Raw genomic sequence first — 72,089 nt, forward strand, 5'->3', positions numbered from 1 at the left:
AATGAGTTCTTTTTATAAAAAAAACTATGTGTGCCTCCATTTTTCAACTGTCTTTCATTTCATATTGCCTTTCTACTGAAAGACACCTCCTGAGTGCATCCAGATCTCCTTGGAAGATGTTCACAGTGTGGATTGTAGGTCACAGCTATGTCTTCTGGAGTGAAAAGTTTGCAGAAAAAAGAGGTATGGTGAGAGACCTTGCTTTGCCAAATGTAGACATTAAATGGATTGGTCAGAGAGGGTTAAAGTGGCACCAATTAATGCCTTTGGTGAAAACCTTTCTACATCTCCCACAGCCTAACCTTTTTATTGTGCACTGTGGTGGTAATGACCTAGGCACTTTAACTGGGGTAGGTCTGGAAATGCTTATTAAGGACACCTTTGTGCAATTGATGTCGCTTTTTCCACAAACTGCCTTTGTATATTCTAATATATGCCAAAGACAAAAGTGGAACTGGTCCAACCAATTTTGTCCACAGGTTGACAAAGCAAGGAAGCACGTCAACAAATCTATTTCTGCTTTCCTCAGAGACTATGGTATGGGTTCTAAATACCACACCAACTTGCGTTACAACATGCAAGACATTTATAGAGGAGATGGTGTACACTTCACTGATGAAGGCAACAGAGTCTTCCTCTTGAACTTTAGACTCTGCATCGGTACTTACTTGTAGGTACCAAAAAACACACAATAAACACAATGGCTCTTTTTAGAGCCACCTTATATCTAATCACTTAAATGCGATTTTTTATTCTTTTTTTGTTATAAAAAAAATTTCGGGTGCGCGCTGGGTGCGCGCACTCGGCGATATTTTTTTCCAAAATATAATTTTTTTTTTTTGCCCTACAAGGTCCTACAGTGACCCCCTTACAATGCCTAGTGGGTCAATATCTCCCCACTCTGCCCCCTTTTCACGTTCTCCCCCTTTGTTTATCACCCCCTCTTTATGCGAGAGACAAAATGGCGGCCGCCGCTTCCTGATTTCCACCGATTCGAATGTTTACTGACATCTAACAACCAATCAGAAGTGCGCTCGCGCACGGCAGGGTGCGCGCACAGGACTTGCTCAGTGCGCGCACGCTGCGCGCGTATAGATATATATATTGATTTAAATGCTAATTTCTCAGGAAATACTGAACAGATTTACACCAAACCTGCAAAAGGCACTTCATGGACCTTATGGCTACCTCTCTGCCAAATTTCACATAATTCTGTTCAGCCGTTCGGGCTGTAGCTGCGACTAAATTCCCTATGGAAAAATCCATGGGGAAAACGCGTTTTGGGACCCCCCCTTTTTCTTTGCCCCCGCTTGACGAATCACCCCGAAACTTTCAGGGCAGGAGCTGAGCGGAGGGCCCATTAGTTTTGAAAATTTTGCGAGGATTCGTCAACCGGCGCCAAAGTTATTCAAAATAGAATTTTGAGATTTCCTATGGAAACTCGGTCCTAACTATAACTACCTACTGCGACCGCCAGTAGGTAATATATATATATATATATATATATATATATATATATATATATATATATATATATATATATATATATATATATATATATATAAATACATAAAAGGAGACATAAGCAAGATAAATAAAAAATAAAAAAAATTTAAGAAAAGAGAAATGTGCAAAATTTAAATATTAAGAGAGAATTCAAATAACTAAATTCCTGACATGAATCACACAATCACATAATCAAATCCTCATAGTTATGTCTCTTTTCCCCAGACCTTTTGGTTTAAAATCAATATAGGTTTCCTTGGACGTGAATTTATTTTAGAAAGTAGTTCGCTATGAGGGGAAATCCATATGGCCTTCGGCCTTGGAGAAGTAGGGAGGGTTTCTATGGGTGGGAGGGTGCACTGGGTAGGGAGCAGTGGGAAAAAAAGCAAAAAAATAGTTCCTGTGGGGTCGCTTTTAATGTTCCAGAAGCAGATTTTTTTTTTAGCGGTTACTGATGATGGGTGGTAGGAAGGAAGGTACCATAAAAATTCTGTTTCGGAACTTAAATGGTCTTAGGGTCAGGGGTAGGAGGGCGAAAATTATCCAGTACTTAAAAGACTCTCCAGCCCAGATTATAATAGCGCAGTAGACTCATTTAACGGAGAAGGAAGCAACAGAACTGTTAAAGGCAACGAAATGGGTTGCGCATGTTGCATGCACAGCCCAATCAGCAGTGACTAAAGGGGTAGCAATTTTAATCAAACAAGGTCTACAAGTGAACCTGGACTCCTTTGTATCAGATAAAGCTGGAAGATGGGTTGTAGCTAAAGTAAAAATCTTAACTCAGCCCTACACGCTTGTGGGCTATTATGGCCCAAATCACGACGCAGTCCTTTAAGAGAACTGATAGCTGAACTTTTAAATTCTTCAGATCCAATCATTCTGGCTGGAGATTTTAACGTTGTGCTAAATCATGCATTAGATAGGTCCATGCATAGTAGAGCTGAGACTAATCCTAAAATGTTTGGATTAATAAAACAAATGATGGAACAACTAGACCTGCAGGATATATGGAGACAAAAATTTGGAGAACAAAAATGCTTTACTTTTTATAATAAGAAGTATATACATCAGTCTAGGATAGGCTACTTCCTCGTTAACTGTAAGCTAAAGGATGAAGTGCAGCAGATTGAACATGTAGGAGTCCATCTGTCTGACCATTCAGCAGTGATGCTTACATTGCAGGTTAGTAAGGTGGGCACCCAATCTAGATGGACCCCTGACCACACAATATTGCTGGATGAGGGAGTCCTTCAGGCACTCAGAGTAGACACACAAGAATTTTTTGAAGACAATTGGGGGTCCGCAGCTCCTGGAGTGACATGGGATGCCTACAAAGCTTTACTTAGGGGCAGACGTGGGGCATTGGCTGCAGAAAAGAGGAGAAGTTATCATAAGGAGTTGGAAATGCAGGAGGAAAAGGTTTGTTCCTTGGAAGATAAATTAATTGATCCAAGGTCAGAAGAGGTGGCTAGGACAGGGTGGCTGCAGGAATTGTCACAGGCAAAATCTAGCACCAGGACACCTAAGGGTAATTGTGCGCTCTATAAGTGCAATTAACATAACATAACATAACATCTAGCTTAGCAATCATACTGCAAGATCGGGTAAGAAAGAAATGGGAGGCCAGCCAGATGGCTCATTTTGAATACAGTGAAGGATGCAGTAAATTGCTGGCCTGGAAGGCAAAGAAAGAGCAATTAAGAAATAGAATCAAGGAGATCATATGTGATCAAACGGGGACCCTAGTTGGTGACAGCAGAGGGATTGAGCAAGCATTCCAAAACTACTTTAGCAAAGTCAATCGAGAGGAGTTCAACCCATCCAAAGACAATCTAAAAACATGGTTAGGTCAGGACATGGGAAACCCGCTGACACCAGAAAAAAAAGATTTTTTAAATAGAGATATAGATGCCACTGAAGTTGAAAAAACAATTAGTCAGGTGAAGAATGGGAAAGCCCCAGGGCCCGATTGCATTCCCCAGGAGGTATATAAAGTCTTGGCAGCCACTTTGTCCCCCATCTTAGTAAATCTTTTAATGAAATGTATGTCAATTGTCTTGACCTGCCAGCCTCCTGGAAGAAAGCCACAATCTGTCTAATTCTGAAGCCTGGAAAATGCCCCCAAAAATGTGACTCGTATCGCCCTATTTCCTTGCTTAACAGCGACTACAAGATATATACAAAGATCTTGGCAGATAGACTGAATGGTATGATGCCTGAGCTGATAAACGACGATTAGAAAGGGTTTATTTGGGGAAGATTTTTGAAAGACCTGACCTCTTCATTAGTTGGCACAATAGATCTTCCAACTACCTATAGTCTCCCACTTGCCCTGGTGGCCCTGGATGCCACCAAGGCCTTTGACTGCGTGAACTGGGTCTACCTGAAAGAGGTAGCAGCTTCCCTGAATTTAGGTTCACATTTCTGCAATGCACTTGCTGGTCTCGATCGAGCTCCAGAAGCCAGGGTCCTAGTTAATGGCTCTTTATCTAAACCTGTCATTATATCTAGAGGGACTAGGCAGGGATGTCCTCTGTTGCCTTTGCTTTTTAACCTTTATATAGAGCCACTGGCAAGGAAGATCAAAGAGGACCCCAAAATCTTACCCTTAAATTTTTGTTGGTTGGGAATAAAAACTAGGGCTCTATTCGGACGATATTTTGATATATACCACAAATTTACAGATAACTCTGTCCCATTTGATGGCTTTAACAACAGACTTCGGGAAGGTCTTGGGTTATGAGATCAACATTGATAAGTCCGAAATTATGACTTGGAACATCGAGGGTGTAAACGGTAAAGATGAAATCAGATATCTAGGCGTCACAATAGCTCATGACATTAATAAAGTAGCAAAATTCACTTTTGATAAAGCCCGGAGAGAGATCACAAAACATCTGAAAACTTGGTCCCATCTCCAGCTATCGCTTTACAGAAGGAGTAAGTTAGTTAAAATGGTAGTCCTCCCTAAGCTCACTTGCCTGTTTGACTCCATCCCCTTGCCTTTTAAGACGGATTGGATCAAGAAATTGCAAGGTGAACTAGGTACTTTTATATGGGCGAGTAAAGGACCAAGAATAGTTTGGAAAACGCTGAGGAGAAGGATTTAGAAAGGAGGCTTAGCCCTGCCAGACTTACTTTTTTATTCTTGGGTGTTTCTTTTGAAAAATGGGAAGTGTCTATTCAACTCACCAAGTCTTTCTATGACAGGAGGCCTGTGGTTTACAATTTCGAATCTTGAGCCAGGAGGTAAAGAGGGTTTTCTCTTTAAATATGCTGACCCAATTTTTTTGAAAAAGGTCAGGTTGAAGATTTTGAGTGAGCTTGCAGAGACATGGTATAAGGTCAGGAAAACCTTACAAATTCCTTACTATATCTTCTTGGTTCCTATCTGGGATGGTCCTGGCTCCCCGGAGTAGACAAAGGACGCTCTTGCTAAACCATTGTTAAAGAAGGGCCTTACACGATGGGACCAGATAACAAGGGATGGTGAGCTGATTTCTTGGGAGGACTGTAGCCAACAAACAAACTTTCGCCTATCTAGGTTTAAATGCTTTCAAATGCGGAGTTGGTTCCATGACCCATTAATAAAGATAGGCGAACAAAACAAACTGGAATCTAAATTGAAGCAAGAGTCAAGCCAAAAGAAGGAGTTAGCAACCATCTACTGGTTACTGGTGGAAATCGAGGATGGAGATTTCACCCTTCCTGCAGAATTATGGGGAAAATACTTGCCGGAATCATCGTTGGAGAATTATTGGCAAGTATCTATGTCTATGCTTTTTAAAATAGTCAAGCCTGCACACCTGAGGGGAAACCATCTCTTTTCCACCCACAGGGCGTATTGGTCACCTCTGAAATTGTCAAAGTTTGGGAGAGGAGGTGAAGTTCCCTGCCCGAAGTGTGGTAATATGAAAGAGGACGATGTCCATATGTTTGTTGAATACACGGAATTGCAATCTTTTTGGAGTGAAGTATGTAGGGCGCTGTCTCAAATGCTGAAACTTAATGTTAAGGTAAGCGTTTTGCTTGTTATCTTCGGACTGATGGAACTTGAAGTTAAACTTACTAAAAAATCAGGCAAGGCTGATTTTTTATGTTGTATAATTGGTGCAGAGGGAGATTTGTAAGTTATGGGTGTCAGCCCTCTCCCCCAGTTTGGACAACTGGCTATGTTCAATTAAATACACAGCGACCTTAGACAAGAAGAGCACTAGAGATGTTAACTTTTGGCTTCCTTTCTTTGAATGGTGCGACGTTTTAAATAGCAACAGGAATGACTCAGTGGTTCTATGATTACGCCTTTCCAGCTTCATCAGGTTTCGGGTTTAGGCTCTTGCTGTCTAGTCTGCTGGCGGGAAAGTGAGAGGGATGAGACAGACAAAAAGAAAAGAGGGTAGACGGAGGTCGTGTCCAAGCGTCATAAGGAATCTCGATCTCCGCTCCCTACCATAGCCTACCCGTCCTGCCGAAAAGCACATGAGCACAGGCTTCCAGGTGCCTATCAACATGTGCAAGTGGAAGAACGTTATTGTTTTTTCCTTCCATCAAAGAGGCTTATGAGGACAAAAAAAAATCTCCTATATATGCTGCATAAACAGGACCATAAACAAATTTTAACAAGAATTTCGAAAAATATTAAATCAAAATTAGAGTAATAATACTCTAATCCTTCTCTCTCATAAAACAAACTGGTTAAAACACTACAAGAACACACCATAAGTTAAAGGTAGGTGATGATATGTCAACCCCTCTGAGACAGACGACGGTAATTGCATACACACATAACAATCTCTCACATTCAATGTGTTAACATATTAATGCAACAATTCAATGAAAACATTTCACGAGAAATCATTAATTGATTTATCATGATGATAAATACTATCATCTTCTATCTTTTCTATATTAGTGTTTGAATTTTCTTTAGTAATAGAATCCATTCTCTCATTTCCCACATCATTAGTATTATTTTTGTGATTAGTCACCATTAGAACAGGCACAATTACAACATTAGTAATAAAACACTACATGAGCAAGCATTAGTAGATCTACGTTTGAAACTATGATTTTGATATCCAGTCACTGTTACCTTTGCCATTTCAGACACTATACAAAAAAAGAAAAAAATCTAAGAAAAATTCCCCTAGAATTCTAAAATCTTGAAAAAAACATATCCAAGAACTATCTAGAGTAGTGTATCCTTACACTTTATGCCTCTCTACTTCACCCCCTTATTTTTTTTAAAATGTTTTAATATCTTTTTCTTCTTCAAATCTTTTGTAACTTTCAGAAAATCTTCATTGAAATTGTTTCACCTTCATTTTCACAGTTCTTTTTAAGGTGGTTTTAGTTTTCTTTCATTACTTTGATCAGTACCAGCTTCTTCTTTGTTTTGATATGTGTTTTCAATTTCTTCCAACACCACATATGTCCATTCTGGAGCTGTGTATTTCTTATTGAGAATTCTTATTCTTTTTGTTTTTCGTACCAATTCTTCTTCTGAATCACTTTGTTCAGTTTGACTCATTTTTTCATTTATTTGATCTGGCTTTTTCTTTTCAAGAGTATATTTCAGTCTTTTCACTCCTTTTTGCCACACATCACCTTTTCTTCCTTTCTTAACTTGAACAGCTTCTTCACCTTCGTTGTCAAATTGTCAAGTTCTTTTATTCAGCTCTTTTATTTGTAGTACTTGCTCTTGATTTTCATCAATCACGTTCTCTTTTTCTTTCTCAGCAGTCTCTTGAGACCCAGTAGCTGGTGCCCACTTTAATGCGACTTGTGCTTGGTTCTGCCTCATATTCAGCCTTTTCAGGATCTGTCTCACTAGATTCTGTAGCTTCATGTCCTCCAGCTTCTGGTTCTTTTCTTTTCTTTACCAGTTGCTGTTCTTCTTGTCTTTCAAGTGGACTTGGGACTCTTCTTGTATGACTTGCATGAATTCAATTAGGCAAGCCACCACACTTCACTGCTGTTGTTGTCACCGATATTATTTGGTATGGTCCTTGCCATCTGGCTTCTAAACACGTCTTCCGCACGTGTTTCTTCACCAAAACCCACTCTCCTGGACTCAAATCATGTGCTTGATCCGGCTGTGTTGTGGTTGCAATTTCTCCAACCTGATGAGACACAGAACTCACCAGATCAGCCAATACTTTGCAATAATCAAGAACTAGATCATCATTAGTATTCATCATTTTGTTTGCTAGTACAATTGCTTGTCTCATTGCTCTCCCCATCAAAACTTCATGAGGACTTAATCCAGTCCTTTTATCGGGAATGCTTCTAAGACTCATCAATAGCAGGGGTAAAGCATCTGGCCATTTCAGTGTTGTAGAGGCACACACTTTTGAGATTATAGATGTAATAGTGACAATAATTTGTTCAACCACTCCTGATGGTTCTGGTTGATAGGCACAATGCAGATTTTTGCTTAATTTGTAATGCTGCACAAATCATTCGAATTATTTCATTATTAAAATGAGTTCCTCTAACTGTTTCTAAAGAGACTGGAATTCCAAATCTAGGAATTATCTCTCTTAAAAGCAGTTTAGCAACAGTCAGGCTGTCCTTCCTTCTTGTTGGATAAGCTTCTACCCAAAGAGAAAACAAACAAACAACAACCAACACATATTTCAGGCCATTACAAGGGGAAGTTCAATAAAATCTAATTGTAATCGGGTGAATGGTCCTGCTGCTTTACCACTTCGACCCCAACTAACAACTAGCTTTCTGCCTGGATTTTGCTGCTGGCAGACTATACGCCTCTGGCATAGACTCTCTGCAATGACCCTAAACTTTGGATTGTACCATGACTGCTTGAAGAGTCTGATCATAGCATCTCTTCCAACATGTGCAATTCCATGGTACATCCTTGCCATTTGAGAAAGTAAACAATCTGGCATTACTGGTCTTCCATCAAAATAGACCCACACTTCATCTTCTACTCTCTTTTTACAACCTGATTTTATCCAAATTTCTTTTTACTCTTCACTTGCTTCTTCCTGCAATTGTCTAATTTCTTCCCATGTTTCCAAAGAAGAAAACATCAAGTGCCAATTTGTATCTTTTTTCTCCAGCCCCCTGTTAATTGAAATTTAATTTTGTGCACAGAAGCGAGCCACTTGGTCTGCGTATCTGTTTCCATTCGTCACATAGTCATTTTGTGACTTGTGTGCTGAACATTTAACCACAAGACACACAATTGATGGACGGAATGCAGAACAAATAAAAACATTCACACCAAGTCAAGAGATTTGGGGTAAATCCATCATTCTTTTGCTCACCATGCCACCCTAGTTTAGACCTGGCCATATGCAAATCAGTCTTGACTCTGTGCCTCATGGGAACAGTCAAACCCGAACTGCAAAGACAGGTCCTCCCTGGACCGAAAACAAGCATCCTAGGACCAGTTTCGGGATTTCACCCCTCATCAATCAGGATTGCTTGATTCCAGTGGCACAGTGAGCCCGGGACTCACGTCTTGGCATACCCGGTGCACTTAGGGTTAGGAAGAAAAAGACAAACAAATGATGGACAGAATGCAGAACAAATCAAAGCATTCACCCCCAATCAAGAGAACTGGGTTAAATCCATCGTTCTTTTGCTCACCATGCCACTCCAGTTTAGACCTGGCCATATGCAAATCATTCTTGACCCAGTGCCTCATGGGAACAGTCCAGCCCGAACTGCCAAGCCAGGTCCTCCCTGGACCAGAAACAAGCATCCCAGGACCGGTTTCAGAGTTTCACCCCTCATCAGCCAGGATAGCTTGATTCCAGTGGCACAGTGAGCCCGGGACGCATGTCTGGGCATACCCGGTGCACTCAGTGCAAGGAAATAAAAGACACACAATTGATGGACGGAATGCAAAACAAATCCAAACATTCACCCCCAGTTGAGAGATCTGGGTTAAATCCATCATTCTTTTGCTCACCATGCCACCCCAGTTTAGACCTGGCCATATGAAAATCAGCCTTGACCCTGTGCCTCATGGGAACAGTCCAGCCCGAACTGCCAAGCCAGGTCCTCCCTGGACTGGAAACAAGCATCCTAGGGCCGGTTTCGGGGTTTCACCCCTCATCAGCCAGGATAGCTTGATTCCAGTGGCACAGTGAGCTGAGGACCCACATCTGGGCATACCTGGCGCACTTAGGGCGAGGAAGCATGCTCACCATGCCACCCCAGTTTGGACCCAGCCATATGCAAATCAGTCTTGACCCTTTTCCTTGTGGGAATCGTCTAGCCCGAACTGCCAAGCCAGGTCCTCCCTGGAGAGGAAACAAGCATCCTGGGACCGGTTTCAGGGTATCATCCTTCATCAGCCAGGCTAGCTTTATTCCAGTAGTGCAGTGAGCATGGGACCCACATCTGGGCATACACTTCCCACTTAGGGCAACATATGCAAAATAAACAATTGATGGACGGAATGCTGGATAATGCAAACATTCAACCCCAGTCACAAGGATCTGGGTTAAATCCATCATTCTTTTGCTCACCACACCACCCCAGTTTGGACCCAGCCATATGCAAATCAGTCTTGACCCTGTTCATTGTGGGAATCGTCTAGCCCGAACTGCTAAGCCAGGTCCTCCCTGGAGAGGAAACAAGCATCCTGGGACCGGTTTCAGGGCATCATCCTTCATTAGCCAGGCTAGCTTTAATCCAGTAGTGCCTCTCGTGTGTTTGATGGCACTAGCAGTTCATCAATGTACTGTACCAACACTGAATTTTCTGGCATGATTAAAAATTGATGGACTCTCTGTATATCCTTGAGGAACTCGCCACCATGAAAAAACACGGTCCCCGAACCGGAAAGAAATAAAGATTGGCTATCCGGATGTAAAGGTATCGAGAAAAATGCTTGACACAGATCAATCACTTTTTACCATTCCGCATCACAAGGAATTTGATAAAGAATCACTGCTGGGTTTGGCCCTATTCGACATCAGGGTACTGCAATCTTACTAATCTTTCTCAAATCTTGTACTATCCTGCATTTCCCGCTTGGTTTCTTAATCCCCATATTAGGTGAATTACAAGGACTACCTAGTATTTCTTTTAGAATACCTTGCTCAATCATTTGATCAATTACAGGAATCACTCCTGCTGTAATTTCAGGACTTATCCTGTACTGAGGTCTGTTTGGATATATTGCACCTGGTTTAACTGTAATCCAAATAGGATCCACACTAAGGGTGGGCGTAGTTCGCGAAGTAGCACTTCGCGAAGCTACGCAAAGTGAAGTTCGCACTACGCGAGCTACGCGTAGCACTTCGCGAACTGCGAAGTAACATGTTCGCACTGTGCAAGATGTTGTTTTCAATGATTGCACAGTGCGGACAAGCAACCGGCACTGTGCAATCATTGAAAATGGCATCTTGCACAGTGCGAGCTGTAGTTTTCTGCTGCTCGAGTAGATTTTTCCTCGAGCTGCAGCTTTCTCAACGCGAACTGGTAGTTTCTCATTGCGAGCGGTCGCGAGCATACGCGACCCCTCGCAATGAGAAACCTGACCTTCTCGCGTTGTGAATCTCGCCGGGAGGTTTATTTTCCATGCTCGCGATCGCGAACAAGGAAAAAGTCTCGCCAGGATGTCATTTTGCTTGCTCGCGGTCGCCAACTTGACGTTGAGGACCGCGAGCAAGCAAAAAATGACGGCAGCACTACGCAACACTACGCTACGCGTGTTCGCACTGTGCTACGTGCAGTTCGCATAGTGCGAAGTAGCGCGAACTTCGCAAACTACGCGAGCGTAGCGTAGTGCTTCGCCCAGGCCTAATCCACACCCTTCATTAAACCAATGTCCTTTCCTTTAAAATCCCATACATCAGATCTTACTGTATTTCTCAACTCTACAGGTAAATCTTCTTCTGTAAGTAATGAATACAAATTATTCACTTCTGTCCCTTGCTTTGCTAACATCATTTATTTTAAAAACAACATCCTCATCTGGTGTTTGAAAAGCAATACCATCTGGTGTACAATAGATGGTGCAATTCATCTTGCATAGCAAGTCCCTACCTGAAAGGTTCACCGGACTTGTATCACATACCAGAAACCGATGCATGTCTCTGAATTTTCCAATATGAACTTCTATTGGCCTTGTTATTCGAGTCTTAATATATTTATTTGAGACTCCCACAACTTGGATTGTTTCTCCGAGACGGGTAGGTTTGGAATTTCTGACGCTTCACAATAGAACGCGTAGCACCAGTGTCCAAAAGAATGTAATATCATTACCTTCTACTTTCCCATCAAGAAAAGAACCTGACTGATCTACCTCTAGAGATGCGCCAAGCACACACTCTTCCTTCCCCCTCAGGCACTGTCATTGAGATGAGTCTGAATCACTCTCAGAGCATTGCAACAAGTATTGTGAAACCATTTGTAAATTTTGATTCTTACCAACTTGTTCACCTGCGTGAAATCTAGTATTCGCACTGTATCTCTGTACTTGAGCATTCACATTATTTGGCATAGGAGTTTGTGGCACCTGTATTTGTTGTATCTGTGGTGTAACTACCTGCTGCTGTTGTTGCTGTTGTTGATTCACAACCACCTCATTCTGCAGCTGCGGATTGAAATTTTGATTCATTCCATTATTCTTCGTTACAGATTTACATTCATTCCTCCAATGTCCAAACTTTCCGCACGCATGCCAAGGACATTTCTTTTTCATTTCTTCTCCATTCATTTTACCTTTACCTCTACCTCCATTTAGGGCCTGACTATTTCGATTTTGTCCTTTTATCTGAAAATCTGTTTGAGAACCATTGTTTCCATCTTTCTGTTCTGCCACTTTCACCTGTGCCCACATAATTTTCTCCTTCAGCTTTTTATGTCTTGTTTCAATATCATCACTACAATATTTAGATTATCTCAGAATCTCATCAACTGTTTTACTCTGCCAACAAAACAAATGTAGCTAATCATATTACTAATTTCAGGCGTTAATCCAAAAACAAACCTATATACAAAATGTCCCATATCTTTTTCACCTATACTCTCGAAACCACTATACTGTTTAAACACTTGTAACAACCTCTCACAATAAGCATGTACTGATTATTTGGGTTCTTGTGTTGTCCTGTCAATTTTAAACCAATCTGTTTCTTTTGGAGAAATCTTACTTTTCAAGAAAGTAATTACTTGAATATATTTTCTCATCACTTCTTCTGAGGGTGCTCCTGTTTTCACATCTCTAGGATATTTTCCTTTAGGCCAATCAACAGTAATTGTAATTTTACACGCAGTCAATAAATCAGCTGGAACTACAATCTCAAACAAAGCATCTAAATATTTAAACAAAACTTTTGAAACCTTTACACACCTCTCTACCTGTTTGTACCACTCCACAGGTTTCTTCTTCAACCTGGGAATATCATTTGTAAAAGATATTATATCCTGTCTTGACCAAGGAACGTGAACATATCCACCACCTGGAACTTCTCTCATCGGGCATGCCAGTTCAGCCTATCCTGTTACCCTTAATGGAAATAAAGACGCATTTTTACTTGCAAGCATTTCTTCCTTCTTTTTCGCCCATCTACCTTTCCACCGTTCTAAATCACCCAATTTCTTCAAAGTATTCATTAATTCTTTTATTTGCAATCGTTTGCCAGACATATTCAAACTCTCCAAATCTTTATCAGTAAAATCCACTCTACACGTTTTCTGCAAAACCTTAGACTTCTCTATATCTATTCCGTATTCTTGAGCAGCTTCTGCCAACCTCTCATGTAGATTCTTTGCTTTCCATGTAAGAGTCTTACAAAAAAACAACTCTTCATTTCAGTACTTACCCAATCTCTCTGGAATAATTGTACCAACGATCTTCTCTTCCAGACCCACTCTCAGTATACCTACATCTATACTCGATTGAGGCTTATTATTTTCCATTCCTCTTATCCAGTCATCTAACTCCTATGGTGAAGGACCCACTGAACTCCCTGACATTGGAGTTGTTCCTCTGACATTCTGCACTATTTTCCCAGGATCTATCTGTACACTTCTCTTTGGTGTTTCTGTCACGTTTTCACTTACTGGAAGATCAATTAATGAGGTACTCATTTAAACTTTTTCCGATCCACTAGCATGCCTGATATTATTCACGATAACTGTCAATGCATTTACTCTCGATATATTTTGACTCTCACCATACAATGGCACTATAGGACCAATTGTTACTGTTTCTGCATTCAGACTCATCTGACTAATTCTCTGAGTCAACTCTTCTCTTGCCTTATTCAATATGTCAATCTCACTCTCCTGTAAAATTCGAGTACCCAATGAGACTTGTGAAGTTACCAGAACTTGTGTATCCTGTGAAACTTGTGGGGCTCGTGGAGTTTGTGGAACCTGAGGAACTTGTATTTCAATTAGTGGTGTATTTGGATTTTTTTCCCCTGAACTTTCTTGATATGGTGGAGGTCTCTTTAATAATATTTCATCCATTAACTCATCATCTATTTCATTTGGGTCTATTTCTAGTTCTGATGTCTCAAGGTTATTCTTTTTCTCTTTACTTTTGCCTCCAGCCTGATCTTCAGCAACTATTACTGAATATAATCCATCTGCATTTATATCTCTCCTCCATCTTTTCATTTGATCATCCCATCTAGCCTCAGATACCTCAATATTATATTCCTGTATTTTATTCCATTCCTGCCTCTCTCCCTTTTATAAGCCTCATGTTCCCATTCCTCAAGCGCTTCATACTGCATAGGTCTAGGATTTGTCCCCTCAAGATCTCCAAAATCCATACGTTAAATGTACCATGATCTGGGAAAGCTAAAACTCTATCATCTTCCGTATAACTCATCCAATTATCTAACCATGTACAAGTATGAAACCCATATTCCAACATCATAAAAGAAGCGGGTGTACTCGGACGAGATACAGGAAATCCCTCTCAAGTAACTATCAGCCTGTCCCTTTTAAAGAAATCTTTTATTCTCTTTACCATCTTCATTTTTCAACTCTTTTTGCGCTAAATATCTCAACAAACAAAATAAAATCCTTCCGTAATTCTGCTTATTCTATTTGCTAACATTCGTCCAATACCAGCGCACCTCACACCAACCAACCAATCACGGCTCACAACGTATCCACTATTCTATCCAATAGCAACACTGTTCCCAGCAACCAACCAATCACAGCTCTCTATGCACCCGCTGTCTGGGCAATGCCAGTGCGGCGTTTTTGTGACATCAGTATTACTCCTGCTACTGACCCTCCCTTTACAAAATAATATGGCAATGTATTTCTAGGTTTTCTTAACTAAAATTATTGCTAGAAACAACAAAAAACAGTGCTACTTTGTCTGCCTCACTAATAAAAGAGATAGTTTCACTTTTCAAAAGAGATTCTTATAACGACCAGCGCTACTCTACTCTAAATCAAGTTAAAGGAAGACTTGGTGCTCCTCTGAGGATAATAGCCAAAGTTTTGGAAGAGAACTTTCCTTTCAAAAAGAGGTCTTGGTACTCCTTTAGGGATGTCAGGCTAAGGTTTCGGAAGACAACCTTTCGCTATTTCATGCAATTCTTTTTCAATAGGAAAAGTTCCTAAAATAACATCAACAGCCTTTTACTGTTCAATATTATGACAACAGACAAAATACTTCTGCAAAGTGATACCTTTCCATCCTATTCCTCATTGGCTAAAATAACATCATCCTGCGGTCTTAGGCAACTCCCTACCCGTACTTTCAGACAACATAAAACAAAGACACTAAGGGTTCTATTAGGATTGCGGTCGGAAAATCACTCTGACCGCCATGGTAGAGGGAAAACACCGCCCGCTAGGATCGCGGCATAACCGCCGATCCAATCAGTATGCTCCGCAGTCGAAATCCGACCGCGGCGGTCGGATCACGGCTTTTAACATTGTGGCGGTTGCTGCTGCCAGCAGCACCGCTGCGATGTCCAGAAAGGCATGTCCAGCATATCCATGCACTGCGTGGCAGGCGCTGCACAGTGCCTGCCACTTGGTACAGGGACATGTAGGGGGGTACCATGGGTACCCCCCAGTGCACCCACACCCCCCCAAACACATTGGGGGTCCGCAATGGCCCCCGGAGGCATTCTCCGCATGCCTTTCCATGGCAGTTCTACAGTCGCAGAAAGGCTGGCTACCGCTGGCATCATAATCATGCACTGGCCCCATTTTAGCAGTCCATCTCCATCCACCAGGCAAGCGTGCAGACTGCTACTGGCGGGTAAGTGGAGGGCAGAAAATCTCACCGCCGCGGTCATCACCGCCATGCTAATGGGACCGGTGGTTTTCAGGCTTGCGAACGCGGGCCGCAGACGTCTGCCCGCCATCCTAATAGATCCCTAACTTTTCATATTAATAACCAATAAATCAATAATCAATAATGATTGCCAAACTAATCAATAAGTAACCATCCTCTGCTACCAAAACTGATTCAGCAATCAGGGATAGAGATTTTTCACAAACAAAGGCCCATTTACACTACCTAACTAATCCCTTCATGTTGGGGTTCAGTGAGATGCATTTCTCCTTACCAAATGTATATAAATGTGGCGACGAACCTTTGTATGTTGAAAAGTTGCTAGCAATAATATGCACTATACGACTAAATAATAACAGACTCAGTGTGTATCATCAAGTACCGTCATACAATGCAAAACATAAACCCAGTAGCGGCTCCTCGATGAAGTGCTGCAGGGCGGTGAGGCGGGGCGGGGTGTGGAGGGATAGGGTGGGGGGTAGTAACCTCCGGAATTAGGCCGTAAGGAGTTGAGTAAAGAAATAAAGAAATAAAACGAATTACATTGCACGCGCTGCAACGCCAAATCGGCGATGCAGCGCGCAATGTAATTCTTTTTATTTATTTATTTCTTAACTCAACTCCGTTTGGCCCAATTACGGAGTTTACTACACCCCACCCTGCCCCTCCCCGACCCCACCGCCCTGCAGCACTCCCTCTAGGAGCCGCTACTGCATAAACCATCACAGAGAACATGTATTAGCAATGAATAGTGACAAACTCATATCAAATAAACAATGTATTGAAGGAGTGGATAGGCGGTGAGAGAAAGGTTTCAGAGACAAAATATATTTACAAATGATTATGCAAAGACAGACTATTATCTATACTAACTCAAGACAGAATCAGGAAAATGTACCCTGTGGCCAAAGGGTAGTAAGTGTCACGGCCCATATCATACAGCTCCTCAGGACTGGACCGATGCTCAAACATTCCACCTCCCGACCTCCCCAACTCCATTGGTAAAACTACACAGAATAGTGAAGTGGTCAAGCGAGGGATAGAGGTTAGGAAGGGTACAACAGGGAATAGAACCTGTGGAGAAACAAAGACACAATATAATTAAAGAACTACAAGTCTACTCTCAATATATATCTCACTAAGAATCCATAAATACCTTGAACATATAGCACGTGTCCTCGAAAAGGTAATATTTCTGGGTTAAACCATCTATGTATAACTCCCTTCATATACCTAGCAAGACAAGAACAAAAAGGTCATTAACCTTCCTGAAGGTTTCAGAAAACGTGCCAAAGTAATCTACCGACATAAAAATCTCATACATACCACTTTATGAGCTTTTAAAGAAAGGACTTGAGAATTCGGCAAATGAAAGCAAAAGAATAGTAACTCAGTAAGTGCAAAGGTGAGTTCCCTTGGTATATCTCCTATACAATGTCAATAGTACACTGTAGCAACATTTAGACCAAGATTCAAGTTCATGCTCCTTGCACGTCTTCATGTTCACTTTGAACTCTAATCCTCCATGAAGCAAATGAAAACACTACAACCAAGTTGAGTCACTTCACAGTGACAAAGCAAAGAACAATAACACCAGTTCAGAACAAATCCCGGTTCTTTTCTGAATGCTGCTATACCTCTTGCCCTATGACTCAGTAGAGCAGGAGTCAAATGTGATAAAATGAGAAGCAGCGCTTCTCCGATAAGGCGGGATGCAGCCCTGTGTAACCCCCGCACTAGTTCTGACACCGAAATACCTGTGTCTTTCTTCTTGAAGACGATGATACTCCTGTGAATGGCCTAGACACCCCGTCTAGCCGTGAGTGCATGCATAGCCCTGCCGTACAACCTGAGAATCCACAGGACACTCTGGAATCCAAAAACAGTTGCGTGGGCACCCCTTTAGGAATGCGTCCCCACCAACCCCTCCAAACACAATAGGAACCAGAAACTGAGAAGTACGCAAACCGGGCGACGTGCGCAACATCCTGAAATATCCATGAGCCTCAAACGAAGGCGTCATGGGAATTGTAGTCTCTGGCTGCGGTTATTTTAATCCAGACATGGCAGGCGCTGCAGCCGACCGTGCCTTACAGTAAGGCCCCTCAAGAAGAGTCGAGTGGCAAAGATTAAGTCAGGAATCAGGAAACAGGTAGGCCTCTATCTGGACAACACAAATTAAACAAGGACCTCTTCTCTACAGCTAATTATACAGTGGGGAATATCTCAACAATCGCTACACAACAACAACCAAGTACCACAGAATTGGATTCACAATTTTATTAATCAAAATATATATATTATTTTTGTATTTATCATTTTATCTTTGAAGACATTCATTTATACATACAAATAGTCATATGTTAATTGGGTCACATCACAATCGAAGAAAACGTGAGACAGAAACAGGACATATATTTTGGCAACAAAGACAAAATTCATGTTTTATATCAAAACAAACAACCAGACAATACAATAACCCTATGTAACAAAAATATACATGTAAAAACAGTGATACATTTCATAAATATGTACAGTAAAATAGAAATGTAGCCTAGAAGACAAAAACCCAAAAGCGCCGACGCGCCTTTCGGAGTAGGATCAACAGACCCTAATTTCCTTCGTCAGGGCGCAACAATCCTTTAGCAGTTGGAAAGGATGTCAGAATAATTCCAAACTGATTCCATAGTCTCTTCTCACGAGAGAAAACTTTAACAAGGCTTTGAAAATTTATAATAGTACTTGTTTAAACAATCTGTGGAAACAAGGAAAACAACAAATATAAAATGATCTAATAATTCAAACATGCCAGATGCAATCTATAGTGGAGCCAGCAACACAATTAAAGAGCCAATAGTTCCCAAAAGTAGGAAAAGGAGTAGAATGGGTCACACCAAGTGTACAAGGAAAATAGTGTGTCAGTCTTATACCGGAATGTGCCAATGAAGCAAAAGCTATCAACCAAATTAAAAAGAATAAGCTGAGAAAGAAAGAATTAATAGAAGTAATAGAAAGAAAAAGATAAAGAAAAAAGCAAAATAGAAAAAATATTGAAATTGCACCTACTAGGCAACAAGTAATATGAAGACACCGCTTAATGAAGGGCCAAGGGCAATAATGCACTTAATGAGTATTCCAATTGGCTGCGAATAAAAAAGGGGGAAAAGCAAAAATATCTATCTGGAAACAGCAAACCAATGGCAGCAACGATCTCCCTCTAGCTAAACACTAGCCAACCTAACCACACCCACCAGGGACTTTCAATTATACCCTAAAAGCTAAATGTCCAACTTACATTTGTTTCAATATGAGAATAAACTCCGTCGCTCATTGGCTAAGGATGGGGTTGTTCTGTCACACCACTCTCGTCATGACCATTTTATTCAATATCCTTTTGTCTTAAACTTTTAGCATTACAACAGATTCTTCTCAGGAAACAATTTTTAATGCAATCATAGTACACATTTCCTACGGCATATTTCATGTATCAAGTCCTTGCGCTTCTATTGTTTGCCTCTGCCATCTCGTGAAGGAAGTTGTCCGCTTCCACTGATATCACATTTTCTTTTTTGTAGCTTGGCAGTTATACAGTACACTACGAAGGTCATGTTCATGCCTTTGCATTCTCTGTTCTCATTCGAAACCCTGTTTTAGTCATTTAATTTCTCTACCAAATATAAACCCCTGACTGGCATACAGAAGAGTAGGCCCATGTTTGCTTTTTCTACAGAAAACAAACACATAAAATTATTATTTTCATGAAATGTAATTTCATTGCACACCATCCCAGCATTGCACTAACCCATGCACAACTTGTGTTATTTTTTTGCCAATCATTATTAACGTGCACAAAAGCAGCATTAGTCTTTTAATCAACGCACTTGCGGCCTAGTTTTCATGCGTTAGTTCACACATGCGCAAAAGCATTTCCCCCTATTTTAGTTTTCTTTAATTTATGTTACTGAGAGGTTTAATCAGAGCAGGTTTTATTTTCGCAAAACCCTGCTCCATCACAACTACCTGAAAAATGGGGTACTTCTAAAGAGCTTATCTCAGGGATCTCCAGTGCAGTAATTGAGGAATAATATTGCAAACCCATAAGAAATCAACTCCTAAGCATGTGGTCAAAATACACTCAAAAGTCCTACAATGATAACGATTGGGTTCAGCTACTATCCACACACAATAGGACTGTGCGGGAAGCAAGGCTGAATCCCAGCCATTTTCAAAATCTTACACCAATGGCACTGCACCTTGACCAGAATACATTGGGCAAATTTGATCCAAATTGCTGGTGATGCGGCCAAAATAGAGGTGACATTGTTCGTATCCTATGATTGTGCCCCAAGATCGTGCTTTATTAGAAGAAATTATGGAGGGAGGCATGCAAGACTCCTAACTTATAACTGCTTATCCAGCCTAGAATACGACTTGCTCTGTTGCAAGATACAAAAGAGATCATGGACATTAATTCTAACATAAAGAGGAAGCTGGATTCCTCTCTAGTGACTGCTAAATTCTGTATCCTGTGAAATAAGAAATCAAAGCTGACACAGATCACCCTGGACAGGACTGAATCCGGGGTGAAATGGTCCTTTTTAGAGAAAACAATCTACGGATTAAAAAAACAATTTTGATGAAATACGGAATCTCCTCCTCAGGAAAATTATCTGAACAACGTTAGTTTGGATAAGGTAGTATTGGCACTGTATAGCTACTGCCCTATTTTTACCACCCTTTAACACTCTAGGTTATCTTGCCTGGAACCTGACCAACAAACCTCTGATACATGCAACAACTTGGCTGGACCATGCCTGTCTTGAAGGATAAGGTGTGGAGTCCCTGTACAGCAACAGGTAGAGCAGTGATGGAAGAAGCCACCTGCAACAGCTCAAAGAAAGGACTACTCCAGCTGACAAACTACACCTGGATTTTTCTGGACTAAACAGGTGCATTGTGGGAGATTGTGTCATAGCCCTCAAGTGAAAATCCAGAGCTTCTGAAACCATGGTCAGCACCAGAAGACACTGATCCCCCAAAAGGAACCAACAACCAACTGGGCTACAGCTCCTAAACCTGTCTGCAACAAGTTCAAGAACCCCAAGAGATGCCTCTCAGGTCGTTTGCGCTTTTGAGAAGCTGAAACCCTTAAAATCAAGCTTTTGGGTTCTTCCTGAATGTGAACGGGCCTGTGTGCACCCAAACTAAGCCGCTCACCAGAAGAATCAGCACAAGCCATCTCAAGTTTGTCTCTTAGCACAGTAAGTATCACTGCTCACAACCACGAGGCTCCAAAGAATCCATCTGTGAAGCCCAGTGGCTCTTTGCGCCCCACAGACCACTGCAAGTGATGTTCTCCTTGCGCCTGGTGAACGTCTTCCCCGTGAACGGGTTTCTTCGCATAGAACTTGAGAAGGTCAAACTTCAGCAGTACTAACCTGGAACAGTATCTGATCTTCACTCCTTCGCTGTTGGCTTGAACTTTTAGATATGACCCGTCCAGGGCAGCCCTGTAACAGCGATTGATGCTTTATGATTTTAGGTGCTATACTGCAGTTTATACTTTACATATCTCTGGTTCCCTACATCGTTATTGTGGTGTCATTGTAAACATGATAATATTATCTATTATAAATTGGTGTTGAATGTTTTCTCATGTTGTGTCTTTTACTGTTTTGATGATATTAAAAGCTTTACACACTTGTATCCTAAGCTGAGTCTGACTGCTTGTCTGCCTAACTACCAAAGGTTGAGAAATGATTAATTTATTGAGACTTGATTAGTGATTGTGGTACTAATATTAGCTAAAGGTACCTACCTCCACCTACCAATAAACCACCTTCCTACAATGATAAAGAGATGAGTATCTCTAGCATGCAGCTTTACCTTTCACTTGATCAGTTTTGTGTTATAGAGGCTGGACGGGGCTACAAAGTTATACATGCTGGGATTGCTCTTTTTCAGTGTATATTTCTTATATTTGTTTTTGTCTAAGATCTCTAGTGGAGCATTATTAGTTATTTTACACATATTGAAAATGAAGGGCTTATAAAGGTGTTTTTTCATACAGGCACCTTTCTTGTCACCTAGTGATCATGTTCTAAGTGGTATATAAGAGAAGTAGGTGATTGTCTGTGTTTGTCTGTGCTGGTGTGTTTCACTCTGGGGATGTGTACTTCCATGTCCCCATCTTTCAGGCTCACCAGAAGTATCCCAGATTTGCCATAGCCTATCAGCACTGGCAAATTCAGGTTCTACACTTTGGGCTCAAAGGTCCCCCCAGAGTTTACACAAATGTTCTGGCCCCAGTCATGGGGTGTTCCATTTTCAGGGGATTCCTTTTCATTCTTACCTTGTCAATCTATTGATTCAAGCTCCAAGTCAAAGGAAGACCACAATTCAAACCCTCCAGATGTTTGGCTTTCTTATTATCATCTGGAAGAAGTCCTAGCCAGTTACCATTTAGTGCCTTATCAGAACTTGAAATATATAGGAGCTGTATACAACAACAATCACCGTCTGATCTCTTTACCAGAGACCAGAAGGAAGAAGCTCTAATGTTGCTTGGCAGACTTAATGGCCCACAGCTGCAGGTCTAGGGAGACATGTTAGAAAGTTAGTGTTTTTTTAGCCTCTGCATCTTTCTGACACTCACTTTTTGGGCTGCTGAACTGAGTTCAGATTATTTTCTCTTTTTATAGATACCGACTATGAGTATCGTCCTTAGGACATACCTACATATGGAAAACATTGCACATCATATTCTAAATCATTGAACATCTCACTAGGAAAACTACGAAGAAATGATCCATGTGACCCAGACAATTCAAGGACTCTAAGCCTAGTGGATGGATCTGGTTTCTCTGAACCAGGAAACTTTGTTTGCTCATATCAACCCCGTAGTCATCACAACTAATGCCAGCAGGGGACGATCCAGGCTTCCTGACATCTGCTTCAGGGCAAGGCATTACTGATAAGAACGGACAACATGGAAACCATGTCCTACATATTCTTTAGTTTGGGACAGAGTCTTCCTCTCTAAATCAATAGCTCTGCAGAATTGTCTGTGTTCAAATTTGAGAGAACTGTATCAAATGGACAGGAAACAGATTACTTAAGAAGAGAATTCCCATTTTCTCAAGAGTTTATTCTACATCTGTTAATTTTTCAGGTGATATTTTACAGGTGAGAAGTTCCTCTTGTGGATTGTGGAGAGATTTTTTCAAGAGGCCTGGCAGACAGCATTTGTTGATGGCCTATCCAGCCCATGGCTGGACAGCCTTCTTTATGCTTTTGCCATGATCCCATTATTTCTGTGGGTCCTTGAATGACTTCGGAGTTGATGGAAATGGTGACTATCCTGTCACACTGGACAAGGAGGATTTGGCTACCATATCTTTGCATCTAGCGGTGGCGCAGAGTTGGCTACTTCCGTTGTCTCCTCCTTCCCTGAGTCACCCTCCTCTGTCTTTAGAAACTCTCTCCCACTTACAAATATTGATTTGGATATTGTGAGGAAGGATTCCTAAATAAGGATCTCTTAGTTACTTTATCCAAGTCGTTGCAGTATTCTAAAATAAGGCCTATAAACACTATTGATCATCCTTTAGTTCCTGCTGTTGCTCTAAATCTATTTCACCTACTTAAGCTTCAGCATCTGAAATACTGCAAATTTTATCGGATGGTTTTGAGAATAAGTTGGCAGCTATTAGATATTTAAATAACCCAGGGGGAACCTATCCAATGGGGAACCATTTCTTTTAAGACTCCTCAAAGGGTTCAACCTCTTATGGAGTATGGTAAAGAATCAGTTACCACCATAGGCTGTATCTTTGCTCCTCTCTTCCCTCGAAGCTCCACCATTTGAATCTTTGGATTCAATATCAGAGAAATTCCTTACCTTTATGTTCCTAATCATGGTAGCAATCACCACATCAAGGAGGATGGGGAGCTTCTCACATTAGCTTGTTGTCACCCCTATCTAAGGATTTTTGAGGATAGGATAGGTTTGTTCTTAGACCCTAGGTGTTAGAAGTGGGATTCCTGGTTGGCTGAGGTATGCACCCAGGCCAGGCAGGAACCACCACACTAGTCAGGATAACCTGTACCCATCCTCTAGTAGTTTGGCACAGAGCAATCAGGCTTATCTAAAGAGGCAATGTGTAAAGTATTTGTGCAGAACACACACACAGTAACACAATGAATGCACCACAAAAAGACTTCACACATTTAGAAAAATAGAATATTTATATTCTGAACAAAGTATGACCAAAATGGTAAACATCTAATTTATAGAAGTTGACATATGAATTTTTAAAGATTTATTGCAAGCACATTGCTTAGAAGTCACTAGCAGTCAAAAGGTTACTTGAGGTCGTGAGGGACCAGAACAAATCCAAAGTTCAGGCTGACCACGATGGAGGGCAGGCTGGCTACAGGACCCACACAGGGCCTGGTGAGAAAATATCTTAGATGGAGCAAAGGGTTGACACTAAGGGCTCAATGCATTGATCTTTTCCACGCAGTTGAATCACTGCTTTGTCTTTGAGCTTTGCTGAAGTGAAGGCAATGTGTCATCATCAAGCCGCACAGAGCATCGTCGGACCGCACAGGCTGTAGAACTGCTGTTGTTGTGCAGCTTCTGCATCAGCATCGAAGTGCGATGTGTCGTTTTCGACCAGCGCAGTGGTGGCAATGTGTGGGTTTTGTAGAAAACAGCTGCAGAACCCACTTCTAAGGCTCAGAACTTGCACAAGGTAGCTCAGGCAAGGGTAGGACTCTCAGAAGGCAGAGTCCAGCAGCACCAGCAGAATTGCAGGAAGTCTTTTGTGTCCCTGAGACTTCAGAAAACATGAGGCAAGCCAGCAAGCCCTTGGAGATCACTTGGTGGGAAGGCAGAGTCCAGCTTTTCTTCAGCAGAGTCAGGGAGCAGCAGGCAGCAGGCAGCATGGCAACAAGGAGATTAGGAGATTCACCATTCCTCATGGCACCAATTCGGCACATTTGTGGAGGTGTTGGTGAGGGGCGGCGCATTTAGTTTGAAGTTACCCCTGAGCAAGGGCAGTGAAATGCCCGAAATGCATTGGGTTTGGAAATAATACATGATGCTGCGCCATGAGGAATGGTGAATCTCCTAATGTTTAAAGTGAAGGCCTGGATAGGTACATGTTAAAATTGGAAGAAATTCAAGTCTAAACAGTTGCACCACGATGGAATATGGTTTACAGACCAAGGAAAAAAATTGAATATTTATGGCTAACATTGTCAGAACTTCATTTTTTTGTGAATGACTTTCACTTTACCGCAATGCATCCTGATTTGGGACTAAGTGATGTCTCAGCACTTTCTAAAAGTGGCATTTCTAAAACAGTAATGTTAAATCCAACTTCACCAGTAAGGAGGATTTGTCATTTCCATTCCAAACATATGAAGCATGAAAAAGCTATTCGTCTCTGATCAGGAATTACTGTTTGATAGTGTATTACGACATTCTCAATGCTAACCTATGAGAGGAGTAGGCCTCACAGTAGTGTGCTACTTGAGTAAGAAGTAACTTGAAAAAATACAAGAGAGAATAGGTATTTTCAAAACAGGAACAGTTTGTTTAATTAAACAAAGCAGTTTGGAGAACAATTACAGGTGCAGGGTCTCAGGACTGTCTAAATTTACATTAATTTGGCATCCTTCTTAAATACAGTTTTCATCAGGTTGAACCAAATATAGTGAGGGATGTTGGTTGCTGCCTAGTAGTCATAAATTAACGGTCAAGTTGTTACTACAGGTGGGCCAAAACTAGATGTTGGGCATGGGGAGCATGTGATCAGTGTGTGTGCTGTGTTATGATTGGCTACATGTTCCTAACTCATGCGGCATTTGACTTTATGGTGTTTTAGAAGTGTGCATACCCACTCTGGCCATCTGTGCTATTTTGGGGATACTCTCGCATGACCATTGTAATGTCACTGCGCATATCTGTAGAATTGATCTACGGTTTCCTATTCACGCAGTTATATGTTATGTACATGCCATCCCACCTGTGACCAATAAATCAGTAACAATGAGCCTGGGTCTTAGAGGTTGCCTGAATATGTATTTATGAGTCGGGGTTCATGTGGGGTTTATGACGGGCAATTTTGTTAATAGTGACGTGATTTCATTTTTATAAATTAATGTGTCGTTTACCAACTTAACACTATTGTTTTCCATATTAACATCCCCCCTCTAGTTGATTCTTCAACGACACCTTCTAATTTATGCATTTGTAATAATATTTAATTAGACTCCTGCTGTTCGCTCTCTCTCTTTTGACTATGACAACCTTCCTAGTTCCTTGCATTCTACCTAATTTGAGAATTGCACTTTTACAACAGTTACCACTGTGCTTCTATTGACATGTGGGGCTGTGCAACTGAGGAGCCCAGTTGTGCAGCCCCACATGTCAATAGAGGAAGAATAGTAAATGGCAACAATGATTTACACAATCCAGATAACCATTGTGGGAGCCAGGAGAATCCATTAGATAACCAATCCTGCTCAGGGGCACCTGCCTCCTCATGCCTGTCTCTTTGTAAATTGTGCAATCCTTGGATGGCGGGTGTGAGAATTCCATTGTCCATATCATTACCTTTGATAAAGGTGTACCAGGCAGCTCCGATCTTGGCACACACCCCTCCCTCCATTGCGGTCATTAAGTACAATGCATATCGGTGCTGACTCGCCATGAGACTGATTGCTCGCAGTTCTTCCTTGATCTAATTGAGGCTGAGCTCAGTGCTGTTCATCATTTGAGTGAAAAACCACATGAGTATAACCCATGAACCTAGTTGAGATCTGGGTAGGTACAGTACAAATATGCAACAATATCTCAACCGGATTCATTGAAGATAATTATGCTTGTATGTGCAAGACATTACAGTAGAGGAACAAAGGTGAGAGACTCCAAATTATTTGTTGAATGTGCTCTTAGGCATCATATATTTAGAAGACTGGAATATACACAACAGTTGTAACAGCACTGTTAAGCATGGATGCAGAGGCAACCCTAAGGAAGTAAGTGGACATTGTGCTCATGTCAAAGCCTGACGGTGCAAGTGACAACGTGAGAAAAACACAGCGCAAGGTGAAACGTATTATACAATATAAACAGGATTGTTGGTTCACATAATGATTATTTCGAGTAGGTAGGCTATAATTTTTCAGCGATTTAGAGAACCAAAGTACGGTGTGCGCCAAAAGAGTTTTGCTGATGTGAGGGGGTCGAAGGCATTTCGATCCTTTCAAGTTAGGATCATCATCAGGAACGGGTAGCCATATAGGTGAATGCTATGGCACGAAGGGATCATTGCCCACGGGAGGAAGGGCTGACTTTGGATGCCTAGGCGGCGTTGCAGGACGTCAGCTGTACAGGGCTGATCGTAATGGTAGAATCATCCGGTGAGAGAAAGAGGGGGGGGTTTGTTCGTTGCAGGGTCGGAGCCCTGATCCACTGTTCATCATTTGAAGCATCTCCCACCAAGTGATTTGGAGCAAGTGGGCATTAGCATTTGTCTGAAGGGCAAAACAGGGTATACACCGTCCCGCCGATACTTGCGCATCAGTGAATAGTCTGAATTATTCTGGAATGTCTTTGAACTGAGCCCAGCCAAAATAGTCTACAGATCTTTTGTCACAGGTTTGGTGCAGCAAAGTTGTCTTTTTCTTTAACAGGTGTTGGTACAAGTCAGATAGTTCTTCTCCGGGAATGACCAGGGTCAGGAGGTGCATGGTTACTACGGAACAGAGTCTGCACCATCCGATGATAAGCTCAGTATTGGCAAACTTGCTGCATTGCCAGTAGTAATCCATCAGCGTGGAGGTGCTCCATTGACTATCAAGAATGTGCAATATCATGCCACAGTTAGCATTCATGCCCTTCGGAAGCGTTCCTTTACCTCTAGAACATAAGGAATACAATGTTAACTTCTGAACAATTCGGAGTTGCCTTTTCCCCTTTATCCCCCTACTTAGGTGTTTCATATTTCCTGACATGGGGTGGAAATACTCTCGTTCAACCTTCCCCGTGTGACTCATTACCGTTTTTATACTCAAGCTGCATGGCCGTACACAGGAGCTCTGTGTTGTTGTTAAAACAAAAGGCCACCCCAGAAAGGCTAAGGGCCATCCTTGGTCCACAGATGGATGCAGGAGTGCACATTTGTGTGCCCTGATTTGGGGATTTTGCCACCTCCAAGAATCTCTTCTCTAAAAATTCTTGGGGCCAAACAGTGTCTTCCCCTATGATGCACTTTCTATGCATCCTGTCCAGCTCTGTTTGGATATCATTAGGTTCAGTGAAGAGACATAAAGCTGTTCAGTTCATGGTGTATCGGGCCAGATTTACCAATACCCTGTGATGTTCGATCCTGTTGGGCTGAATCTTGCCCCTTATCCTACATAAGTAAAGGTAAATAAGGCATTTAGATTTTTTGGGGCATACCTCTTGGGGCAGGTAAAGCCTATTTGCACCTACCGCATGTGGGATCAGTGAACAGACATAACATGATCTGGCTGATGCTTAGGAGCCGACTGAAGTCATGTGTTGGTACCAAGTGTAATGTAGGAGGGTGCCATGTTGTGTGTGCGCAATTCTAGTGTTCTGTTTAGTGTAATTGTGAGTGAAATACGAGAGATCCCTAAGCAGGTGCTGTACATTTGTGAGTCCTTTTTGCCCTTGCAGTTTCTAAAGAATAAACAAGTGTAGGATTACCCATAGTAGACAGAGAGTACAGATACACAAAAATATACATATCTTTAATGTGATATGGTCGCTCGAGGTGGGATTTCCTTCGGAGCCATCTGTGCTCTTCCTGTGGCTGTGCTTCTTTTGCCCAATTGGAAAATGTTTGCGAAGTTTAGTTTGTAGATGTCATCGCAATGGAATGGTTTAAGTACTCAAAGGAATGGTGAACCCACTCGGGTGTTAAGCAGGCTGTGGGTTTTTCCTCCTTCCTCTGGCGTAAGTGCGGAAATTGTCTTTTTCTCTTTCTTTCTTAGTGAATGTTGATGATGCATTGTCTTGAGCCACTCTTGTCTTTTCTGTTACCTGGTTTTGAAAAAACTCTGTTGATGGTTAACTCAGAAACATTGCAAATGCTCCATAATTAATGGGATTGCGAGTCCTTGTATTTTTCCCCTATGGGGTGTGATCTCCACACTCCACTAGTCATGATTTAGTGAGGTACAGGAAGCTAACCCCTGTTGGATATATTTTAGTGATTCCAGGGAGTAAGGGTGGTTATTAGTTATCTGGATGGACTAACTCTTTTTATAATCCATTGAGCCCCACCTCTCCAATTGAAATGCTTAGGTTGATGCAATATATGTTTTTGTAGGTGGTCTAATGGGCATAGAGATGGATAGCATCATTTTTCAGCAAGAGTTCCATGGGCATCACTAGTTATTAACAAACTGGTCTTGCCTGGTTCTTGCATAAGAGTGCCAGTGCTGTGTGTTGAATTTTTCAGTCTACATGTGCACAGGAATATGCGATGAGGGGGTGCGTTGTTTTTTAGTGCTACTGGTGCTTGCAACATGCCCTGGGATCAGGTATATATGTATCTCTCTGTTCTCTGCATGCAGTATTCTGTTGTGTGGCCCTCCCTCATGTCTTCCAGGTACCAGGCTTTGGCTGATCTTGACCCACCCTGTCTTGGTGTATGGAACCTTCTTTTTGGCTAGCTTTGGGCGTTTTTTGTTTGTTTTGGGAGTTCCCTGAATCTTGCGTAATCTATTGCTTTGCTTGTCTACTCTGCGCCCCCTTTTCTCCTACCCAGGCAACCTCGTGGTGTCTGAGGTCAGGGCCACCTGCTTTCCCTAGTCTGAGCCTGCAAGATTTGGAGCACCATAAGTCACTATGCTTGGTATGGAGGTGAACCCACTGGGTGTCCTACATATTTGTCTGAAGGCGGAGTGGAGATTTGGGATATGTCTTCCCGGGCATCCACCTATACCTCGGACCACACCCTGCTTCCTCTTGGCACGCTGGTGGGCCACTGTCCCTAGCTTGTTGCCAGGGTCTCTGCAGTCCTGTTTTGCCTAATGAAATTTGGAAGGGTGCAGTATGGTGACCAGACTTGGGAAATCAAAAACGGGACTGTTCACACACATGGAAGAAGGCTGACTAAGCTAGTTACTCGTCTTACACAATCGAAAACACAGAAAATGTGACCTTTGATCAAAAATTGCAAAGGCCTGGTGGGTGACGGGGATAAAAAAAACTGTTACTAACTCTGCAAATCCGGGATGCCTGGTCACCCTGGTGCACCCCCTCCAACTGGAGACTTGTACTCAAGATCATGTTAAGGTATCCCCGCTTATTGGCTCCATGTGTGTGCGCTGTGGAGTCTTTCAGGGTTTTACCATCCCAGGCATATAGGAATCCTGGATCCTGCCACCGAGGATAGCTTCATTTTAGAACTGAAAGGAGGTGTCCATTGGGGATTAGAGACTTCTAGCTTTTGGAGGCGCTGTTGGGAATACACACCACAAAGGAAACAATGACCCTGGACATGGTGCCCGAGAATGGGGACCCTTTGGCTTGGTAATCAGAACATGTCTCTTTTGACTTTGATCATGGGACCTGGGTGACTACTTTTTAAATATGTTCTAGGTGCTGCCCTGCCCCCTTGTCAAACTGCCCTTTCCCTGGGGCTAGGCCAGTCAACCCTGCCCTGGGGAATCAGCAACAGAGTGGGGCCTTAGCTACCAGTGACACCCAAGGTAATCTGGTTAGTCCATGCTCCCATGGGGTCGCCATTGATGTCAAACTTTAGTGAGGATACCTGGTCAACACAGCTCTTAATTTCTGCCCACAAGTAAAAATTTTAATTCCGATTGTTGTCTTATTAGTCCTGTTTTTGATTGATACCGTTTTTTTAGGAAGAGAGTAAGTGGGGGCTAGTTGTTAACCACTAGGTTTTAAGTTTTTGGAGTAATTTCTACTTATGCTGGGGGTATGTCTTACTACACATTTTGGCTCTGTGATGGCGTAAAGGCACTACCTCCTCACACTATCACTCCTCTCTACAGTGACTGTTGCCCAGTCTCTATTGTGTTGAGTTTCATGTCTGTGGCTGCTGCTGCCACATGTTTGTCCAATTACATGATCTCTGCTGCAGTGGTATGGTAGACAGCAAGCCTCCATAAGGCTGATTGTAGGGTACATTCTGATTCCACTGTGCTTGGTGTTGAGGAGGGACATTCATGGGGTTTTGTGGTGGCTAGTCCTGGCTCAATAATCTCTGCTGCATTTGCTTCTCTTTGTATGCCTTTAACCAGCATTTTTCTGCCAGGTGACCTGGCCTATGGCAAGAGTAGCACTCCCTAGGGTCTGGTTGCTGCCAACCTTTCTCGCCTCTACTGCCAAAGCCTGTTTAGAAACCTTTTGGGTTTTCAGTGTCACTTTCATTGAGACTTGTGTCATTTGCACGATTGCAGCCATCACTGTCCCCTCGAGGGCAATCTTTTTCAATCTGTGTTGAACCAGTTACGCTGTGTCTCTTTGGGCGTGCTTGTGTTTTTCTCTATTGTTTTCCTGCTTCTTTTTGTGGTAGTGTAGTATAAGGGCTTGTATTTCAAGACAGGGTTTAATATCTAAACCACCTACACTGTCCAGCCTGCTCTGTTTCTCAGTAGGTAACCCCTTTTTAAGAATATTTTTGACAAATGCGACCTATGGGCACGTATCGATCCATGGCTGTCCTGTCTCTTGCCACCATTGTTCCCTCATTCTACTTAGGAAATCTTTTATGCTTTCCCCTGTCTTCATGGCTTCTGCCATTAACCCTTCTACATTTGGGCAGTTTGGGAATGCATCTTTCAGGACTGTCCATTTCCAATGTCTGCAGTGCCGGACTGGGAACCAAAACGGGCCCTGGCAAAGTGCTCGGTCTCCCGCCCCCCCCCCCCCCCCGGGGGGTTGTGGGTGTGGCTGAGCTGTTTGCCAGGTTGGATTTCGGCCAAATTTGTTACAAACAGCCCTGTAACAAAAACGGCCCACCAGGGGCCCAAAACTGCCCCCCCCCCGGCGTCCTACCAGGGAAACGCCTGGTGATCGCTATGGCCAGTCCGGCCCTGAATGCCTGTATAAATTAAATGCAGACTTCCATGCTCAGTATCGGTTACTGTAATTGCTGGATTGCGATCTTGGGTGAACATCATTTTAGTCTGCTCCCCAAAAAGGCTACTTAGCAGGTTCCTATTGTCACCTATTATAAGTTGATACCTGTGGTGTTCTTCTCGAAGCAAGAAATCCATTTCCATGCCCCATCCAACAATGACTGTAACTAGGAGAGCTATGAAAAACAGGGAGATATCTACACAGAGAGTTTAATAGCACAACCTAAGTCTATTGTGTGAACATCTTTTACTATACTTACAGGTGAACAAAACAACTCTCCTCGAAGTATGTTACATGAACATTGTGGCATAAGAAACTGAGTTGAGGGAGCCGAGACAAATAGAGCTTCGGGGCATCTTCCATGCACAAGCATCTTAATGCTTGCCAATGCAGAGAAGAAGATGACGTAACTCTATCTACCTCATCATTACAGTATTTCATCAATACTGGTAAGACATTGGCGCAAAATGTCCTCCAGCATGAACAAGATGAGATCGATCCTTGCTTTGCAGCTGCTGGCTTGCACTGCTTGGTGTGCAGGACAGCCATCTCTTGTGGACAACAAAGTGGGAAATCATGAAAAAAACAAAATGCTTCTTCACCAGACGTCCTAAAAGAAATACATTTTGTTTACCAGTTCCCTTCTCCTTGTTTAGGTTGAAGGTATGTTTTATTTTACCTCAAAAAAGTTTTAATTAAAATCGCAATTCAAAATGCAAAAAATTTGCAATATTATATCTGCATGAACAAAAGTTCACCCTTGCTTGCTGAAAACCTTTGCACGCTCACTGGCAGGGACAGGATGACATTTGATTATGTTCAATGACAAGTAATGGGCTCGGTTGGATAAAGGATCATCATTCTGCTTGTTTTAACGAACATTCAGATACAGCATTAGCATAAAGAGATCCCAGCAATTAAAATACCTTCAAAAAGACAAATGAAATTAATTCTGTAAAATGGAGGAGTATTGAATCTTGGAAAGGGAAACAGCGACTGAATGTGTTCAACACATCATTGCTGGAACCTGTCCTCAAATCAATGGCTAAGAAGACACCTTTTACCTTTCGCAACAAGTATTTGGCTGATTTTGAGAAAGCTCAGTACATGTTGAAAAAATCCTGCCCCTGGGAATAAACTAAGAACACTATTGTTAGTAGTTTCAGATGGAACAAAGATGCTGTGATTAAAAGAGCCGACAAGGATGGCTCGTCTGTAATACAGAATACACCACTGATTATGAATGTGAGCTATCATAACATTTGTCAGATGTAAAAATTAGAAACACTTTCTTTGAACCAAAAATTAAAGTAACAAGTAGCTATTCTAACTAAACAAATTCTTGTAAACCACTGAATTTAAAAGAAGATTTTTTTTTTAAAGTTACTCTTCAAGAGTTCTTATAAAGCATGTGTTTACCTGACCAAGTGGCAGGATTTTTTTCACTCGCTGACTATCTGCATATAGGTTTGCTTGAAACTATAGTACATAAAGTTAAATCATAAAGCCATATTCAATGATGATATGCACTTAAACACTACATAGGGATTCAAACAAATTTGTCACACTGGATATTCAATGTCTGTAAATATACCAATACACAACATCTGTGTAAGATTAAGATCTCTCAAGTGTTTTTAATTAAACATATTAGAGTTGAATCACAACTGCATTTTGTTGTATGCAATGTAGTACTTGAACAGGAAAGTACAATAGAGATTTCCCTTGGCTGGTAGAAATGTACTTTTAATAACTTTTGTTTTAGGAGACTCCACTTCCTCCTTTGAGAAGGTGGAGACATATAATTCTACCCTTATGTTTTATCACCAATCAGAAACGATGAATGGCAAAAAAGTGAAGAGTTGCACCTCGATGTGGAAGTAAATGTACACATGTGTAATTATATACTTGTATGTTTCCCGATGTGAATTGGGCCTATTGCTTTGACTTTTTTCTGTGTAACATCATATTTTCATTGTTTCTGAAAATAAGGAACAAACATACTAAGTCTTTCAAAAATACGTATCATTCACATATTTTGAGTTTGAAAAAGATCTAAAGTATGTGTTACGTGTTTGCAAATAAATATCAAATACGTTTTACACTTCATTGCCTAATGAAATAGGCCTACTGTGTAAAATGTCTAAACTGCAAAAAGAAGTAAAGTTTAACAAATTGTAAAAGTGAATAGGTATTAGGAAAATGCTCCCCTTCAAAACACAATTTCAAACATTTGCAGAAAATGTCCTTGCTTAAAATAAAAACCAGTGAAAACAACAGCTATATTGCTACAGGAATGCTTCCAAAATTCCCAAACTTTCACTGAAGACTTTTCAGTTGGCAGTAGAACTGTTGTTTTTTGCTCAAGGAACATACAGTTGTGAGTGATGTTAGGAACATCTACTGCATCTTTAATTCAGGAAGCGAAGTTTCATACAACAGGTAAGCAACCCCTAGTTAGGTGTGAAACCCCTTTATGCTGTGGAGTCAGTAATAGACAAATTATCCTAGCTTTCAAAATATCCTTCCCATTCCAGCATTAAAGGCATGGCATGGGATACCTTTCCCTTGTCACTCCACAGGCACTTGGTAATTCTTCTAGGAGATAGCATGCCTTTTTCCATCTTATAATGTCACAGTTAGCTCTCTATCTACATGTTGTGCACCATTTCTTATAAGAGCCCCTCTATTGATATTGGTGAATCTATCTAAACAAATTTGGCTCAATCTTCAGTTTTTACCCAAACAGTAGCACATTTCCTGCTTAGTCAGCAATTATTGGCAACTGGTATCCCAAAGTTTTCTGTGTTATGTAAAGGCGGATGTCAATGAGATTTTTTTCCCTCTCTGTCAAAACTCCACCCAAACTAAGTCGACACAAGCCCATAGAGAATCCGAAGCGGATCTATGAATATTTCAATGCCACTTGGATCTTTCTGTTCCCAGTTCCTATGATGTGAGACTTCTTATTGTCTGTGAGTGTTGGACTTGGCCTTTTTCAGCAGGTTCACCCCAAAACTGTTTGCCTTAGCTCTGACATGGTGTTAGTGGTTTTAGGGCTCTAGAAAGTGTTCAGTCTGTTCTGGTGTGCTGTTCCTGACAGAGGGGGTTTGCTGCTGCTGGGGTCCAGGAGGAACCACTATGGAGGCTGCCTCCCTGCTGGAGGGCCCTGTATGCTGGCCTCCCTGGGCCCAGCTATGCCCCTGAATCTCTCCTGGACTTCTTGCTAAGGAGCTGTGGCTCCTTGCCCCTGTGAGCGCTATCTTTGATTTATGTTATCTAGCGCCTTGGGAGCGCTATATTCTGATGCCTTTTCTTGCTTCTAGCGCCCTGGGAGCGCTATATTTTTAATTTGACCCAAAGGAGCGCTGGAGTTCCGCAGCACCAAGCTGCACAGGATCCCTGAGGGAATCCCCAGCATAGGGATTCCCCCATCATGCGAGTTTAAATGCGGGTTCCCACCCTGCGTATGTGATCGCTAGCGGGTGCCCACCCCGCGTTCTTTTCATTTGATATGTGGGTGCCCACCCCGCTTTGAGTATTTAAGTGACGAGCGGGTGCCCACCCCGCATCGCCGCCAAGACCCAAATGAGGATCACCGCTGCAGCCCGGGTGAAAGTTGCCTGGCATTGGGTGGGACACGCACAGGAAGTCCCGCCCATCGCCGGAAAAGCCCCGGGTCCCAGGAGGGGGCCCATGTGAAGAGGTGAAGCAGACGGAAGCCAACGCGTGGGAAGCAGGGCTCTCGTGACCGGTGAGAGCCCCGCAGTGGCAGCTGCAGAAGCACAAAGCCTCCCCAGCGAGGGAGGAGGCCGGAGAAGGCACAGTGACAGTGCTAATTTGCTGAGCGGAACTACCATTGCGGGCCACTCCTACGAGGGGGCATATTAGTTTTAAGAGGGCCCAGGTGGGCCCGTGCCCCTACCAGTTTGGCCAGTTTCTACAGCTGCCCCGCTTGCTTGAGGGCAGCTGCAACATTTTTGGGGCAATTTGGTTTAGAGAGGCCCAGTTGGACTGAAGAGGCACAGATGTGCCAGACCCCTTAACTTGACTTATTCACAGTTGCGCCGCACCAGCGCGGGCAGCTGCAACGTTTTGTGCATATTAGTCCGAGGGCCATTTGTGTAGAGTCCAGTGAAGGACTCAGGGCACAGTCGTGCCAGTGCCTTTCCCAGCTGCACGGCATTTAGCGTCAGCTGCAAAGTTTAGGTCTGCGCACTTTTGATTCTGCTGCCGTGGCAGCACACCCTGTCTTTTGGACATAGGGCATTTCAGCCCCTTTTGAAAAGGCCAGTTGGCCAGGGTGACTGTTAGGTTTGTAGGGCGCCAGGCCCTAATGTGATTTATGTGGTGCTAGGAAATGTGATTTATATAGTATGATTTACGCACCCTGTTTCATGCCTCTAATGTGGTTTTAGGATTATGAGGTTTTGCATACTGTGTTATGTTTGAGTTATTCTCTACTATGGTTTAGGTATGAGGTTATTTGCTGACTGTGGTTTATGCCAGTGAGATTATTTCCTAATGTGAGTTATGCTTAGGAGGTTATGGTCTATTGCGTTTAGACTTATGAGAAGATTGCATAATGTGTTTATGCTGGTGAGGTTGGCGCAGAATGTATTTCACGCCTAAATGTGATACTGTGCATAATGTGGTTTATGTTACAGGATATGCTGAGTACAGTGTTTTGCAAGTAATTGCTGGTTGTGTTCTACGTTTATTACATGTTCTACATTTACTATCTTTACTAAGTGATGGTTCTGACAGTGGCCCAATTGACCCTGTCATGTGTATATAATCCCCTGTAAATATTGCCCAGTGCCAGTTGGCACAGTGTATATTGTGTGATTACTATTCTAATGTGTTTTATGATAATATAAAGGCTATTTCTGATATAACCTTGTGTGGAGTTCCTTTTGTGGTGTGCCTAGTATGTTGTTGCTGTGGGTGTTGCGCAAATGCTTTACACATGGCCTCCAGGATAAGCCTGACTGCTCGTGCCAAGCTACCAAGGGGGTGAGCAGGGGTAATCTTTGGCGTGTAACTCCCTTGCCCTGACTAGAGTGGTGGTCTCTGCCTGGCTTTGGTAAATTTAATTTAAAAGGCGGAGTTATGGTATGTGTAATGGTTTCCTGTTACCAGACTGATGGGAGATACATTTTGTTTACTCAGGCCCTGTACATAAAGGTAGTTCATAGCTGCATGTTAGGCAAATGATGTGTAATTTAATTTATTAACTCTTTAGCATGAGAATTATGTTTCTAACTTGTTTCCTAACTGCACTTAGCAAAATATAGGTATCAACGAGTGGTACAGTTTTAAAAGGGTGAAGCTGTATGTTCACATCCTAGCCCTTCTGATCATATAACCTTTTACATTATACGTAGGTACAGCTAACTTTTCAGCTGTAATCACTAGCTAGCAGAATCTAAATATTGCAAATCACAGTCAAATGTGAGAAAGTTTCATCTTCGGACATCCAGACCTAGGCTAGTCTGTGACAAGAATGTTCCTAAGCTAATGTTGAAGAGTTTGCTACACATGTATGTACCTCAACCTTTCTCTGTAGGGGCGCATTTGAAATTGGGAACAGGCTTATCAATATTTGATGCAGGGCAATGAAGCAAGACTACTTGCTGTGCTGCACTGATTCAAATCGAGAGGGCAGAAATGCACCAGATTCAGTAACAAGTGGTTAATTCCTGCACTCTCTCTGCACTGACTCACTTGTGGCTACCAAGCACCAACACAGGCACCCTTGTACCATGGTGCAAGGATGCCTGCATTACACCCAAGAATATTTGTGTGCAGAAATGGACACTTTACTGTACAAAAACAGTCCTTAGAAGCTTTTTCCTTTTTGTAAGTGTTCTGCACAATGCAGCAAAATCAAGGAAAAACAAAGATATTTCTCCTCCTTGTGCCTCCATCAGGAATGTGTGCAGTTTACTTGTATTGGTAAGTCTGGGAATACACCAAAATTCATGGGAGGATGCATGGAAACACTCACACTCTACCCATGTCACGTCTTCCTGACAATTACGTCAATTCACCAGCAAGCCTGGGGTGGGGGAAGTGACATTGAGTGCTATTTGACCTTTAGTTTGACTCACACACACACATGCTTACACATACTAACATATTTACACACTCTCGCTCACATAAACAAACTCACCCACAAGCATGCATACAAAATACATTTAACATAATGTTTTACTTACCTTAGCTTCCAGCTAGAGTCGTATTCCAGCTAATGTACTCCATTTTATATTACACTAATAGTGAATAAAATTATTCACCATTCATATAATAAAACAATTGACAGAAACCAGGCAAGTGGAGCCCCAACCAGCATCCATTAGGAAGAGCTGCCCCTGTGTTCCAAGCACTGATTTTGCCACCGCTAAGGCCAGGTGTCGCAAAAGCAGTGCCAGGGGCAAGCCAGGGGCCGCAGCTACATACCTCAGCGACCCCTAAATTACGTCCAAGCTTTCCAGTGCGAGTAACACAAGGCAGCAATTTGCGCTTCCTTGCGTTACTCCAGATTGGCCACGGCACACAAGGTGGCCTTTTGCGTGGCTTGGTAAATCTGACTTGAGGAGTGCGTGGCCCTTGCTTCACCTTGCATGGCGCAAGGGCGAAAAATCCTGTTATAAATCTGGGCCCTGTTGTTTAGGCAACCTTCACACTTTACAGCCCACTTACAAGTATGACAAGTATACCAATGAAATTGTCAAAACAGTTTTATTTTTGACGAAGGAAGCATGCTGTTTGGACATGTTTAGCAGGACCACATGCCCTGAGGTTTGAACTGTCATTTGGCCAGTGTTCAAAAAATATTAAAGGGTGAAAAACAGTGGAAGCATGGATTTCCTATATTAATTAATAACTTATGCTCTTACAACTTTAAAACCTTGGGAGAAAATTCAAAGCAAACCTTGAATGAATTACTGGGTGAACTCAAATCCCAAGCTGATTTATAACTGTTAATTTTTATTTTTATTGACCTAGATTTCAATAATGAGTATGTGCAGATGTGCATGGAACTGCAGCTTGCCAGATGATCATGCCTGAGTGCATTACTGTCATTGTAAGTATTCATGTGCTCGAATGAACCTGAGCCCCGTGAAATGTTTCTGCTCCCTCTAGAGCTCATCGAAGACTTTAACAGTCCGAGTTTGTAAGGCACTCAGAATGTGCATTGCATTGCCGGTATTGTAGATCTATATTCCTAAATTCATCTGTGTAGTTTCCAATAGCTTTATGGTCAGTATCCGGATATATCTCAGTTGTTCATCAGTTCCCATGAGAAAGGATCAAGATCCTTACCCTGTAAACATTGCTGTATTATAACATTTTTAATTACATGCTGCAAATCGGCGGTCAAAAGGTTAGGCAGAATACTCGAGGAATATATTCTCTGCAATAGGATAAAAAAATATCAATTATGTTCTTTGCTTTATAGGATCAGAATGATTGCACTTTGTGAAGAGCTGATCATGAGTAGCCCAGTGATCTCAACCAGTGTCTTTTGAGTGCAACTATGGGCCGTCATTATTAATATTTTAAGTTTAACCTGTTGTGTGTATTGACTGGTTTCTCTAACTCCATGTGCAGGCAAAAAAATAAACATTAGTCAGTTTAGTAAAAATAAAGAGGGAGGGAGAGTAAATGTTATCTGGGTTCTTGAGTCACAGTAGTTCTGGTAATTCTGTACTTTTTTTTTATACATCAGAGGATTTATAAGCCTCTATTTCTTCACCCCTTGTGCGGTAGCTCCAGGGGTCATGACAGCTTCCACGTTGCCGATGTCCGATAATGTGGTATTCTTTCAGTGAAACGACTAGATCATCACTCTCTTTCTACATGGGTTCCGACATCATCTCCCCTGGAGGAACCTGATATTCTAGGCATTTTCCCTTTTCTTTCCAAGTTTTAGACCAAGTGTGCCATACTCCAACCCTCCAGTTGGCCCTTCATGCTGTAGGATTAGTCTCTGAAGGGGGGATACAAGCTATCTATCCCTAGAAGTCTCAGAAGTATTAATGGGGATCAAATGGCAGATGAATCCCTGCTATCTCTTTTATGCAGTGATGCCCAAAAGTGCCATACCTGGTTGAAGGTTCATCAATTATGTTTTATAGTTCCTGTCATTTGATGCTGTCTCTAGAAGGATTGGGATCATCCAAAAATAGCTTAGAGTCTGGCTTGAGCGCGATACCATAGGGTCAGGCGTTTAAAGGAATTATGTTTATTTTGGATGCCGATAGATATGCTTGCTGCCCTTAACCAGATGGAATTCCACTCTCCCTCTGTTGCTTGTTACTTTACTTCTTCCTTCCACTACGTCATATAGTTATGTCTAACGGTTGTGAGGCCTTTGTCCAAGGACATGTATAGTTATGAGATTTTTAGCCAATATAAGAAGAAGTCTACCGGGGTCATTTCCATGGCTCATTGTATTTGTCTCTAGCCCATCAGAGCCCAGTATAGTCCTTATAGTAATCTAAAATCTAGAAATGCTTATAATAATCTAAATCTGTCTCCAAGAGGCAACTGGTATCGTTCCTCCCAGTCTTCCCTATTTCTAATTAGATGTCCCTCATAGAAGTCTATCAACATGTCCAGACCCAAATTCCCCCTTTTGTTGAAATATGGATTGTTTAACTCTGGATTGAAATCTAGGTTGTTAGTCGAGGGGGCTAGCGGGTATGGAAAATACATAATTGTATTAATTCGAAGTATGCCATTCCATTATGTAAATAGTATCTTGCTGGTACACAATATATTTCCTGCTTTGGGTCTGTGTTACGAGGAGAGAGAGCAATAATATGTTTTTTAGCAGGATTTGAGAGTAATCTTCCCCAACTGCCAGCTATGGTTTTTGGTTTATCGTTCTCCTTCATTCCTAGACTGGGCAAATTTATCGTGGTGCTATAAAACGGGAAATATAGGGTCCCCAGTCTTCCCCTAAGGTTTTTTTTTATTCGACTGTGTTTTAGTATTTGCGTTATGATTTTGAGCAGGAGAGTTTAAGGTGTATATAGGAGGCATGGGAGATTATTTTTATGCTATTAAGTCTACCAAACCAAATACAGCACTGCCCATCTGTAAAGACCCTTAAAAAGAATTTCCTGCAAAGAAGGAACATTATGGGCATAGAGGGTGCTGCAGTCCGGAGGAATATTAACTCCCAGTTAGTGCATTGGGCCATCAGTAAATTCAGAACCCTATATATGGAATTGGGAGGGAGAATAGCAAATTCGGTCCGCTACTCCCAATCGCTGAGACTTAGAATAATTTATTTAAAACCCTGAGGCACTAGAAAAGTCTTCTTTAAGAGCTAGACTGGAAGCAGCTCTGTCTGTCAAAAAGCAGAGCATGACTTCAGCAAACAGTACAATGTTATGCATTCCACATTTTATGTTGAGCCCTTTTATTGCTTGCTTGTTGTTGAACTTGACCCTTTTTGCAGGGTCACCCCTGATTGTTTTGCCTTCCTCCTAGTCTTTTTTTCTGACCCGGTGTTGGTGGTTATAGGACTCTGGGCACTTTAGCACTGCTGTCCAGTGTAAAGTGTGTGTGCTCACTGTGGTAAACATGGTAAGATTCGTCTACACCTGTTCGGCGCATTTAATTTACCCATCAATCCTCAGTAACGTGGTATCTATTATACTCGGGGCCAGTAAATTAACTGCTACTAGCGGGGCTTGCAGCGCTGCTTACGCCACCCACCAAAGTAGCTTTTCAAATCTGTCTCAGGCCTCTGCCATTGCAGGGCCTGTGCGCTCAGTTTACTGCCGCTGTGACGTGGCACGCAAAGTGGTTGCCACGTCTGTGACCTCCCTTTTACTGTATGTCAGTCACCCCTAAGGCAGGCCCTAGCCAGCCATTTTGGTTTCTCACTGCTGTGAGGCTGCCCTCTCATAGGAATGCATTGGGGATTCCCTGATAAGTATTTCAGTGGTAATTCCTGATATGAGAGGAGCAGCGCGGTCAAGTTTGGTATGTTTGGAATAGTGATAATAAATGCTGCGTAATGGTTTGCGCAGATTTATAATCACTATTTTAGAAATGTCACTTTTCGAAGTTGGCATTTCCTTGTGCTATGAGTCTTTGCCTGCCTGATGTGTTTTGCATGTCTGGCTCTACAATGACAGGGGCTGGTGAGGTGTGTGGCTCCAGAGGGGCAGAGTGAGTCAGCGCTAGGCTAAATAGGCAGATCTGCATTTAGAGTAGTGGGACCTGAATAGGTCTTTGCCTGCCTTGTTGAATGCTGGCTTCACCCCCCTGTGCTGTGTCCGTGTTCAGAGCTCATCCTAACAAAGGAGGGTGTGAGCACTGTATAGAAAGTTCTCCGGTACCCCCCCAGATCCATTTGGGACTGGATCCCCATGCCCTGTGCCAGGGCAGAACAAAGACCGACCTGGTATAAATATTGAGGCTGTGACCCCATGAAGGTGTGCTTGCTTGTATCTGTTCTGGGGTGAAGGACTTCTGGGCGACAGGAGGAACCGACGTGGGACCCTGCTGCTGCTTCCTTGGTCCCTACGTGCAGGCCTGCCTGTGCCCAGCTCTGCCCCTGATAACTGTGGACCATGTGTCCTAGAGAGCGCACTTGGCGCGAGGAGGGCACTGCCCAGACCTTAGGGGAGTGACGGGCAGGGAGTGCGAGCTGAAGCGTTTTCCCTTTTTTTCCTTGGAGCCCTAGAAGTGAGCTCAACTTTCCCCGTGTTGCCCAGGAAAGAGCCCTGTGGCAGCGAATCCCGGTCATGGATTGCGCAAGCAACGACGTGGGAGGAAGTCAGGCAAGTGCCTGATCATAGGCGGGGCTGGTGGGAGAAGCCAATCGGGCCCAACGCAAAGTGAAAGCCAAGCAGGAGGAGGCCTGGTTGTGGGCATAGCCTGCACCCAATGGTGGGATATTACCGAGCAGGAAATCCTGGCAGGAGCCTACACAGCGCTGAAGGGTTCCAAAGGACAACAGAGAATTTGCTCCGTGGAAGAAGAGCCTGAGTCCAGGCGGGAGCCTATCCCACCTTCGTGTGTGCAAGCGATGGAGACCGGCGAAGTAAGAAGAGGCCCCGTGAGCGGAGGCCTGCCAGGCACACTGTCAGCACCTGAATTCTGCCCAAAGAGACTGGAGGAGTCCACGAAGAGCCCTGGTGATTGGGGCTCCCCGAGGCACGCTGTGAGTGCCGATTGCGAAGGAGAACAGCCCTGGTGAGTGGGGCTGAAATTGGGCATTGTTGGTGCCTTGGAGTGGCACCGGAAGAGCCCGGTGAATGGGGGGTTTAAGGCACGGTTGGTGCCAGGGCTGATTTCCACAGCTGCACCGCGAGATCATACGCAGCTGCAATGACTGGGCCATTCCTTTTTGAGCCACATAGAAGCCCCAGTGAGGGGAGCTGAGAAGGCACTATGGTGCCGATTTTCCCTATGAGTACAGCCCCAGTGAGAGGGGCTCACAAGGCACTCTGTTGGTGCCTACTTATTTCACAGCTGCACCGCCAGACAGCGGGCAGCTGCCACGTTGAAGGGGGCATTGTTTTGGGGTCTCTAAAGAGACCAGAGGGGATTACATCCTCGCCCTCATTTCTTGTGTTGGCCCATTGGGCCTGCACCCTGCTGCAGTGGCAGTCTAGCGCCCTGACTTTGGTGGACATAGGGCATGACGGAGAAGTCCCAGATGGGCCCCCGAGGAAAGGCCAGTAGCCTGTGAAGCACCTTATGTGCTGGGAGGGCGTAAGGCCCTAATGTGATGCATAATGTGTTTATGCTTGATGTGATGCATAATGTGTTTATGCCTAATGTGATGATGCTGAGAACAGTATTTTACCAGTAGTTGCTTGTTTTTTCATATTTACTACTTGTGCTTTCTAGTGGTTCTGACAGTGGCCCAATTGGCCCTGTCATGTGTATAATCCTCTGTAAATTACTACCTAGTGCCAGTTGGCACAGTGTATATTGTGTGATTAGGATCTCATGTGTTTATGATAATACAAAGGCTATTTTTTCTTATTATAACCTCGTATGGAGTCTCTTTTGTGGTGTGCCTAGTGTGTCACTGCTGTGTATGTGTGTTGCGCAAACGCTTTACACATTGCCTCTGGGATAAGCCTGACTGCTCGTGCCAAGCTACTAAGGGGGTGAGCAGGGGTTATCATCAGCATGTAACTCCCTTGCCCTGACTAGAGTGGTGGTTTCTGCCTGGCTTAGGCGCATGCCCTAGCCAACCAGAAATCCCATTTCTAACACTTGTCATTTCTTTTGATACACAGGAGTTCTATAATAAGGGCAAACATTATTAATGACAATGGCAACTCCTGTCTTGTGCCTCTTGTTAGGTGGTAATGATGAGAATATTCCCTGCTAATCCTATTCAAGCTTTAGGCTGAACAAAATTTACTACAATAAACAAACTCATTGGTGAGCCAAGGTTGGTTTTTGCCTACACTTGAATATGAACTGCCAGTGAACTCTATCAAAAGTCTTCTCCTGGTCGAGCGAGAGAAGGACCATTGGTCTTTATTTTTTGTTTTTATGCTTATTAAGCTTATTACTATTCTTCTATTGTTGTTGTCCTCTTAAGAATCCAGATTGAAATGGGGATGATAACGCCAGCCAGACAAGGTGCAGTCTATAGACCAATTTCTAGTATAGATGTCTAACATCATGTATATGTAGTGCTGTCAAGCGAGATGAGCTACATACATTTTGAATTTTGTTAGGCTTCGAAAACACTGTGATTATTGATTCCTTCATGCCTTCTGTGACTTTCCTGACTACTCGCATATAGGTTGAATCATATTGCTAGGGAAGCAGCTAGGATTTTCCGGAAAGGTTTCTTGAAAACCACCGAATAGCTCCTGGGGTCTGTGGCCTAACTCCTTGACAATCATTGGATTACTCCCTTGATTTCGAGTGGAGATATGGAGTCTTTGAGATCTAAAAGTGCCTCTGGGGTATCTCAATACCTCTCAGCATGTATCTTGAATGTTTTTATCAATCTCCTGTCTCTGGAAGAAGGCTGAATAAAACTCAAAAAATGGTTTAGAGTCTGTCTTGGGCTATTGCAACAAAATACAGTTACATTGGGGAACAGCGAAGTAAAGGACTGATTATTGTCATCACTGATACTGTAAATCGAAAAGATCTAGGTATTTTAATTCCGTAGTTTCTCCATATTCCTATCATTTTTACCATCTGATCTATTTTTACTGAATCCCCTTATATAGCAGGCCTCTGATCAAGTAAAAAGCAAACTTTGATTTCAGTAAGACGGCACAACTAAGGACCAGCATACATCAACGAACAAATTACTTTCCACCAACCGACCAGACACCTGCAATCCACCTCCCTCTTCCTCCCAGACACCCGTGGATCCACTGAGCCAACATCAGAGGATGCTCCTTCTCTCACCCGCTTGCCAAAGCCAGCAAATACCTTCCCCTGTGCCTTAGGACTACCTCATTGTTCCGGGAATTCAGGAATGGACTCAAGATCTGGCTGAATTAAATTAACAGAGAACTGCAAAGCAGCAAGCCCCTTCAGTGCCTTGAGACTCTCACAGGTGACTTGCCATGCTCTATAAGTCCTGATTGATTGATTGAGTGAGTGAGAATAAAATTGGCTTGGAAAACCAATAGAACCACAACCTCTGTAAGCCTTGTCTCAATAAGTGAGATTCATGTAATAGACTCTGCACATCTCTTTTTATTGACACCATTCAACAAACCTCTTCTTTTTATCAATGTGTTTAGTCCCATAAGGGCAGAGTTACTAAATTGTCATTCAATGCAGCGCAGAAAAAGAGTTGAGTGACAGGGAGGGAGCAGGAGAGCACTATATCTACAGAGATATGGTGCTCTATTCCTCTCTACCCAGTGACATAGCTGAATTTTGCTGATGTGCACAATGCACATACCTTTGCACCATAGTGCAAGGGTATGTACAAGAGTCTAGCATAGGTTTTGAACCGGAAGAGTTCCTTTCCAGTACAAAATACTATGCCTAGTCAACTTCTAAAATGTTTCCTACTTTGCAGGTGTGCTATACAGTTCAGCACACATGCAAAGTTGGAAAAGAAAAGAAAAATGAAAAATGTCTGGTTTCAAAAGGCATTATTTTTTATGCAAAACACGGTCTCACAGTTTTGATAGGTAGGGTTTTACGTCAAAAAGGGTGGATGATTGCATGGGAATTTTGTTTTTTTAAGCAGACTTTATTAAGTTTTCAAGTTGCTCACAAAGATGGATTTCTAGATACATTTATAATACATACAGGGGCATATTCTCAAGGATTTATCGCCAAGTTATCGTAGCCAAAGTGGCGATAAATTTATCGTCCCATTCACAAGCTGGTGCTAACAGCCTATAACACCAATTTACCCGCGATAGCAGCCGCAAAAAACATCGCCACAGATGACCCCGGCAACTAACGCTAATGATATGCAGAATAGGCGTTCCCGTGCAAAAAGCCACAACAACACCACGTCACAACATTCTCAATGACCAGCCAGATCTGCAATAAGATCACAAAACATAAGGCGCGTTAGCAGCAGGAATTTAACACCTGCTGTTACCTGGTGTAAAGTCAGACTACAAACTGCACCAGAAAAGGGAGCCCAGCCCACAGCCACACCTGAAGGACAACAGATGCCATGGAGCAAACGATCATGCAGCTCGGACCCCAAAAAGGGCCACAACACCCACCGCCACCACCCCCTGGACCACCCCTCACCTTCCCCCAGGCCCTAACCCGGGCACCCCCCACCTCCCCTGAACCAAGGGATTGCACATCAATGTCACGAAATCTATGCCGCAGAATTACAACAAATAACAGTCATGTGAGTACAGAAAAAGCAGAATCAAGCATTCACCATTGAAAGTCCAAACAAAATATCACAATCACATTTGTCTCCAAACAACTATTTGGAATAGTCATGGTGGGTCATCCCTGGACAATCTGTAAGTGACAGCCTGCAAGACAATATCCAAGATAAGAAGGTGTGTCAGGCATGCATCAAAGGACAGAGAGAGAGAGAGTGGGAGATAGAGAGAGAGAGAGAGACTGAACAAGGAGCGCAAGGCCGATCGGGCCCTTGGCTCATACATGCTAACTGTTGCGTGTGTTTCGCAATTGGTGCATCCTAAATCTAAGGCCTGGCATAAATTTCAGCGTGAAAGCTACATCACATTTCAGAAATGCAAGAAGTAGTCGGACTAAAATTAGGCATGAAAGCTCCTTTGTCTCAATACACAAGGTGGAAGGACATCCGAACCTCCGACCTTGGTCCTGAATGCGGCCGGCACCCCCTGAGTGAGATACCATACCAGACTCTGACGACTCTCACACCACGAACTGCGCTAATGAAAGACCAATGTGTCCAAACCCCACACACACTTGTCCCTGCTCAAGGTACACCTGCATGGGATGCCCTTGACACCTTGGCAAAAAACAACCCATACGTCCAAATGTTGAACACACATAAGACTCATTGCTCTGAGCTGTGGCATGTCGTCCACAGAACTGCCTTCGGTCTGAGGAGTGTCGGTGGTATGAGACCAGCAAACGCAATGGCAGGCAATCCCAGGCACATGCACAAACCCTGTCACGTGGAACTGTACTGTGCACGAATGCTGCATCTGCTAGGATCACTGCCACTGGCAGTTTTGCGAATCAGTTACCGTCTGAGTTTCTGTCTTGCGTACGTCACATGCGTCCATCTCTGGTTCCACTGTCGATCATGCACATTCGAGTGGCCCATAGAGGTCTGCCTATCCAACACAACGTTAGCTGAACTGGATTATGACTTGTGTGTGCGCCCCCTGTTGGCCCACGAACAGGAGTGCAATCGGGATACCCGTGCATGGGATGCCTTGATCTGTGGTGTATGTGCTGTCAGTAGTGGATGGGAGATTGCACAAGTCATCATGTGCAGTGACCACATTGAGGCGCTCCCTATTGGGCTGTGTTGCGGGTTGGCGCAACTGCATGGACGGAGCACATCTGTCCAGACCAGTTAATGGATTGGCTCCCCCTTGTGTTCCTTGAACTCGAGAATGATGTACTTCTGGAACTGATTGCCTATGAAGCTGTGCTAGCATTCATGGACGAGTAACTACGTTCCTGCAGCCACAACTGATTGACACCCAGAACACAGGTCCAAACACCTTGTTGCAACGTAGAGGAATGGTCACATATCCCAGAACAGCAGTGGACATGTCTGCATTCGCATGGACTCAGAATGCATGTGCGTGCACCTACGCGTGTTGTTACACACCGGTGCAAGGTGATGCCGCCCCATGGGCGGAGCTGCACAGCATAGTTTGTTAACGTTCCTAAATCTGACATACTGCTGGAGGGAGACTACACACATGGCAATGTAGCACGACATGTGACCTTGTTGGTCCATTTCACCTGCTCACTGTCAGCAGAGCACACAGTCAGCGCAGTCTGGTGGTACAGCTCCATGCAGATCCCATGGGCTGTGGGTTGTATCCCCTGACATGGGACAATAAGCAGACGCCAAACATCACATGACTCATCCAGCAAGGCAAGGTCGGCTGAGACCGTTGCCATCCGTAATGATTTATGTTCATTTTTGCCTCCCCATTTCTTGCACCTCAACATGTTCCCATGCTGCCTGTAAGTGTCTTAAGCATTTGTCTGCATGTTGTGGCCCTTGCCTGTACTGATATGCACATGCTAATGAAGTCTACACAACTTCACCAGTGTACAACTGTGATGAGTTTCGATCAGTATGACAAATCGTGTGCCTCAATGAGTATTGTCCATACACAGGGAGGGACAGACTGCCGCATGTAAATTGGTGGTGAGTCCCTATTGGCAGCTCCACCTCTGTGAGCTAGACATTGTGTTTGGGATAGTTGCTGGTAGACCTGTGCTCTTACGTGTCTCCAGCAATGTGAGTATGGTGTCCAACATCTTGCCATGTGTATCAATGTGATCCATCAAAACAGGCTGTGTCCACACTGATGTGTGTGAGTAGGTCATGCGAAGAGATGTTCTGTAGCCACATGTGATGGGGGACACTACTTCACTCGTGCTTCCGATTTTGACATTTCTATACACAGCCCTAATCAATACATGGAAGTGGGGCTACGTTGGGGGTTTGCAGGATTGTTGTTCATGTGCAATGATGCCACAGCTAGTTGGCCATGTGAGTCAGGGTCAAACATGAGTATTAATGGTATTTACCAGGATGTAACTTTTTGTGCAATCAATGTCCCTACATTCAGCCATACTTTTATACATGAGTAAACATAGACATGACACATCTGTGTGATTTAGAATGTTTAATTCACATTCTGCGGAGTGTCAGAGCTTGAGCAGTACATGGCCATTTCAAGCCCACATAACGTGGTTGACCAGTGGTGAGCCAACCAGAGTCCTTGGGGGAAGGCAAAGTTATTCTGAAGAGGAAGAGTTCAGTTCACAGCCAGATTGCTGTGTCATTGGTACCAGAGCAGATTTGGCAGGCCATGTTGGGGTCCAGGTGAATGTCGCAGAGAGTTTCGGGGGACAGTGGGAGGTGTTGTTCCAGGGCATGATTCATAGGGCTGAACCAGGCAGGAACAGGCCATGTGGTAGGGACGGATGCTGCTACCTCCTTCCTCACACAGTCAATACCCTACATATCTTACTCCTCTGAGACGTCTTCTGTGTCCGGTGTGTCAGGTGTGTGTGTGGTGTTATGGCTGCATCACTGTGTGCCACTGACACATCAGGGTGCAAAGGTGATACGGCTGCATCACTGTGTGCCAATGACACGTCAGAGGGCGTGGATGTGTGGGTCGAGGTTCCTGTAGCACTCATCTGGTACAGGCTCAGTTGCAGAAATGGCAAGACGAGGATCTGCAAGGCATGGAAGATCCCAGCTACATCTTGCTGGTGTTCAGCAGTGGCAGCCATACTTCCAGGCTGCCTCAGCTCCATGGTCTTGATTGTCCTTCACATCTGTACCAACTCTGTTCTGTTATCGCTGGAGTCTGTCCGACTAGACATTTCTTGTATCCGAGTATTAACCCAACGAGGTCAGGCAAGGATTGTTGGTGAGCATGGTGTGGACAGTGGGTGTCCGTTATGGACTGTAAGTGGTCCCTGATGGGACTCAGACACCCATGTATGGCATCGAGTTTGGCTACCATGAGGTCGAACCCCACCCGCAGCTGATTACCCATCTTCTCCTGGCACCCTAACACACTGCATTGGAATTCCATGTTTTGGTTGTGGGGGTCCTGGGAGCCAGCCGTGGTGGTGTGTGTTTCCTGCTGGTTGTGCTGGTCTGTGCTGGTTGTGGGGGTCACGCGATACAGCTGGGCTGCCCTGCTCCTGGGGGTGGGGTGCGGAGGCGGTCCATTAGCCGTTGGAGGGTGTCTGAGCAAATGTGCAGGGTGTCCTCTTCATCATCACTGTAGAGATGTGTGGTCTGCTCTACAGGAGGTGTTGATTGTCCCTCTGCAATATAAAGGGGAGATGCAGGTTAACAGTGTGTTCCTTGTATGTTGACGCATTGTAGATGTTTACATTCAGACTGCATGACAATGTACATTGTAACTGTTTTGGTGAGGCTGGCTATTTGATAGGAGACAGTGGACATTTTGAGTACATGACGGATGTGTGGTTGTACTCGTACATTATCATCTCACAGTGTTATGCAATGCCAGATGTGATTGGCCAGTTTCTAAGCACAAGCGGCACCAGTTGTATCCTCTGTCCTGTGGTGTAAGGGTTGCACTTTGTACCACATTGTCGTCAATGTTGATGTACTGTGATTGCTATGTGTGTGTGCTGCACTGTTGGCGAGTCGCCCCTGCAGCTCTGATTTGGCTGCTCCTTATCCCTTTGAGTCGGTGTGCCTTTGACTTGTGTGCTTTTCGGGTGCTGGGGTATTTGCGACCTGGGTCATTTGTGCTTCTGGACAAATTTTGTACTCTTGTGCATTGTGTATTTGACGTCATGGGTTTTAGATGCACGTGTATGTGTCAGAGTGTGACCTGCTCCTTTACGGATGTGGTCCAAACTCAGCCAATATACATCAAAAGGGAACAGTTCCTCTCACACTCAGCCACCTCACTGTCGTCTTGTGCACCATGTCATGTATTGTGACTGCAGCCATGGTCTCTGTCATGCAGTGTCACTTGCATTGTCAGTGTGGCTCACAGAGCCGCTGATTTTCTTGATTAAGCACATGTGCATGGGTAGGCAGTGGAGGTAGGCCTATTTGTGCACATTGTGGACGGGGGCCTACTTGGAGTTTCTATGTGTGCTGCAGTGTGCCAAGGGTATCAGGGACATGTTCCACACTCATTTTGAGTGTGCAGTCTGCTGCACATGATTGTGCATGTGGGCCATTGTGCCCACCTCCCTCCGTCCCTCTAGTCCGTGGTCGTTACTCACCCTGTTGCTGTTGGGTCAGGTCATATCGAGCTGTATCCAGGCCCCCGACTCCTTGCACCGTCTCCAGACTGATGACTGTGGCCACCATTTCCTCCAGCTCATCCAGCTCCTCTTGTGGCGCTGGACTCCCACATCTAGTCGCCTTTGCTGCCTTCATGTTGGCAGCCAGTTTCTCCTTGGTTTGGCTGTGCACTTCATGCCAGCGCCTCTTGACCTCCTCGACACTCCGACTGCATTCACGTTGGTGACAAACAGTTGTCGGTAGTGTTCTATCACCTCCTTGAAGATGATCCGGTCTTCCTGCGGACTTAACCCTGTCTTCCTCTTCCTCTTCTCCTTGCCCTTCCCCAAAAACTGGTCCTCCGTGGGGCTTGTGGGGTTAAGGTTGTCCTCTGCACTCGGTCAGGGTGCATCCATGGTGCTTAGCAGTTTGATTTGGTTTTGGTGTGTTTTTTGTTGCTTTTATAGTGTATTTTCCTGCATAACGCATGGGAATTGCAGGCCTGTCGCTGATTTTTGTATCGCAATTTGGGGCATCGCAGGTTTTTTGGCATTCGTGTTTCCCATTTTTGCGGTGTCGCATTGATTCTAACGTGGTAATTTGACGCGTTATCGTGGGACTATCGTATGGTGCCGCAGGGTTGAGAATACTACGTTAACATGGTGTTATTTTCCCGCGATGGGGAGTTGCGTTAAGCTAATTTTGCGATGCTTAACACACGTTCTTGAGATATCCCCCACAAAACGCTATCCAACAAAAGCTAGAAATTAGCCCTGATAAAAGCAATCTCTTCAGTTCCCCATGTCTATTATCCGCAGTTGTGCATCAGGAACTAGCAGACATCAGAATAACAACTCCATCCCCAACCCACCACCCGCTGCTGAGCGTAGAGTTAATACAATGGTTATCAATCCACTAATACCTCTTCTGCCAGTCATTTTCAACCCCTTATAACTTTTGCTCATTCATTACTAAACCCCCACCCTTCCCAGCCACCCAGGCATGTCACTTATATTCAACCCGTACATTCAATACCTAGGGTTACACCGGTGATTTAACTGTCCTTCGCCCTAATCAAAGACATCCGCCCAATGCATGGGCGGAGGTGTACCATAAACTGTTCTTGGTCTAGCGAGTGTCCAGAATCCAGGACCTGCGATAGTACCAATCGATTAGTCACCACTGTCAAGTACCTCTTCCTCAGCCAGACTTTCATCACTGTCCGCATCTGGGTGTTTCAGGAGCTCCACTACTGCTACCTAGGCTGTGGCCATTTCGAATGTTTTCTTACTCCCTGTCCGTTTTGCCATTTGTAATCTGATTGCTCCCACACACTCCGCCAATTGTACAAACTCTCTCGTCCATCTGGCCAAGCTAGGGCCACTCTTCGCCTTCCAATGGCTAGTGATATCCCTTTTAGCTAGTACGAGTCCTAAATCCAAGAACTTGCTCGTGACCTTCTTTCTGGTTGTGTGTGGGAACCAATGCAGCAAACAATACCCCGGAGTGGCCTCGACCTCCCTCTCTGTTACATTCGCCAAGACTGCAGTGACCTCACCCCAGAATTCCCTCAAGGTAGGGCAACTCCAAAACATATGTAGAAACCCTGCTCCCTCCATATTACAATGTAGGCACTCGGCTGCTGTGATACCAAAGTACTCATTAATCCTGCCTGGGGTGAGATACGTCCTGTGCAGGACATAAAAGTGCGCATTTCTGGAGCACTTCCAGGCTCTCTCCATTAACTCCTCCCATGGATTCTCGTCTATAGTCTCCCCTAGATCTTCCACCCATTTGAGACGTAACGCTGTGAAAGGCTTCAGGATTTCATTTGTTATACGCCTGAAAAAAAAATTGGGGTGGGTGGAATTTGCGAAATTGCCTTTCGCAAAATTTCGCGAAACGGCAAAAAAATCTCTGCGCACACGCGAAATTTCACGTGCTCACGGAGATTTTGGGCTGATTAGTGCTTCCTGGTGAGGTTTAATTTTTGTGACAGGAGCATCGTGCCAGAATGAATACTTCCCTGCATGTTTATCCAAGAAGATGCCACCGTTTTGTCCAATACCTCTACTCAAGTCAACTGGAGTACTTTCTACTGGCTAATCATCAGTAAGTGCTACCTCGTTGGGTAAATGCATAGTCCGTTTCCTACACTACAGCTGCGTAAAGGGCCAGAAGAGTTGTCTTCATTGACCATGTGTGCCTGTAACTTTGACACCGCGCCAGTGGGCGCTGGGGTCCCTTGTGGGAGCTGTCCATCATAGTGAGAAAAGGGCGGGAAGACGTTGCACTCCGCTAGTGTGTGTGGGGCCAAACAGGCGGGGCTTCTAGGCTAGTTCACATGCCTCTTGTTTATAAAGGATCAGAGCAGGGTCTCTGAGGCAGACAAGGAGAAGGAACCACCTTGTCACAGGAAGTACACGAGGATTGCGCGCAAGAAAATGAAGGATGCAAAGACCACCGGCAAGGATTACAACTAACATTTCAGGGTGAAAATGGGGAGAACTGACATCTGCTTAACCACGCTCACGAATTCTACACGAGGATTGCGCGCGAGAAAACGAAGGATGCAAACACCACCGGCAAGGATTACAGCTAACATTTCAGGGTGGAAATGGGGAGAACTGACATCTGCTTAATCACGCTCACGAATTCTACGTAAGGATTGCGCTCGAGAAAAGGAAGGATGCAAACACCACCGGCAAGGATTACAGCTAACATTTCAGGGTGGAAATGGGGAGTACTGACATCTGCTTAACCACGCTCACGAATTCTACATGAGGATTGTGCTCGAGAAAATGAAGGATGCAAACACCACCGGCAAGGATTACAGCTAATATTTCAGGGTGGAAATGGGGAGAACTGACATCTGCTTAACCACGCTCACGAATTCTACACAAGGATTGCGCTCAAGAAAATGAAGGATGCAAACACCACCGTCAAGGATTACAGCTAACATTTCAGAGTGGAAATGGGGAGAACTGGCATCTGCTTAGCCACCACCACGCTCACAAATTTTTTAAGCAGATTAATGCGTTCCAGAATTTGAGCTTCAACTCGGGCACCTGCTTATATACTGCAGTATACTCAAGTCAGTACAGACCGAGCGCCCTCGCGTGGGAAGTTTCAACAGTATCTGTGAAAGAAGCCATAAGCTGGGGTCGACACCTACACGGTCGTCCATTCCCCGGAGTCTACCTGCCATCCACTGCGCGAACTGTGCTGCAAGACAGTAGGCCTCAAAGTCTGGGACTGCAAACCCTCCCTCTGCCCTGGGCCGCATCATGGTAGTGAATGCCACCCTTCTTCTCCCGAGAAAGCAAAAGACACACAATTCGCGGACCGAATGCAAAACAAATCAAAACATTCTCCCTAAGTCAAGAGATCTGGGTTAAATCCATCATTATTTTTCCCACCATGCCACCCCAGTTTAGACCTGGACATATGTAAATCAGTCTTGACCCTGTGCCTCATGGGAACAGTCCAGCCCGAACTGCCAAACCAGGTCCTCCCTGGTCTGGGAACAAGCATCCTAGGACCGGTTTTGGGGTCTCACCCCTCTTCAGCCAGGATAGCTTTATTCCAGTAGCACAGTGAGCCCAGGACCCACGTCTGGGCATACCTGGCGCACTTAGGGCGAAAAAGCAAAAGACACACAATTGATGAACAGAATGCAAAACAAATCAAAACATTCACCCTCAGTCAAGAGATCTGGGTTAAATCCATCATTATTTTTCCCACCATGCCACCCCAGTTTAGACCTGGACATATGCAAATCAGTCTTGACCCGGTGCCTCATGGGAACAGTCCAGCCCGAACAGCCAAGCCAGGTCCTCCCTGGTCTGGAAACAAGCATCCTAGGACTGGTTTCGGGGTTTCACCCCTCTTCAGCCAGGATAGCTTGATTCCAGTGGCATCGAGAGCACGGGACCCCCGTCTGGGCATACCCTTCCCACTCGGGTGACAAATGCAAAAACAACAGTTGATGGACAGAATGCAGAACAATGTCATACATTCACCCCAGAACAGAGATCTGGGCCTACATCCATCGTTTTTTTGCTCACCCTGCCAGTTCCAATTTGACCCCAGCCATATGCAAATCAGTCTTGACCCTGTGCCTCATGGGAACAGTCCAGCCCAAACTGCCAAGCCAGGTCCTCCCTGGACTGGAAACAAGCAGTTCTGCATTCCGTCCATCAATTGTGTGTCATCAGTAAATCGTCCACGTATAGCGCTATATATTGTGTCTGATCTGACACCCTCAGTCCTGGGTAATCTCTCCCCGATCTGGCATGTGCCGCCAGTGGCTCCATCGCCAGGGCAAATAATAGGGGCGATAATGCGCAGCCATGCCGAGTTCCTCGGCCTACCTTACAAGCATCTGATATCAGTCCCCCTTTCCTAACCTTGCCTGTAGAGTCTTTGTACAGGAGAGCCGTGCAGCCAACAAATTGCTCCCCCAGCCCAAATTTCCTCATAACATGAAAGAGGTAAGGCCATTCAAGGCTATAAAATGCCTTTTCGATATCAACTGCAAAGATAGTCGCCCTCTCTTTCTGGTAAGTGTCCGCCGCAAGGACTCGTAAAAGTCAACGAATATTTGTTGCTGTGTTCCTGGAAGGGATAAAGCACGCTTGGTCAGTGTGTATTAACTCTACCATATGTGGCAGGAGATGGTAGGATATTAGCCGACCTAACATTTTATCATCTAAATTGAGCATGAAGAGTGGACAGTAGGCAGCCTTATCCCAAGCCGACTTTCCGGGATTTAGGAGCTGAATAATTATCGCCTCTCGCATTGTGACAGGCAGGCACCCCTCTTGTTTCGCAATATTATGGAGCACAAGACTTCGACGTAAGCCGAATAAAACTCTATTGGTAACCCATTCGTCCCCGGTGTCTTGTTTCTGGCCATGTGCTTAATAGCCCCTCGCACCTCACCAATCTCTACCTCTCTGCCTAGATTTTTTGTTGCCTCCCGATCTAAGCTTGGGAGCTCCACTTCTTCCGCAAACCCTATTATCTCTTCATCTGCTGGGTCTCATCTGCTCTGATATAGGTCAGTATAGTATTCTAGGAACTACGAGTTAATCTGGCTCTGTTTATAGTATAGCTCGTCATCCCTCCCTCGAAGCTCTAATATCGCTGTTCCCCATCTCGCTGGATTAGCCAGCCAAGCCAACAGTGCCCCGGATTTGTCTCTCTCATTGTGGGCCCTTGTTAGGTAATTTTTATAGTCGAAACTGGGTGATTGCATGGGAATGCCCATGTAATACCCCCTTGATGCTAAGTAACGCAAAGCAGAGCTTTGTGCTACTTTGCGTTACTTTTCGTCAATGTTAATGCGCAAAACAAGTTTTACGCTGGAAAGTAAATAATTAATAAAACATTTTGTGCTGTTTTACATCACTTTTGTGACACAAACCAAGCACAAAATGTTAGTAAATCGCCCCCAAAGTGTTTAAAAAGGTAATTTCCAAGTAGCCATATGAGTGTATCTGGTCTAGGTGAAGTAACTTTGATCTTGTTTCAGATTTGTCACCAGCTGGTTATGTCTGGCTGATCCAATGAGCTTGTCAAGGGATCACTTTCATTCAAAAACTCAGATATTCTGGGATTCCTCGTAATTCACCTGAATTCTTTTTTTCTTCAGACTTTACAGTAAAACATAAAGGTCACTACCTTTAACATAAAATATGTTAATTAACATAACCACACATAGTCTCAAACTGTATTCCTAGGAACGCATTTGCAAAAAAGGCATGTGCGTTCACCTACACGTGTTGTTACACACCGGTGCAAGGTGATGCCGCCCCATGGGCGGAGCTGCACAGCATGGTTTGTTAACGTTCATAAATATGACATACTGCTGGCGGGAGACTACACACATGGCAATGTAGCACGACATGTGACCTTGTTGGTCCCTTTCACCTGCTCACTGTCAGCAGAGCACACATTTGGCGCAGTCTGGTGGTACAGCTCCATGCAGATCCCATGGGCTGTGAGTTGTGTCCCCTGACATGGGACAATAAGCAGACGCCAAACATCACATGACTCATCCAGCAAGGCAAGGTCGGCTAAGACCGTTGCCATCCGTAATGATTTGTGTTCATTTTTGCCTCCCCATTTCTTGCACCTCAACATGTTCCCATGCTGCCTGTAAGTGTCTTAAGCATTTGTCTGCAATTTGTGGCCCTTGCCTTGCCCGTACTGATACGCACATGCTAATAAAGTCTATGCAACTTCATCAGTGTACAACTGTGATGAGTGTCGATCAGTATGACAAATCGTGTGCCTCAATGAGTATTGTCCATACACAGGGAGGGACAGACTGCTGCATGTAAATTGGTGGTGAGTCCCTATTGGCAGCTCCACCTCTGTGAGCTAGACATTGTGTTTGGGATAGTTGCTGGTAGACCTGTGCTCTTACGTGTCTCCAGCAATGTGAGTATGGTGTCCAACATCTTGCCATGTGGATCAATGTGAGACATCAAAATAGGCTGTGTCCACACTGATGTGTGTGAGTAGGTCATGCGAAGAGATGTTCTGTAGCCACATGTGATGGCTGGACACTACTTCACGCGTGCTACCGATTTTGACATTTCTATACACAGCCCTAATCAATACATGGAAGTGGGGCTACGTTGGGGGTTTGCAGGATTGTTGTTCATGTGCAATGATGCCACAGCTAGTTCACACCTTCACAGTCATCTAATTGGCCATGTGAGTCAGGGTCAAACATGCGTATTAATGTTATTTACCAGGATGTAACTTTTTGTGCAATCAATGTCCCTACATTCAGCCATACTTTTATACATGAGTGAACATAGACATGACACATCTGTGTGATTTAGAATGTTTAATTCACATTCTGGGGAGTGTCAGAGCTTGAGCAGTACATGGCCATTTCAAGCCCACATAACGTGGTTGCCCAGTGGTGAGCCAACCAGAGTCCTTGGGGGAATGCAAAGTTATTCTGAAGAGGAAGAGTTCAGTTCACAGCCAGATTGCTGTGTCATTGGTACCAGAGCAGATTTGGCAGGCCATGTTGGGGTCCAGGTGAATGTCGCAGAGAGTTCCGGGGGACAGTGGGAGGTGTTGTTCCAGGGCATGATTCATAGGGCTGAACCAGGCAGGAACAGGCCATGTGGTAGGGACGGATGCTGCTACCTCCTTCCTCACACAGTCATTACCCTACATATCTTACTCCTCTGAGACGTCTTCTGTGTCCGGTGTGTTAGGTGTGTGTGTGGTGTTATGGCTGCATCACTGTGTGCCACTGACACATCAGGGTGCGAAGGTGATACGGCTGCATCACTGTGTGCCAATGACACGTCAGAGGGCGTAGATGTGTGGCTCGAGGTTCCTGTAGCACTCATCTGGTACGGGCTCAGTTGCAGAAATGGCAAGACGAGGATCTGCAAGGCATGGAAGATCCCAGCTACATCTTGCTGGTGTTCAGCAGTGGCAGCCATACTTCCAGGCTGCATCAGCTCCATGGTCTTGATTGTCCTTCACATCTGTACCAACTCTGTTCTGTTATCGCTGGAGTCTGTCCGACTAGACATTTCTTGTATCCGAGTATTAACCCAACGAGGTCAGGCAAGGATTGTTGGTGAGCATGGTGTGGACAGTGGGTGTCCGTTATGGACTGTAAGTGGTCCCTGATGGGACTCAGACACCCATGTATGGCATCGAGTTTGGCTACCATGAGGTCGAACCCCACCCGCAGCTGATTGCCCATCTTCTCCTGGCACCCTAACACACTGTGTTGGAATTCCATGTTTTGGTTGTGGGGATCCTGGGAGCCAGCCGTGGTGGTGTGTGTTTCCTGCTGGTTGTGCTGGTCTGTGCTGGGTGTGGGGGTCACGCGATACAGCTGGGCTGCCCTGCTCCTGGGGGTGGGGTGCGGAGGCGGTCCATTAGCCGTTGGAGGGTGTCTGAGCAAATGTGCAGGGTGTCCTCTTCATCATCACTGTAGAGATGTGTGGTCTGCTCTGCAGGAGGTGTTGATTGTCCCTCTGCAATATAAAGGGGAGATGCAGGTTAACAGTGTGTTCCGTGTATGTTGACGCATTGTAGATGTTTACATTCAGACTGCATGACAATGTACATTGTAACTGTTTTGGTGAGGCTGGCTATTTGTTAGGAGACAGTGGACATTTTGAGTACATGACGGATGTGTGGTTGTACTCGTACATTATCATCTCACAGTGTTATGCAATGCCAGATGTGATTGGCCAGTTTCTAAGCACAAGCGGCACCAGTTGTATCCTCTGTCCTGTGGTGTAAGGGTTGCACTTTGTACCACATTGTCGTCAATGTTGATGTACTGTGATTGCTATGTGTGTGTGCTGCACTGTTGGCGAGTCGCCCCTGCAGCTCTGATTTGGCTGCTCCTTATCCCTTTGATTCGGTGTGCCTTTGACTTGTGTGCTTTTCGGGTGCTGGGGTATTTGCAACCTGGGTCATTTGTGCTTCTGGACAAATTTTTGTACTCTTGTGCATTGTTTGTCTGCCGATGTGTATTTGACGTCATGGGTTGTAGATGCACGTGGATGTGTCAGAGTGTGACCTGCTCCTTTACGGATGTGGTCCAAACTCAGCCAATATACATCAGAAGGGAACAGTTCCTCTCACACTCAGCCACCTCACTGTCGTCTTGTGCACCATGTCATGTATTGTGACTGCAGCCATGCTCTCTGTCATGCAGTGTCACTTGCATTGTCAGTGTGGCTCACAGAGCCGCTGATTTTCTGGAGTTAGCACATGTGCATGGGTAGGTCGTGGCATTGGTGATGTGGAGGTAGGCCTATTTGTGCACATTGTGGACGGGGGCCTACTTGGTGTTTCTATGTGTGCTGCAGTGTGCCAAGGGTATCAGGGACATGTTCCACACTCATTGTGAGTGTGCAGTCTGCTGCACATGATTGTGCATGTGGGCCATTGTGCCCACCTCCCTCCGTCCCTCTAGTCCCTGGTCGTTACTCACCCTGTTGCTGTTGGGTCAGGTCATATCGAGCTGTGTCCAGGTCCCCGACTCCTTGCACCGTCTCTACACTGATGACTGTGGCCACCATTTCCTCCAGCTCATCCAGCTCCTCTTGTGGCGCTGGACTCCCACATCTAGTCCCCTTTGCTGCCTTCATGTTGGCAGCCAGTTTCTCCTTGGTTTGGCTGTGCACTTCATGCCAGCGCCTCTTGACCTCCTCGACACTCCGACTGCATTCACGTTCGTGACGATGGACTGCCATTTTTCCGTTTTTGTTACCAATGACGAAGTGGACATGACAAACCGTTGTCAGTAGTGTTCTATCACCTCCTTGACGATGATCCGGTCTTCCTGCGGACTTAACCCTGTCTTCCTCTTCCTCTTCTCCTTGCCCTTCACCAAAAACTGGTCCTCCATGGGGCTTGTGGGGTTCGGGTTGTCCTCTGCACTCGGTCAGGGTGCATCCATGGTGCTTAGCAGTTTGTTTTGGTTTTGGTGTGCTTTTATAGTGTATTTTCCTGCATAACGCATGGGAATTGCAGACCTGTCGCTGATTTTTGTATCGCGATTTGGGGCATCGCAGGTTTTTGGGCATTCGTGTTTCCCATTTTTTGCGGTGTCGCATTGATTTTAACGTGGTAATTTGATGCGTTATCGTGGGACTATCGTATGGTGCCGCAGGGTTGAGAATACTACGTTAACATGGTGTTATTTTCCCGCGATGGGGAGTTGCGTTAAGCTAATTTTGCGATGATTAACACACGTTCTTGAGATATCCCCCACAAAACGCTATCCAACAAAAGCTAGAAATTAGCCCTGATAAAAGCAATCTCTTCAGTTCCCCATGTCTATTATCCGCAGTTGTGCATCAGGAGCTAGCAGACATCAGAATAACAACTCCATCCCCAACCCACCATCCGCTGCTGAGCGTAGAGTTAATACAATGGTTATCAATCCACTAATACCTCTTCTGCCAGTCATTTTCAACCCCTTATAACTTTTGCTCATTCATTACTAAACCCCCTCCCTTCCCACCCCCCAGGCATGTCACTTATATTCAACCCGTACATTCAATTCCTAGGGTTACACCGGTGATTTAACTGTCCTTCGCCCTAAGCAAAGACATCCGCCCAATGCACGGGCGGGGGTGTACCATAAAATGTTCTTGGTCTAGTGAGTGTCCAGAATCCAGGACCTGCGATAGTACCAATCGATTAGTCACCACTGTCAAGTACCTCTTCCTCAGCCAGACTTTCCTCCCTGTCCGCATCTGTGTGTTTCAGGAGCTCCACTACAGCTACATAGACTTTGGACATTTCGAATGTTTTCTTACTCCCTGTAAGTTTTGCCATTTGTAATCTGATTGCTCCCACACACTCCGCCAATTGTACAAACTCTCTCGTCCATCTGGCCAAGCTAGGGCCACTCTTCGCCTTCCAATGGCTAGTGATATCCCTTTTAGCTAGTACGAGTCCTAAATCCAAGAACTTGCTCGTGACCTTCTTTCTGGTTGTGTGTGGGAACCAATGCAGCAAACAATACCCCGGAGTGGCCTCGACCTCCCTCTCTGTTACGTTCGCCAAGACTGCAGTGACCTCACCCCAGAATTCCCTCAAGGTAGGGCAACTCCAAAACATATGTAGAAACCCTGCTCCCTCCATATTACAATGTAGGCACTCGGCTGCTGTGATACCAAAGTACTCATTAATCTTGCCCGGGGTGAGATACGCTCTGTGCAGGACATAAAAGTGTGCATTTCTGGAGCACTTCCAGGCTCTCTCCATTAACTCCTCCCATGGCTTCTCGTCTATAGTCTCCCCTAGATCTTCCACCCATTTGAGACATAACGCTGTGAAAGGCTTCAGGATTTCATTTGTTATACGCCTGAAAAAGACTAGGGGTGGGTGGAATTTGCGAAATATTAGGGGCATATTATCAAGGAACGGTGTTAAAATGATCGCTGCTTTAGCGGCAGAAAACCGCCGCTAAAACGGCGATAATGTGCTTGATAATATGCCCTTGAGAATTCCCATAGAAGCCCATGTTCTGGTGTGAACATGGGCTTCTATGGGAATTCTCTGCGGCATATTATCAAGCCCATTATCGCCGCTTTAGCGGCAGTTTTCTGCCGCCAGAGCGGCGATAATTTTATCGCCGTGCTTGATAATATGCCCCTTAGTTTTTATAGCTTTATTTTGTGTTCTACTCCGCCATTTATTATTGTGGAGGGACAGCGATCACTACTATGCAGGCAGCACGCGAGCGTGGTCGGGGTTGCGTAAGTTTTGCGCGTTTCCCTCCAGAATGAACAAGAGGTGAACGTGGCAACCCCATCTACGTGAAATTCATTTCTGCCGGAGAGCTGGGGTTCTATCCCTGAATTATTTTAATTTTGCTAATGTTGTTGACAAAACGTCTCGGATGAGTGTGATTTTATAACCTCGGGAATGCGTGGTTGTTTCCATTGTTCTTGCGCCTTCCAGGATCGTGTCTGCGCTCTTGTGGTCGCATCGGGTGTCAGCTTTGCGGGTCTGAGGAACAGTAAAGACCCTGCGTCTTCCTTCGAGCATGAATTCTTTGACCTTTTTCAAATGTGGCAGAAGGATCCTTTGTCGTATGCCTCTAGTCTGGGCTATGAATGTCTGTATTAATGCCTCGAATATTAATGTTAATTATGTGCGAACGAATTTCGCTGCCCTCCAGTCTTTCCGTCATGTCAGTATGCTGGGCCTTCAGCGCCGACTCCCTCTCCGTTGAGACGTCTTGTTCAAGAGCCTATGAAGGTTACTACCTGCTCCAGCCCAGTCTCAGCTTTATGTTTTTTGTAGGTTATGGCCCAACCATTTCAGAAATTATTTTGTTTAAAAGGTCTTGGCTCGGCAATAATATTTCGGGTTTGAATTCACGTACGAGTACCTAAATGTTGCACCTCGCTCAGATGCCTGGGCTTCTTGAATGAATGAATGAATGAGGGATGTATAAAGTGCAAACTCCTTCCCGAAGGCATCTTGGCGCTGAAGAGACAGAAGAGGCTACAGATTCTGGTGTCCTCATGATGGACTTGGATCCTTCTAGCACAACTCCTATTTTTGAACAAAAAGCCACGTTTCCAAAGACTTTCTGAAAATTGATGGCGAAGGAGCAGTTTTGAGCTCCAGCGGTAGACTATTCCAAAAGTAGGGCTGTAGTCCTAAAAAACCTTTTCCCACCCCAGGTTATTCTTCTAAAGGAGGGGACTGCTAGGTTCCTAGCTGACCCTGACCACAAGGTCCTCTCTGGGTTGCACCATCTATGCTTCTGGGTCCAATGGAGTTTCCATTTCCTGGGTTTCATGAGAACCTTGACTCCCACTGTTTCTCACTTCACTGCTAAACATGTATTTGTAGAGTAGATTTTGGTATGTTTACACTTGCATGATGCCATTGCCACAGTGCACCAGCATCCTCTCTTTCCTACCTTTCAACGCAACTTTTTATGAGCTTCTATGTTGCAGGGGGTGTTTCTTACAGGGGCGAAGAAAGCCACAGCCGGTGTTTATTGTAACAAAAGCTCCTTTTTAGGGTCGCGCCAGTGAGTGCATGTGCTAGCGCATGCATCTCGCTTGCGAGACACTGCTGTATACAGAAAGGGCTTGGAGCCCGCCCATTGCTTCACCATTAGTTGGCTTGATGTCACTCTTCTTTACAGCCTCCTTAATTGGCCAGTGAGAGGGAAATGTCATTTCCCATCATTACTATAGGAGCAGGGACCAAGCACACATTGATTCAAGTTAATATGTGTCATTCTGCTGCCCCTGACGTGACTGAGGTTCTATTTCTTCAGTCCTTCCTCTCCGCCTGCCTACATCTGCCTCCATAGCGCTTGCCTGAACAGTCACTAAAACTATTTAAAACTCTCTAAACAGATCTTTATTTGTCTCTTGTGAGTGCAGACACTTAACAGTAAGGCAGGCCCAGACACTTAACAATAAGAGCCACAGGTGAACTAGTTAATAATGGGGAATACAAATCTAAAACTGAAAAAAAACTTCGTTCATGCTTTTCTTGCAGCTGCACCTAATGCAGCTGCTGTTTTTCTTATTGTAGATGATATAATTCATTTTTAGATGAATTATATCACCTACATGGCAAGCAGTATTTATTTCTAAGTATACTGCAACTTCTGTTATGTTTGTTAAGTAAATAGATTTGTGTCTAAAAATTGTACAGGTGTCGTGGTGCTAAGGTAAAGACCCATAAAGAAGATAGACTGCCCAAACAAACAATGGCAACAATGATGTAAAGCTAGAATATATGGTATGTGTTCAGACATTGTGCCAGTTTTATATTTAAAAATGATTTCTGTTTTATGTATATTTAATGTGTACCCCGAGACTGATCCAAAACACACTGCCTCTTCTTCAATACAAGACACGGTCTTGATAACATCTTCAGAGATTATGGTCGCGTTATCAGCATAGGTGGTTAACTTAACAGCCACCCCATTACACTCAATAGGAGTTTTTGTGTTTACATCTCACTACCGGATGCAGATATGGCTCTAAGTAGCAAACAAACAGCAAGGATAACATAGGGCGAGCCTAGCATGTACCCCTGTGGATGAAAACTGCTTCTGAGATCTGACTGGAAAGAACACCTCTGGCGCTATCAGTTTAATAGGGTACCATGACCCGATTCTAGATTACTTTTCCAAATCACTATCATTCTTATTGAGGTTCAGAGGAACGGCCATGAGAATATATCAAATGCCTGCTCAGCATCCAATAGGTCCATACTGGCTGGCTTACGTCAAGTATTGGCAATGTCAAACACAGAGATGACCATGCTTGTGTGCATAGTAGTATCCCGATGGGGTAGAACCTCTTCCATGCATCGGATGGCCCCTGGCCATCCGACGTCACGTTGGGTGTGTCCGTTCCACACACGCGTGGAATTTTTCCGCACCGCGGGGGAATTGCAGCCGCGTCGAAGCGGCTCAACCCATGTTGTTGATGGCAAACAAGCGTTTCTATGATGGAGGTGAGACGAATGACCAGCACTTTAATTTATATTTTGGTGTCTGTATTATGGGCCAGTATGATCCTCCCTCATCAATAGGTTCCCCTATATTTTTAACAAGAATGGCAATATTCATGGAGGTCCATGGGCCAGTATGTTATGTACTTGACCAATATTGGAGATGATTTTTTTTGAGAATGAGAGTATGAGTATATCAATACATGTTTGACAAAGAAGTGGAAAACACTCATCGCCAGTTGCTTTCACAGATGATAAATATGCAATGTCTAACATATTAAGCTGTGGTGTAATAATCAGAGTTATACGGATTGATCATTGATATTATTCTATGTTATCCATGAAGCATTCTTAAGCAGCACTATATAATGAGCTGTAAATTATCATAAACTGAGTAAGTACTGTCTTGGGTTGGACGATCTTGCATCCCTGGTTAACTTGAATAAAGGATATCATACTGTGGGCTGTCTTTGTTAATTTAGTAGTAGCATACCGATACTTTGCTGCTGGATTCCCCCTACTCCTAATCTAATCCCCTTCTTGTTTTGTATGCAGTTGGAACTTTTTCCCAAAGTGTGTGAAAAATTTGCTCCCACATTTGGCCAGTTGCATAAAAACGTCTCTTTTACTAGGGTCTCGGTTACATATTAATTTAACATGTTCTTTTTCTAGCATTAGTAATTCTGTGTGAGTCTCTGTGTCTCTCTGGCATTTTGCCTTATTTCAATCAGCTACAAATGTAATGGTAATTCCCTGAGTATATTCCTTAAGGGTGCTCCATTCTATTTAAGTAGAAGCAGTTCCCATATTAGGTATTAAAAACACCTGTAGAGAGTTTGTCACAGACCTTTACTATAAAGTGTCCGAGAGTAAGGAAGACGAAAACATCCATCCCTGTTTTTTGTCACATTATGGTGGACCCTTAATTGTAATACAAAGGGGATTATGATCTGAAGTTATTATATGTCAGAATTCAATAATAGTTTTAGGAAATATTTTCTGGGGGACAAAGGCCATATCAGTCCTAGAATAATGTTTCAGAGGGGCATTATAAAAGGTGTAGCCAGGGCTATCTTTTTACAGTATTCACCAGGCATCCAAGAGATTGTGTACCCTTATCAGATCAAGTACAGAGTGATGGGTTTTTGACATTCGGAGAGTTGCCTGGGAATTAGTAGACTCCATTTTGTAATTCATCACAAAATTAAAGGCACCAATTATGGTGAACGACTGTTAAATCTAGGGTTAACATATGGAACAGCCGGGGATCAAACTAATTAGGTCCATAAACAACACATGTACTTTACAGTATGTCATCCATTTTGAATTGAGCAACAGCAACGATCCCTGATTGATCAGTGGCTGTTCTGATCACATTCATATAGATAGATCTCTGACATCAGATAACCACACTACTAACAGATATTTGTTGGGATGTGCATACCACCAGCCGCGGTCGGTAGTAGGAGTAACTGTAGGGCGTTGACGTGGGGAGGGGGAGGGGGAGGGGCAGGGTGGGGGGTAGTAAACTATGGATTACGGAGGTTTACAGGTAAGTTAACATATACATTAATAAAACGAATTTCGTTGCGTGCACTGCATCGCATTTGGGGATGCAGTGCACGCAACAAAATTCGTTTTATTAATTTATATGTTAACTTACCTGTAAACCTCCGTAATCCGTAGTTTACTACCACCCACCCTGCCCCTCCCCTTCCCCACGTCACCGCCCTGCAGTTACTCCTACTACCGACCGTGGCTGCATACCACTAAATACTCCAATTGTCATAGATCAACACAATTCTAATATCAAATACGGGTGTCTATCAGTCAGAGAATATGTGTTTTATATATCATGTGCTCCTCTCAACATTTTAAGAGGCTATTTACTGCACAAATATTCCAACGTATTATCTTCCCAAGCATTAGATAATCAATATCAACATCCTTATGAATTGTTATTTGTAACTCCAATCTTTTTGCTTTTTCTGCTCTTCTCTACCATTCTCATTAAACTTTAAACACCCTATAAAAGATATGACCCACCCATAAACCACACCCAACTCACACCGAGATAGGGAAACCGTCATCCCCATTTTACTGGCAGATGCCCGAGATAGCAGTGTGTGCCTGCCCTCTGCCCTTCACATATCAGTCTTTAATGCTGTACCATGTTCTCAATATTCCCACTTTATATAGGAAAACAAAAATGACCAAAGAAATGTTCATCAATATCACCTGTGCCACCAATCCCTTGCTCTACCTTTGCAATACCACCTTCCTTCTCCCATTGTCTCAGGAAACAGCAGCCTCCACTCAGAAAACCAACAAGCATTGGCAAAGCCAATAGGTCTTGCCTATGAAAGAGCTATTGGCTTTTAAAATGTGTTTTATCCATATTATACAGCAGCAATATTGCTGAGCAGCATAGCTGATAGTAAAGAAAAACAAAGCACTTTGATGCAGTCTGACCGTCTGCGTCATATCGTTTTTTTAGTTCGAGCTTATACAGCTCTTGCGCTGGTAGGCAATCTGTTGTATGTGTTTTGCGGAGTCTGAGTCCTTCCATATTCTGGATTGGCTTTTTTCCTGTGTCAACTAAAAATCGTAGCCTCTAAATGGCTAATGGTTGGTGCATGTCCCACCTTTTTGAAAAGTTAACTTCCCTGGAGTGTTGTTTTGGGAACGAGCAGCAATGCGCACACAGTCCCTGCCTGTCAATTTCCAGCGTGCAACATGTGTCTTCTGCATTCTTTCACAGCGTACACTTTACAGTGCCCCTGGGGCACAAGCAGGGACTGACCTGAGTGCTCCTGTATCAGTATGCACTCTACGGTCCCCCCCCCCAGGGCACAAAGCAGGTATCCACTCCAGTGCACCTTTGTTTTTCGGAAACCAGTGTACTGAGAGGTTTTCCAGAGTTGCTTGTTTATACCAGTCCGGGTATGATTACCACCTTTCGAGTTCTTCTGACACTGCTGACCATGCTTGACTGCCACTTCCTGTATCCCACACCTGTTCTCAAAGCCTGCAGTTCGACTGCCACGTCCTGCACCCTGCTTTTTCTGCCTGACTGCAACCTCTTCTACCCTGCTCTCACTGCCTGCAGTGTGTGACTTTCCCCTGAGTCCTGCTGTCTGTGCCTGAATGCCACTTCCTGTGTTGCTGGATTGTTGTTTCTGACAGCAGCGTTTGTATGTCATCCCCTGTACCTCTCTCCTTCATTCACAGGCAGCCTGTTGAGTGTGACTGCTGCCTTCTGAGCCTTTGGACTGCTGTCTCTGCTTGCGGTATGACTGTCGAGCACTGGTACCTGTGTTTGACTTACACCTTCGTACCTTGCCATCTATTTGTCACTCTAACTTTGGCCCCCTCTCCCCTAGTCTGTTCTTGTTTCCTAGTGCGTGTGAATTCCAGGCCTGCAGTCCTTGTGACTGCCACCTCCCATGTGCATGGCCTCCAGTGATGGCCACTTCCTGCTTCCCTGACCTGCAGTATGTGACACTTAACTTCCGAGCCCATCTGCCGCATCTGGCGTTGACTGCCATCTCCTGCACGCTGCTCTCCAGCAGTCCTGCTGGACAGTGCCCGGCACGGGACACGGCCAGTACAACGCGGCCATTTCCACGCATTACCATAACAACGCATGCATTACAACGCATGCGTGGTTACAACGAAAAGCCTTTACCACGCATACCTTTACTACGAAATACGTAGTAAAGACATGTGTGCTAAAGTAAAAAAAAAGGAGGGGCTTGGGGGTCTCCCCCACACAAAAAAGCGTGGGATAAAAAAAAGCGCTTGGGGGGGCACTCCCCCCCCCAAAAAAAATGCACCTGTTTCCGAAGTATAAAGAAAAAGACTTGAAGGAAATCGGCGTTGTTAGAGGAAACGGAAAAACACTTCGCTTCCTCTTAACGACATACAGCGTCACCAAGGACGATCAAGGAGAGGAAAGGTAAGGATGAATGAGGGTGTGGTACATTTTTAGGGTGAAAATGCTTTAGCATGAAAATGCCATTTACATGCATAGTTTAACAACGAAAATCGTTGTAAAAGTATGTGTGTAAAAGGAATTTTCGTGGTAAAGGATATGCTTGCTGATGGCATTCGCGTAGTAACGCATGCGTGGTAAAGGCATGCATTACAACGGAATAAGTTGTAAAGTCATACAACCGTCCGGCACAGGTGAGCAGGGTCTATCTCACTGCTGGTGGAGTGAGTGCATGTCAGCAAGAAAGTGTTTAGCTCGTGCAGGCTCGATAGCAGATGCCTGCATACATGCATGCAGGAGTAGTGCTGTTGCCTGCATTGTGCCCATGAGTGACTGCTTCTGCTATTGATGTCCGTCTGAGCAGGTACTGTGCCAGCTACTGTTGGCGCACATCCAGCGTGCTGTGTGTTGGGCCAGGCGTGCACAGGCCCTGTCTTGTCTTGCCTGGAGATCCGCAGGATTCTGCTTGCCCTGGAGCTCAGGATGTTCATTGAGAGGAGAGGTTTTTGAGGGGTGGGGTGAGTGAGTCTCATTGCAGTTGGCATCTCTTCCGCGAGATGGCAGCATGATGCTGTTTGATGGCAGTAAGCTTGTGGGGGTACTAGGGGAAATACTTCCCAGATATTAATAGCTAGGTTTCCCCATGTGGCGAACAAAGGGTCTTAGGAAGTAAAGGGAGTTTAAGGAGAGGTAAGGCGGCAGGAGTCACAAGTGAGATGACCCTTGGGAGGCCATCGTGGTCAGAAAGATTCGGCTATCACCACTCCCTTCCAGCAGTGTTAGTAGACTAGCACACACATCTCTGCTGGTCCACACTGCCATCATGACCCGCCTTATCCTACAGTGTCTGCGGTTATCTGCCGCCCATCCTCTCGCACCTCCTCAAATATTTGGCTGTATACGCCTAAACCACTCTGTGCTGGTCGCGACTGTCCTGCTAGGCTGACAACAATCAACAAAATGCCATCACACACCTTTGACCCTCCACCGTGGCCGCACACAATTGAGCTCTTAAGCACCCTCCACCCAAACCTCTTTTTGGCTGCTCTGGGTGAAGGAGCATGTCAGTGGGTGTAACTACGGAAAGCAAACAATGCTTTATGGTTCCTGTTTCTACTGCCGCCTTCGTGACTCCTCATACCAGGGGTAACAAGGACAGTGCCAGGTGCACCAAAGTGCAAGCGAAAGGTGATGTCATTTTGTACTTTGGCCTGTGTGCGCATATACTCGAGCTGGCCTTCACAGTGCTGTGTGCTCCGCCTACAAGCGCCACGCCTGTTCTCTACACCTACTCGTGTTTATGGCTCTGTTCCTGCTTCTTAGCTTTCGGATGTAGCCTTGGGCACCCGGCCAGCTGCGGCTCCACTGGCAGTTGCTACGAGCTGCCTTTTTTATGGCAAAGAACACACCACAGGGTTGTTTGTCTCCGTGCCAACACCAGGACGTTAGGCAGTTCAGCTCTTCATCTTACATTTATTAGGGAGTGAAACTCTGGAGTTCAGGCTCTTGGTGTCTGCTGATTAGGAAATATTGTATACGCAGTAAAGCATTAAGGTTGCACTGATTTCAGTCTGCTGTCCTAGGACCCGGCCGTTCCTCTCGACACCGCTCTAATTCTGTGGCATCCTCTCTTCCCACAGTCCTGCTGCCGAGCACTACAATACACATGAGTGATACAGTAAACGTGCTTCGAGGTACAAACCAGCTGCTCTACGAGGACACCCTGACTTTCCCCGCCTTGGATTCCCGAGCATTACTACCTACCACCTTAGTACTAGGTGGTTGAAGCACCCTTCAGGTAAATGCCCTTTGAACGGGTCTATGGTCTGGCAATGTTCTGCCGGACCAAAGCTGATCATTCCATGCAGGGTGAGTGGGGACCTGGACTAAGCATGGCGATCCAAACATCACTGAGGGAGTCATTGGGTGCAGGGTGAGGCATTGTCTGCTTCTTCTTCTTCTGGAGGGCTGGTAACCCAGAACCTTATTTTGAGAAAACATCTGCCAAATGAGTAACACCAGGTCCTCTTCAATGTTTATTTACATAGTTTTGTGAAGCGCGAACCAGACCTCATTGGTACCAGAGCATGGTACAGCAGTGGTTCAGTACAAGTACACATTTTACACATCAAAGCATGTAAATACTATGTACCGTCTTGAGCTAAATGTGTGGAAACCTCATTGCAATGAAGGATTCTGGGTATGAAAACAGCCTCATTTGTACAATACAGGTAGGGTCCCTGTACAATGAGCAAATGTTGTCATAGTATCTCGATCATAGCGTACAATTTGTACAACCCATTCAACAGTTTTCATTGCTGAGCAGGGTGATCAATCCATGGTAAACCTTTATGTTTACAGTACTTGTCTACAAAAGTCAACTCTATGAGATTCCTCACAAATAATACCCTTGGTGCATGAAGCGTCAACTTGTTTAAATTCATAAACCGGATTGGCAGCCGTCTTACATAATTAGTAAAATACAGAAGTGGTTTGGTGGGAAATTCAAGAGAAATCTAAGTGAGAGTATTCCAGACATTCAACCATTCTAGCATGTTGGGTTGTCTTTAGCAAGAAAGCTTTGAATTCAGTCTTGAAAATGTTGGCAGTAGGTGCCTTCCTGGTGGAGAGGAGTATTGTTTTTTCAAGCTTGTCGAGAGTGGCTCTCCTGTCTCCAGTAATGCCATAACATGCATCTACTTGTCGTAAATTTAGCCTGCGTCATTGGTCTGGC

This window comes from Triturus cristatus, chromosome 10 (genome assembly GCF_964204655.1).
Source record: "Triturus cristatus chromosome 10, aTriCri1.1, whole genome shotgun sequence".
Classification (NCBI taxonomy): domain Eukaryota; kingdom Metazoa; phylum Chordata; class Amphibia; order Caudata; family Salamandridae; genus Triturus; species Triturus cristatus.